We start from the raw sequence: 72,089 nt of genomic DNA on the forward strand, positions 1-72,089 counted from the left end.
GTCATTCTGACCCCGGGGACGAGGCCGGGAGCTCGTCGATAAACGCGGGTAATTTAGACCCCGGGGACGAGGCCGGGACGAGGCCGGGACGAGGCCGGGAGCTCGGCGATAAACGCGGGTCATTTAGACCCCAGGGACGGGATCAGGAGTTCGGCGATAAACGCGGGTCATTCTGACCCCGGGGACGAGGGCCGGGAGCTCGGCGATAAACACGGGTCAGTTTGACCTGGGGGACTAGGCCGAGGGCTCGCTCAAACTCGAGGGTCAAACAGACCCCAGGACGACGGCGAGGGCTCGGTGGAAAGACGCGAGTCGTTTTAACCCGAGGACGACGGGCTTGAGTGATTCATACGTTCATGCATGCATGCATACGTATACACTGGTCGTGGATCATTTCGTGACCCTTAGACCACGATACACACAAATACATAAACACTCGAACGTGGGTCTTTTTGACCCAGAAGGCAACAGGAGAGTTAAGTAGAAGTATAGATACTAGCATATAGAAATACTTTGGTAAAAGTAGAAGTATCAACTCAAGCTTTTTACTTAAGTAAAAGTATAAAAGTACTGGGTTTCAAAACTACTTAAAAGTAAAACAGTAAAAGTAATGTAAGGGGAATTTCTTTTTCCCATTCAGTACGATTTCTTAAGCCGCGTCTCAGGGGCCTATAGTGCACTACCCCACCTCCCCCCAAAACAATCATTTTTCTCAAAGCCATAATGTTGTATTAAAATGGTATATTGAAAAATGTGGGATGCACTAGGCTACCTGTTTCAGCTGCATATATATGCCCATTGAAAATGATCACATTTTATTACAATGCAATACATTAAAGTACCATATGTGTACGACTGAGCATTAACATGCATTTCATGGAGCGGAAGACATGATAATAACTAGTTGCCTATAAGTATTGTAATATGTATGTTGAAAAAAGTCCATACCAGCCATATCTCACGGCAAAAAAAAAGTCATAGGCGCGTTGGTTCCTTTTTAAACTCCCCGCTATGGAGCGCATCTGTAAACCTATCAGCTGTATAGACATCCTATTTACCCCAAACAGACAGTCGCTGGAGAAACTCGCGCGACCGGGGAACCGCCGGCAGAGAGGAGCAGAGAGACGGAAGTATCGGGGCTCTCAAGTCTCACGCATTGAACGTGACTGTCCCTCCCGGCACAACAGATATTCGGCGGCGCGTATTTCTCGTCGCGCGTTCTCCGAGACGGACATATTTGCAATCGGCTTCTCTGCTGTCCTTGCTTGAGAGTGACGTGATTGTAACGGTTGAATCGTGTCATGTTCAGGTGCATCGCGTAAAAAAACAATAGGGTGTCGGAAAGGTATATACTTCTCTTCCAACCACAATCAAATTCACTCTATTCGGATGGCGCGATTTATCTGGCTAACCGGAATGAAAAACAAACTAAAATGAAAAAGTAACGAGGCTATTTTAAAAAAAGTAGGGAGTAGAAAGTACAGATATTTGCGTGAAAAAGTAAGGAGTAGAAGTAAAAAGTAGTCTGAAAAAAATACTCCAGTAAAGTATAGATACTCAAAATTCCTACTTAAGTAAAGTAACGAAGTATTTGTACTTCGTTACTTGACACCTCTGCCCGTAATCTGCATTTACTCATTTGTATGTTCTTAATCGACGTTTCATACTGAACAGTGTTGAAAACTAGATTTTCTTAAAGAATTCATTTTTTTTATATTTTCCATCTTAGAACATCGGAACTTCAACCGCCGGCAGAGAGGAGCAGAGAGACGGAAGTATCGGGGCTCTCAAGTCTCATGCATTGAACGTGACTGTCCCTCCCGGCACAACAGATATTCGGCGGCGCGTATTTCTCATCGCGCGTTCTCCGAGACGGACATATTTGCAATCGGCTTCTCTGCTGTCCTTGCTTGAGAGTGACGTGATTGTAACGGTTGATTCGTGTCATGTTCAGGTGCATCGCGTAAAAAAACAATAGGGTGTCGGAAAGGTATATACTTCTCTTCCAACCACAATCAAATTCACTCTATTCGGATGGCGCGATTTATCTGGCTAACCGGAATGAAAAACAAACCAAAATGAAATAGTAACGAGGCTATTTTTTAAAAAGTAGGGAGTAGAAAGTACAGATATTTGCGTGAAAAAGTAAGGAGTAGAAGTAAAAAGTAGTCTGAAAAAAAATACTCCAGTAAAGTATAGATACTCAAAATTCCTACTTAAGTAAAGTAACGAAGTATTTGTACTTCGTTACTTGACACCACTGCCTGTAATCTGCATTTACTCATTTGTATGTTCTTAATCGACGTTTCACACTGAACAGTGTTGAAAACTAGATTTTCTTAAAGAATTCATTTTTTTTATATTTTCCATCTTAGAACATCGGAACTTAAATATTGTATGATATGTTCATGAATACCTGAAGCTTTCGTCACTATACTGTCGGTAAGTTGCATTTACTCGTTTTTATACTGTTAAAGGACGTTTTAGACTGAACAGAGTTGAAAACTTGATTTTCTTAAAGAATTCATTTTTTTTATATTTTCCATCAAGAAAGCCTCTTAGAACATCGGAACTTCAAATTATATGATATGTTCATGAATACCTGAAGCTTTCATCACTATTCTTCCCGTAAGCTGCAGTTACCCATTTTTATGCTCTTAAACGACGTTTCAGACTGAACAGAGTTGAAAACAAGATTTTCTAAAAGAATTCTTTAAAATAAAAATTTCCATCAAGAAAGTGTCTCAGGACATCGGAACTTCAAATTGTATGATATGTTCATGAATACCTGAAGCTTTCATCACTATTCTTCCCGTAAGCTGCATTTACTCAATTTTATGCTCTTAAACGACGATTCAGACTGAACAGAGTTGAAAACAAGATTTTCTAAAATAATTCTTTTAAAAAAAAATTTCCATCAAGAAAGTGTCTCAGAACATCTGAACTTCAAATTGTATTATATGTTCATTAATAAGTGAAGCTTTCATCACTATACTGCCCGTGATTTGCAGTAACTCATTTTTATGCTCTTAAACGACGTTTCAGACCGAACAGAGTTGAAAACTAGATTTTCATAAGGAGTTCTTTTTTTAAACTTTTCCATCAAGAAAGTGTCTTAGAACATTGGAATATAAATTGTATGACGTTTTCATGAATACCTGAAGCTTTCATCACTATACTGCCCGTAAGCTGCATTTACTCATTTTTATGCTCTAAAACAACGTTTCAGACCGAACAGAGTTGAAAACTAGATTTTCATAAGGAATTCTTTTTTTTTAAACTTTTCCATCAAGAAAGTGTCTCAGAACATCGGAACTATAAATTGTATGACATTTTCATGAATACCTGAAGCTTTCATCACTATACTGCCCGTAAGCTGCATGTACTCATTTTTATGCTCTTAAACGACGTTTCAGACCAAACAGAGTTGAAAACTAGATTTTCATAAGGAATTCTTTTTTTTTTACTTTTCCATCAAGAATGTTTCTCAGAACATCGGAACTATACATTGTATGACGTTTTCAGGAATACCTGACAGTTGTAGTATATTGTTTTATTTTGTATAGTTATAACCCCCAGTGTTACAAGCAATGGCACACACAAACACATTTTCATGTAATTCCACATCCTCCCCTTGTCCTCGGATCAAGGTGTGTCTTTTGGTCCTACAAGCTAGCGGATGGTACCGTTTGAATCGCAACGGCCATATTAGTGGGAGGCAGAAATCTCGAGTGCCTCCGACCTTCTTTTAAAGCTACACTAGCCGAAGAAGCAAAAAAAAATTAAAAAAATGGCGGATTTAGAAAAGTGACTTCCCAAGGTCCAAAGAGCTCGTGGACGGGACCGTTGGAACCGCGACGGCCGTGTTAGTGGGAGGCAGAAAACTCGAGTCCTTCCGACTTTCTGTGAAAGCTACACGAGCCGAAGAAGCAAAAAAACAAAATGGCCGATTTAGAAAAGTGACTTCCCGAGGTCCCGTGAGCTCGGGGACGGGACCGTCGGAACCGCGACGGCCGTATTAGTGGGGAGCAGAAAACTCGAGTCCTTCCGACTTTCTGTGAAAGCTACACGAGCCGAAGAAGCAAAAAAACAAAATGGCCGATTTAGAAAAGTGACTTCCCGAGGTCCAAAGAGCTCGTGGACGGGACAGTTGGAACCGCGATGGCCGTGTTAGTGGGAGGGAGAAAACTCAAGTCCTTCCGACTATCTGTAAAAGCTACACGAGCCGAAGAAGCGAAAACAAAATGGCCGATTTCAAAAACTGCCTTCCCGAGGTCGCGCGACATCGGCGACGGGGTCGTCGGAACCGCGACGGCCGTATTAGTGGGAGCACGGCAAACCCGAGTGCTTCCGACTTTCTGTGAAAGCTACACTAGCCGAAGAAGAAAAAACAAAATGGCCGATTTAGAAAAGTGACTTCCCGAGGTCCCGTGAGCTCGGGGACGGGACCGTCGGAACCGCGACGGCCGTATTAGTGGGGGGCAGAAAACTCGAGTCCCTCCGACTTTCTGTGAAAGCTACACGAGCCGAAGAAGAAAAAACAAAATGGCCGATTTCGAAAAGTGCCTTCCCGAGGTCCCGCGAGCTCGGCGACGGGATCGTCGGAACCACGACGGCCGTATTAGTGGGAGTGTGGCAAACTCGAGTGCTTCCGAGTTTCCGCGAAAACTACACGAGCCGAATAAGCGAAAACAAAATGGCCGATTTAGAAAAGTGCCTTCCCGAGGTCGCGCGAGCTCAGCGACGGGACCGTCGGAACCGCGACGGCCGTATTAGTGGGAGGCAGAAAACTCGAGTCCCTTCGACTTTCTGTGAAAGCTACACGAGCCGAAGAAGAAAAAACAAAATGGCCGATTTCAAAAACTGCCTTCCCGAGGTCCCGCGAGCACGGCGACGGGACCGTCGGAACCGCGACGGCCGTATTAGTGGGAGCGCGGCAAACTCGAGTACTTCCGACTTTTCGCGAAAGCTGCACGAGCCGAAGAAGCGAAAACAAAATGGTCGATTTCAAAAACTGCCTTCCCGAGGTCGCGCGACATCGGCGACGGGGTCGTCGGAACCGCGACGGCCGTATTAGTGGGAGCACGGCAAACTCGAGTGCTTCCGACTTTTCGCAAAAGCTGCACGAGCCGAAGAAGCGAAAACAAAATGGCCAATTTCAAAAACTGCCTTCCCGAGGTCCCGCGAGCACGGCGACGGGGTCGTCGGAACCGCAACGGCCGTATCAGTGGGAGCACGGCAAACTCGAGTGCTTCCTACTTTTTGCGAAAGCTACACGAGCCGAAGAAGCGAAAACAAAATGGCCGATTTAGAAAAGTCCCTTCCCGAGGTCCCGCGAGCTCGGCGACGGGATCATCGGAACCGCGACGGCCGTATTAGTGGGAGCACGGCAAACTCGAGTGCTTCCGACTTTTTGCGAAAGCTACACGAGCCGAAGAAGCGAAAACAAAATGGCCGATTTAGAAAAGTGCCTTCCCGAGGTCCCGCGAGCACGGCGACGGGATCATCGGAACCGCAACGGCCGTATTAGTGGGAGCGCGGCAAACTCGAGTGCTTCCGACTTTTCGCGAAAGCTGCAGGAGCCGAAGAAGCGAAAACAAAATGGCCGATTTCAAAAACTGCCTTCCCGAGGTCGCGCGAGATCGGCGACGGGGTCGTCGGAACCGCGACGGCCGTATTAGTGGGAGTGCGGCAAACTCCAGTGCTCCCGACTTTTCGCGAAAGCTGCACGAGCCGAAGTAGCGAAAACAAAATGGCCGATTTCAAAAACTGCCTTCCCGAGGTCGCACGAGATCGGCGACGGGGTCGTCGGAACCGCGACGGCCGTATCAGTGGGAGCACGGCAAACTCGAGTGCTTCCGACTTTCTGTGAAAGAAACACTAGCCGAAGAAGAAAAAACAAAATGGCCGATTTAGAAAAGTGACTTCCCGAGGTCCCGCGAGCTCGGGGACGGGACCGTCGGAACCGCGATGGCCGTATTAGTGGGAGCGCAGCAAACTCGAGTGCTTCCGACTTTTTGCAAAAGCTACACGAGCCGAAGAAGCGAAAACAAAATTGCCGATTTAGAAAAGTGCCTTCCCCAGGTCCCGCGAGCACGGCGACGGGATCGTCGGAACCGCAACGGCCGTATTAGTGGGAGCGCGACAAACTCGAGTGCTTCCGACTTTTCACGAAAGCTGCAGGAGCCGAAGAAGCGAAAACAAAATGGCCGATTTCCAAAACTGCCTTCCCGAGGTCGCACGACATCGGCGACGGGGTCGTCGGAAACGCGACGGCCGTATTAGTGGGAGCACGGCAAACTCGAGTGCTTCCGACTTTCTGTGAAAGCTACACTAGCCGAAGAAGAAAAAACAAAATGGCCGATTTAGAAAAGTGACTTCCCGAGGTCCCATGAGCTCGGGGACGGGACCGTCGGAACCGCGACGGCTGTATTAGTGGGGGGGCAGAAAACTCGAGTCCCTCCGACTTTCTGTGAAAGCTACACGAGCCGAAGAAGAAAAAACAAAATGGCCGATTTCGAAAAGTGCCTTCCCGAGGACCCGCGAGCACGGCGACGGGATCGTCGGAACCGCGACGGCCGTGTTAGTGGGAGCGCGGCAAACTCGAGTGCTTCCGACTTTTTGCGAAAGCTACACGAGCCGAAGAAGCGAAAACAAAATGGCCGATTTCAAAAACTGCCTTGGTTCAAAATAACCCTTGATTATCACCAAGCCCCTGCCGTTGTCCTTGGGTCGAAATGACCCTTGATTATCACCAAGCCCCTGCCGTTGTCCTTGGGTCAAAATGACCCTTGAGTATCACCATGCCCCTGCCGTTGTCCTCGGGTCGAAATGACCCTCGTGTATCATCAACACTCCGCCGTTCTCCTTGGGTCTAAATGACCCTTGTGTGTCACCGAGCCCCTGCTGTTGTCCTTGGGTCAAAATGACCCGAGTGCATTATCAACACTCTGCTGTTTGCAAGTGGTGTGAGCGCCCACGCATCGAAGGCTCCAGATGAAAGGACATTGGACAGTTTGACCCGCAGGACACGGGGTGTGTACGGATCGGTGAGGCCACACGAGGGTTAATTTTCCATCAAGAAATTTTCTGAGAACATCGGAACTACAAATTGTATGACGTTTTCATGAATACCTGAAGCTTTCATCACTATACTGCCCGTAAGCTGCATTTACTCATTTTTATGCCCTAAAACGACGTTTCAGACCGAACAGAGTGGAGAACTAGATTTTCATAAGGAATTCTTTTTTTTTTACTTTGCCATGAAGAAAGTGTCTCAGAACATCGGAACTATAAATTGTATGACGTTTTCATGAATACCTGAAGCTTTCATCACTATACTACCCGTAAGCTGCATTTACTCCTTTTTATGCTCTAAAACGACGTTTCAGACCGAACAGAGTTGAAAACTAGATTTTCATAAGGAGTTCTTTTTTTTTTTTAACTTTTCCATCAAGAAAGTGTCTTAGAACATTGGAACTATAAATTGTATGACGTTTTCATGAATACCTGAAGCTTTCATCATTGCCCGTAAGCTGCATTTACTCATTTTTATTCTGTAAAACTACGTTTCAGACCGAACAGAGTTGAAAACTAGATTTTCATAAGTAATTCTTTTTTTTAACCCTCGTGTTGTCCTCACTCATTCCTCGCACACCCTATGTCCTACGGGGTCAATCTTTGTTTGCTAAAGAGCCTTCGATCAGCGCGAGCACACCAACGAGGCTGACCGCGGGATTACGCAGATGTGAAAAAATTGTGTATAAATACAGCGTATAAGTACACCCCTTTTATAGTGTCCTTATTCGCACATAACAACTTGTGACACCTCATTTCAATTTGAATCAATTCAGGTTATTTTGAATAGCTCAGAATAACAAATACACATTATTATTTTCTTTTTTTTTTTGTCAACGCCTCAGAGGGCTTTACAATCTGGACACGTACGAAATGACGTCACGCGTCTTGGCTAAAGAGCCTTCGATCAGCGCGAGCGCACCAACGAAGCCGACCGCGCGATTACGCAGATGTGAATAAATTGTGTATACATACAGCGTATAAGTACACCCCTTTCATAGTGTCCTTATTCGCACATAATAACTTGTGACACCTCATTTCAATTTGAATCAATTCAGGTTATTTTGAATAGAACAGAATAACAAATACACATTATTATTTTCTTTTTTTTTGTAAACGCCTCAGAGGGCTTTACAATCTGGACACGTACGAAATGACGTCACGCGTCTTGGCTAAAGAGCCTTCGATCAGTGCGAGCGCACCAACGAAGCCGACCGCGGGATTACGCAGATGTGAATAAATTGTGTATAAATACAGCGTATAAGTACACCCCTTTCATAGAACGAGAAGCGCGGGGCATGTCCAACGGCTGGAACGCGATCCCGTCCAGGCCGATCGAATGGGCTCTGGCCGCGACCGTGCCGGCCTCGGACGATTCCGCTCCCGCTCGAGAAGCCAGGCGACGGGTGATGTTTCTGCAGATGGCGGACCAAGCGCCGCCGCTGTTGAGATCGTGGAGAGTCGCGTCCGACAGCCTCGATCGAGAGAGGGACCGGGACCGGGACCGGGCCTTTGACGATTCCGCGATTGCCCGAGGGGCGGGCCGCCGCCGCGACCGAATCCGAACGTCGGTTCGCCCGTTTGGCGGGCGAGCCAGGCTCCGTGGATCGCACGGGGCCCGGGGAAGCTACCCGGTCCGCCGAGCGCGACCCCGAGCGTCTCGAGTCGGGTGCGTGGTGTTACGTGTGCGGGCGCGCGCGCCAGAACCACAGCTCGCAGTGCTACCGGGGAACGAAAGAGCTCGCGGGGGAACTCGAACGCTACGTCGGTCGTCTGCGTTTCGAACCGTGATCCTGTGGCGGACACAATTGTGCGCGTGTGTGTTTGTGTTTGTGTGTGTGTGTGTGTGTGTGTGTGTGTGTGTGCGTGTGTGTGTGTGTGTGTGTGTGTGTGTGTGTGTGTGTGTGTGTGCGCGTGTTTGTTCTGTGTCGTTGCTTGTAACACTGGTGATGACTAAATACATGTAAGAAAAAAACAATACAATGCAACTGTCTTGTCATGTCTTTATTTGTATCATTTATTTATTTATTTATTACATTTAGCATACGGGATGACTTGTAATACAACGTAAAACTCGGGTCGTTTCGACCCGAGGACGAGGCCGATGGCTCACGGGTCATTCTGACCCCGGGGACGACGGTGAGGCCGGGAGCTCGGCGATATACGCGGGTCATATAGACCCCAGGGACGGGGCCAGGAGTTCGGCGATAAAAGCGGGTCATTCTGACCCTGGTGACGATGCCGAGAGCTCGGCGATATACGCGGGTCAGTCTGACCCCGGGGGACGAAGCCGGGAGCTCGGCGATAAACGCGAGTCATTCTGACCCCGGGGACAAGGGCCTGGAGCTCGGCGATAAACGCGGGTCAGTCTGACCCCGGGGGACGAGGCCGGGAGCTCGGCGATATACGCGGGTCATTCTGACCCCGGGGACGAGGCCGGGAGCTCGTCGATAAACGCGGGTAATTTAGACCCCGGGGACGAGGCCGGGACGAGGCCGGGACGAGGCCGGGAGCTCGGCGATAAACGCGGGTCATTTAGACCCCAGGGACGGGATCAGGAGTTCGGCGATAAACGCGGGTCATTCTGACCCCGGGGACGAGGGCCGGGAGCTCGGCGATAAACACGGGTCAGTTTGACCTGGGGGACTAGGCCGAGGGCTCGCTCAAACTCGAGGGTCGAACAGACCCCAGGACGACGGCGAGGGCTCGGTGGAAAGACGCGAGTCGTTTTAACCCGAGGACGACGGGCTTGAGTGATTCATACGTACATGCATGCATGCATACGTATACACTGGTCGTGGATCATTTTGTGACCCTTAGACCACGATACACACAAATACATAAACACTCGAACGTGGGTCTTTTTGACCCAGAAGGCAACAGGAGAGTTAAGTAGAAGTATAGATACTAGGATATAGAAATACTTTGGTAAAAGTAGAAGTATCAACTCAAGCTTTTTACTTAAGTAAAAGTATAAAAGTACTGGGTTTCAAAACTACTTAAAAGTAAAACAGTAAAAGTAATGTAAGGGGAATTTCTTTTTCCCATTCAGTATGATTTCTTAAGCCGCGTCTCAGGGGCCTATAGTGCACTACCCCACCTCCCCCCAAAACAATCATTTTTCTCAAAGCCATAATGTTGTATTAAAATGGTATATTGAAAAATGTGGGATGCACTAGTCTACCTGTTTCAGCTGCATATATATGCCCATTGAAAATGATCACATTTTATTACAATGCAATACATTAAAGTACCATATGTGTACTACTGAGCATTAACATGCATTTCATGGAGCGGAAGACATGATAATAACTAGTTGCCTATAAGTATTGTAATATGTATGTTGAAAAAAGTCCATACCAGCCATATCTCACGGCAAAAAAAAAGTCATAGGCGCGTTGGTTCCTTTTTAAACTCCCCGCTATGGAGCGCATCTGTAAACCTATCAGCTGTATAGACATCCTATTTACCCCAAACAGACAGTCGCTGGAGAAACTCGCGCGACCGGGGAACCGCCGGCAGAGAGGAGCAGAGAGACGGAAGTATCGGGGCTCTAAAGTCTCACGCATTGAACGTGACTGTCCCTCCCGGCACAACAGATATTCGGCGGCGCGTATTTCTCGTCGTGCGTTCTCCGAGACGGACATATTTGCAATCGGCTTCTCTGCTGTCCTTGCTTGAGAGTGACGTGATTGTAACGGTTGAATCGTGTCATGTTCAGGTGCATCGCGTAAAAAAACAATAGGGTGTCGGAAAGGTATATACTTCTCTTCCAACCACAATCAAATTCACTCTATTCGGATGGCGCGATTTATCTGGCTAACCGGAATGAAAAACAAACTAAAATGAAAAAGTAACGAGGCTATTTTAAAAAAAGTAGGGAGTAGAAAGTACAGATATTTGCGTGAAAAAGTAAGGAGTAGAAGTAAAAAGTAGTCTGAAAAAAATACTCCAGTAAAGTATAGATACTCAAAATTCCTACTTAAGTAAAGTAACGAAGTATTTGTACTTCGTTACTTGACACCTCTGCCCGTAATCTGCATTTACTCATTTGTATGTTCTTAATCGACGTTTCATACTGAACAGTGTTGAAAACTAGATTTTCTTAAAGAATTCATTTTTTTTATATTTTCCATCTTAGAACATCGGAACTTAAATATTGTATGATATGTTCATGAATACCTGAAGCTTTCGTCACTATACTGTCGGTAAGTTGCATTTACTCGTTTTTATACTGTTAAAGGACGTTTTAGACTGAACAGAGTTGAAAACTTGATTTTCTTAAAGAATTCATTTTTTTTATATTTTCCATCAAGAAAGCCTCTTAGAACATCGGAACTTCAAATTATATGATATGTTCATGAATACCTGAAGCTTTCATCACTATTCTTCCCGTAAGCTGCAGTTACCCATTTTTATGCTCTTAAACAACGTTTCAGACTGAACAGAGTTGAAAACAAGATTTTCTAAAAGAATTCTTTAAAATAAAAATTTCCATCAAGAAAGTGTCTCAGGACATCGGAACTTCAAATTGTATGATATGTTCATGAATACCTGAAGCTTTCATCACTATTCTTCCCGTAAGCTGCATTTACTCAATTTTATGCTCTTAAACGACGATTCAGACTGAACAGAGTTGAAAACAAGATTTTCTAAAAGAATTCTTTTAAAAAAACAAATTTCCATCAAGAAAGTGTCTCAGGACATCTGAACTTCAAATTGTATGATATGTTCATGAATAAGTGAAGCTTTCATCACTATACTGCCCGTGATTTGCAGTAACACATTTTTATGCTCTTAAACGAAGTTTCAGACTGAACAGAGTTGAAAACTAGATTTTCTTAAAGAATTCATTTTTTTATATTTTCCATCAAGAAAGTTTCTCAGAACATCTGAACTTCAAATTGTTTGATATGTTCATGAAACCTGAAGCTTTCATCACTATACTGCCCGTAAGCTGCAGTTATCCATTTTTATGCTCTTAAACGACGTTTCAGACTGAACAGAGTTGAAAACCTGATTTTCTTAAAGAATTCATTTTTCTATATTTTCCATCAAGAAAGCCTCTGAGAACATCAGAAATTCAAATTATATGATATGTTCATGAATACCTGAAGCTTTCATCACTATACTTCCCGTAAGCTGCATTTACTCATTTTTATGCTCTTAAACGACGATTCAGACTGAACAGAGTTGAAAACAAGATTTTCTAAAATAATTCTTTTAAAAAAAAATTTCCATCAAGAAAGTGTCTCAGAACATCTGAACTTCAAATTGTATTATATGTTCATTAATAAGTGAAGCTTTCATCACTATACTGCCCGTGATTTGCAGTAACTCATTTTTATGCTCTTAAACGACGTTTCAGACCGAACAGAGTTGAAAACTAGATTTTCATAAGGAGTTCTTTTTTTAAACTTTTCCATCAAGAAAGTGTCTCAGAACATTGGAACTATAAATTGTATGACGTTTTCATGAATACCTGAAGCTTTCATCACTATACTGCCCGTAAGCTGCATTTACTCATTTTTATGCTCTTAAACGACGTTTCAGACCGAACAGAGTTGAAAACTAGATTTTCATAAGGAATTCTTTTTTTTTTAACTTTTCCATCAAGAAAGTGTCTCAGAACATAGGAACTATAAATTGTATGACGTTTTCATGAATACCTGAAGCTTTCATCACTATACTGCCCGTAAGCTGCATTTACTCATTTTTATGCTCTTAAACGACGTTTCAGACCGAACAGAGTTGAAAACTAGATTTTCATAAGGAATTCTTTTTTTTTTTAACTTTTCCATCAAGAAAGTGTCTCAGAACATCGGAACTATAAATTGTATGACATTTTCATGAATACCTGAAGCTTTCATCACTATACTGCCCGTAAGCTGCATGTACTCATTTTTATGCTCTTAAACGACGTTTCAGACCAAACAGAGTTGAAAACTAGATTTTCATAAGGAATTCTTTTTTTTAACTTTTCCATCAAGAATGTTTCTCAGAACATCGGAACTATACATTGTATGACGTTTTCATGAATACCTGACAGTTGTAGTATATTGTTTTATTTTGTATAGTTATAACCCCCAGTGTTACAAGCAATGGCACACACAAACACATTTTCATGTAATTCCACATCCTCCCCTTGTCCTCGGATCAAGGTGTGTCTTTTGGTCCTACAAGCTAGCGGATGGTACCGTTTGAATTGCAACGGCCAAATTAGTGGGAGGCAGAAATCTCGAGTGCCTCCGACCTTCTTTTAAAGCTACACTAGCCGAAGAAGCAAAAAAAAATTAAAAAAATGGCGGATTTAGAAAAGTGACTTCCCAAGGTCCAAAGAGCTCGTGGACGGGACCGTTGGAACCGCGACGGCCGTGTTAGTGGGAGGCAGAAAACTCGAGTCCTTCCGACTTTCTGTGAAAGCTACACGAGCCGAAGAAGCAAAAAAACAAAATGGCCGATTTAGAAAAGTGACTTCCCGAGGTCCCGTGAGCTCGGGGACGGGACCGTCGGAACCGCGACGGCCGTATTAGTGGGGGGCAGAAAACTCGAGTCCTTCCGACTTTCTGTGAAAGCTACACGAGCCGAAGAAGCAAAAAAACAAAATGGCCGATTTAGAAAAGTGACTTCCCGAGGTCCAAAGAGCTCGTGGACGGGACAGTTGGAACCGCGATGGCCGTGTTAGTGGGAGGGAGAAAACTCAAGTCCTTCCGACTATCTGTAAAAGCTACACGAGCCGAAGAAGCGAAAACAAAATGGCCGATTTCAAAAACTGCCTTCCCGAGGTCGCGCGACATCGGCGACGGGGTCGTCGGAACCGCGACGGCCGTATTAGTGGGAGCACGGCAAACCCGAGTGCTTCCGACTTTCTGTGAAAGCTACACTAGCCGAAGAAGAAAAAACAAAATGGCCGATTTAGAAAAGTGACTTCCCGAGGTCCCGTGAGCTCGGGGACGGGACCGTCGGAACCGCGACGGCCGTATTAGTGGGGGGCAGAAAACTCGAGTCCCTCCGACTTTCTGTGAAAGCTACACGAGCCGAAGAAGAAAAAACAAAATGGCCGATTTCGAAAAGTGCCTTCCCGAGGTCCCGCGAGCTCGGCGACGGGATCGTCGGAACCACGACGGCCGTATTAGTGGGAGTGTGGCAAACTCGAGTGCTTCCGAGTTTCCGCGAAAACTACACGAGCCGAATAAGCGAAAACAAAATGGCCGATTTAGAAAAGTGCCTTCCCGAGGTCGCGCGAGCTCAGCGACGGGACCGTCGGAACCGCGACGGCCGTATTAGTGGGAGGCAGAAAACTCGAGTCCCTTCGACTTTCTGTGAAAGCTACACGAGCCGAAGAAGAAAAAACAAAATGGCCGATTTCAAAAACTGCCTTCCCGAGGTCCCGCGAGCACGGCGACGGGACCGTCGGAACCGCGACGGCCGTATTAGTGGGAGCGCGGCAAACTCGAGTACTTCCGACTTTTCGCGAAAGCTGCACGAGCCGAAGAAGCGAAAACAAAATGGTCGATTTCAAAAACTGCCTTCCCGAGGTCGCGCGACATCGGCGACGGGGTCGTCGGAACCGCGACGGCCGTATTAGTGGGAGCACGGCAAACTCGAGTGCTTCCGACTTTTCGCAAAAGCTGCACGAGCCGAAGAAGCGAAAACAAAATGGCCAATTTCAAAAACTGCCTTCCCGAGGTCCCGCGAGCACGGCGACGGGGTCGTCGGAACCGCAACGGCCGTATCAGTGGGAGCACGGCAAACTCGAGTGCTTCCTACTTTTTGCGAAAGCTACACGAGCCGAAGAAGCGAAAACAAAATGGCCGATTTAGAAAAGTCCCTTCCCGAGGTCCCGCGAGCTCGGCGACGGGATCATCGGAACCGCGACGGCCGTATTAGTGGGAGCACGGCAAACTCGAGTGCTTCCGACTTTTTGCGAAAGCTACACGAGCCGAAGAAGCGAAAACAAAATGGCCGATTTAGAAAAGTGCCTTCCCGAGGTCCCGCGAGCACGGCGACGGGATCATCGGAACCGCAACGGCCGTATTAGTGGGAGCGCGGCAAACTCGAGTGCTTCCGACTTTTCGCGAAAGCTGCAGGAGCCGAAGAAGCGAAAACAAAATGGCCGATTTCAAAAACTGCCTTCCCGAGGTCGCGCGAGATCGGCGACGGGGTCGTCGGAACCGCGACGGCCGTATTAGTGGGAGTGGGGCAAACTCCAGTGCTCCCGACTTTTCGCAAAAGCTGCACGAGCCGAAGTAGCGAAAACAAAATGGCCGATTTCAAAAACTGCCTTCCCGAGGTCGCACGAGATCGGCGACGGGGTCGTCGGAACCGCGACGGCCGTATCAGTGGGAGCACGGCAAACTCGAGTGCTTCCGACTTTCTGTGAAAGAAACACTAGCCGAAGAAGAAAAAACAAAATGGCCGATTTAGAAAAGTGACTTCCCGAGGTCCCGCGAGCTCGGGGACGGGACCGTCGGAACCGCGATGGCCGTATTAGTGGGAGCGCAGCAAACTCGAGTGCTTCCGACTTTTTGCGAAAACTACACGAGCCGAATAAGCGAAAACAAAATGGCCGATTTAGAAAAGTGCCTTCCCGAGGTCGCGCGAGCTCAGCGACGGGACCGTCGGAACCGCGACGGCCGTATTAGTGGGAGGCAGAAAACTCGAGTCCCTTCGACTTTCTGTGAAAGCTACACGAGCCGAAGAAGAAAAAACAAAATGGCCGATTTCAAAAACTGCCTTCCCGAGGTCCCGCGAGCACGGCGACGGGACCGTCGGAACCGCGACGGCCGTATTAGTGGGAGCGCGGCAAACTCGAGTACTTCCGACTTTTCGCGAAAGCTGCACGAGCCGAAGAAGCGAAAACAAAATGGTCGATTTCAAAAACTGCCTTCCCGAGGTCGCGCGACATCGGCGACGGGGTCGTCGGAACCGCGACGGCCGTATTAGTGGGAGCACGGCAAACTCGAGTGCTTCCGACTTTTCGCGAAAGCTGCACGAGCCGAAGAAGCGAAAACAAAATGGCCAATTTCAAAAACTGCTTTCCCGAGGTCCCGCGAGCACGGCGACGGGGTCGTCGGAACCGCAACGGCCGTATCAGTGGGAGCACGGCAAACTCGAGTGCTTCCTACTTTTTGCGAAAGCTACACGAGCCGAAGAAGCGAAAACAAAATGGCCGATTTAGAAAAGTCCCTTCCCGAGGTCCCGCGAGCTCGGCGACGGGATCATCGGAACCGCGACGGCCGTATTAGTGGGAGCACGGCAAACTCGAGTGCTTCCGACTTTTTGCGAAAGCTACACGAGCCGAAGAAGCGAAAACAAAATGGCCGATTTAGAAAAGTGCCTTCCCGAGGTCCCGCGAGCACGGCGACGGGATCATCGGAACCGCAACGGCCGTATTAGTGGGAGCGCGGCAAACTCGAGTGCTTCCGACTTTTCGCGAAAGCTGCAGGAGCCGAAGAAGCGAAAACAAAATGGCCGATTTCAAAAACTGCCTTCCCGAGGTCGCGCGAGATCGGCGACGGGGTCGTCGGAACCGCGACGGCCGTATTAGTGGGAGTGCGGCAAACTCCAGTGCTCCCGACTTTTCGCGAAAGCTGCACGAGCCGAAGTAGCGAAAACAAAATGGCCGATTTCAAAAACTGCCTTCCCGAGGTCGCACGAGATCGGCGACGGGGTCGTCGGAACCGCGACGGCCGTATCAGTGGGAGCACGGCAAACTCGAGTGCTTCCGACTTTCTGTGAAAGAAACACTAGCCGAAGAAGAAAAAACAAAATGGCCGATTTAGAAAAGTGACTTCCCGAGGTCCCGCGAGCTCGGGGACGGGACCGTCGGAACCGCGATGGCCGTATTAGTGGGAGCGCAGCAAACTCGAGTGCTTACGACTTTTTGCGAAAGCTACACGAGCCGAAGAAGCGAAAACAAAATTGCCGATTTAGAAAAGTGCCTTCCCCAGGTCCCGCGAGCACGGCGACGGGATCGTCGGAACCGCAACGGCCGTATTAGTGGGAGCGCGACAAACTCGAGTGCTTCCGACTTTTCGCGAAAGCTGCAGGAGCCGAAGAAGCGAAAACAAAATGGCCGATTTCCAAAACTGCCTTCCCGAGGTCGCACGACATCGGCGACGGGGTCGTCGGAAACGCGACGGCCGTATTAGTGGGAGCACGGCAAACTCGAGTGCTTCCGACTTTCTGTGAAAGCTACACTAGCCGAAGAAGAAAAAACAAAATGGCCGATTTAGAAAAGTGACTTCCCGAGGTCCCGTGAGCTCGGGGACGGGACCGTCGGAACCGCGACGGCTGTATTAGTGGGGGGGCAGAAAACTCGAGTCCCTCCGACTTTCTGTGAAAGCTACACGAGCCGAAGAAGAAAAAACAAAATGGCCGATTTCGAAAAGTGCCTTCCCGAGGACCCGCGAGCACGGCGACGGGATCGTCGGAACCGCGACGGCCGTGTTAGTGGGAGCGCGGCAAACTCGAGTGCTTCCGACTTTTTGCGAAAGCTACACCAGCCGAAGAAGCGAAAACAAAATGGCCGATTTCAAAAACTGCCTTGGTTCAAAATAACCCTTGATTATCACCAAGCCCCTGCCGTTGTCCTTGGGTCGAAATGACCCTTGATTATCACCAAGCCCCTGCCGTTGTCCTTGGGTCAAAATGACCCTTGAGTATCACCATGCCCCTGCCGTGGTCCTTTGGTCAAAATGACCCTTTAGTATCACCATGCCCCTGCCGTTGTCCTCGGGTCGAAATGACCCTCGTGTATCATCAACACTCCGCCGTTCTCCTTGGGTCTAAATGACCCTTGTGTGTCACCGAGCCCCTGCTGTTGTCCTTGGGTCAAAATGACCCGAGTGCATTATCAACACTCTGCTGTTTGCAAGTGGTGTGAGCGCCCACGCATCGAAGGCTCCAGATGAAAGGACATTGGACAGTTTGACCCGCAGGACACGGGGTGTGTACGGATCGGTGAGGCCACACGAGGGTTAATTTTCCATCAAGAAATTTTCTGAGAACATCGGAACTACAAATTGTATGACGTTTTCATGAATACCTGAAGCTTTCATCACTATACTGCCCGTAAGCTGCATTTACTCATTTTTATGCCCTAAAACGACGTTTCAGACCGAACAGAGTGGAGAACTAGATTTTCATAAGAAATTCTTTTTTTTTTACTTTGCCATGAAGAAAGTGTCTCAGAACATCGGAACTATAAATTGTATGACGTTTTCATGAATACCTGAAGCTTTCATCACTATACTACCCGTAAGCTGCATTTACTCCTTTTTATGCTCTAAAACGACGTTTCAGACCGAACAGAGTTGAAAACTAGATTTTCATAAGTTCTTTTTTTTTTAACTTTTCCATCAAGAAAGTGTCTTTGAACATTGGAACTATAAATTGTATGACGTTTTCATGAATACCTGAAGCTTTCATCATTGCCCGTAAGCTGCATTTACTCATTTTTATTCTGTAAAACTACGTTTCAGACCGAACAGAGTTGAAAACTAGATTTTCATAAGTAATTCTTTTTTTTAACCCTCGTGTTGTCCTCACTCATTCCTCGCACACCCTATGTCCTACGGGGTCAATCTTTGTTTGCTAAAGAGTCTTCGATCAGCGCGAGCACACCAACGAGGCTGACCGCGGGATTACGCAGATGTGAAAAAATTGTGTATAAATACAGCGTATAAGTACACCCCTTTTATAGTGTCCTTATTCGCACATAACAACTTGTGACACCTCATTTCAATTTGAATCAATTCAGGTTATTTTGAATAGCTCAGAATAACAAATACACATTATTATTTTCTTTTTTTTTTGTCAACGCCTCAGAGGGCTTTACAATCTGGACACGTACGAAATGACGTCACGCGTCTTGGCTAAAGAGCCTTCGATCAGCGCGAGCGCACCAACGAAGCCGACCGCGCGATTACGCAGATGTGAATAAATTGTGTATACATACAGCGTATAAGTACACCCCTTTCATAGTGTCCTTATTCGCACATAATAACTTGTGACACCTCATTTCAATTTGAATCAATTCAGGTTATTTTGAATAGAACAGAATAACAAATACACATTATTATTTTCTTTTTTTTTGTAAACGCCTCAGAGGGCTTTACAATCTGGACACGTACGAAATGACGTCACGCGTCTTGGCTAAAGAGCCTGCGATCAGCGCGAGCGCACCAACGAAGCCGACCGCGGGATTACGCAGATGTGAATAAATTGTGTATAAATACAGCGTATAAGTACACCCCTTTCATAGAACGAGAAGCGCGGGGCATGTCCAACGGCTGGAACGCGATCCCGTCCAGGCCGATCGAATGGGCTCTGGCCGCGACCGTGCCGGCCTCGGACGATTCCGCTCCCGCTCGAGAAGCCAGGCGACGGGTGATGTTTCTGCAGATGGCGGACCAAGCGCCGCCGCTGTTGAGATCGTGGAGAGTCGCGTCCGACAGCCTCGATCGAGAGAGGGACCGGGACCGGGACCGGGCCTTTGACGATTCCGCGATTGCCCGAGGGGCGGGCCGCCGCGACCGAATCCGAACGTCGGTTCGCCCGTTTGGCGGGCGAGCCAGGCTCCGTGGATCGCACGGGGCCCGGGGAAGCTACCCGGTCCGCCGAGCGCGACCCCGAGCGTCTCGAGTCGGGTGCGTGGTGTTACGTGTGCGGGCGCGCGCGCCAGAACCACAGCTCGCAGTGCTACCGGGGAACGAAAGAGCTCGCGGGGGAACTCGAACGCTACGTCGGTCGTCTGCGTTTCGAACCGTGATCCTGTGGCGGACACAATTGTGCGCGTGTGTGTTTGTGTTTGTGTGTGTGTGTGTGTGTGTGTGTGTGTGTGTGTGTGTGCGTGTGTGTGTGTGTGTGTGTGTGTGTGTGTGTGTGTGTGTGCGCGTGTTTGTTCTGTGTCGTTGCTTGTAACACTGGTGATGACTAAATACATGTAAGAAAAAAACAATACAATGCAACTGTCTTGTCATGTCTTTATTTGTATCATTTATTTATTTATTTATTACATTTAGCATACGGGATGACTTGTAATACAACGTAAAACTCGGGTCGTTTCGACCCGAGGACGAGGCCGATGGCTCACGGGTCATTCTGACCCCGGGGACGACGGTGAGGCCGGGAGCTCGGCGATATACGCGGGTCATATAGACCCCAGGGACGGGGCCAGGAGTTCGGCGATAAAAGCGGGTCATTCTGACCCCGGTGACGATGCCGAGAGCTCGGCGATATACGCGGGTCAGTCTGACCCCGGGGGACGAAGCCGGGAGCTCGGCGATAAACGCGAGTCATTCTGACCCCGGGGACAAGGGCCTGGAGCTCGGCGATAAACGCGGGTCAGTCTGACCCCGGGGGACGAGGCCGGGAGCTCGGCGATATACGCGGGTCATTCTGACCCCGGGGACGAGGCCGGGAGCTCGTCGATAAACGCGGGTAATTTAGACCCCGGGGACGAGGCCGGGACGAGGCCGGGACGAGGCCGGGACGAGGCCGGGACGAGGCCGGGAGCTCGGCGATAAACGCGGGTCATTTAGACCCCAGGGACGGGATCAGGAGTTCGGCGATAAACGCGGGTCATTCTGACCCCGGGGACGAGGGCCGGGAGCTCGGCGATAAACACGGGTCAGTTTGACCTGGGGGACTAGGCCGAGGGCTCGCTCAAACTCGAGGGTCGAACAGACCCCAGGACGACGGCGAGGGCTCGGTGGAAAGACGCGAGTCGTTTTAACCCGAGGACGACGGGCTTGAGTGATTCATACGTACATGCATGCATGCATACGTATACACTGGTCGTGGATCATTTTGTGACCCTTAGACCGCGATACACACAAATACATAAACACTCGAACGTGGGTCTTTTTGACCCAGAAGGCAACAGGAGAGTTAAGTAGAAGTATAGATACTAGGATATAGAAATACTTTGGTAAAAGTAGAAGTATCAACTCAAGCTTTTTACTTAAGTAAAAGTATAAAAGTACTGGGTTTCAAAACTACTTAAAAGTAAAACAGTAAAAGTAATGTAAGGGGAATTTCTTTTTCCCATTCAGTATGATTTCTTAAGCCGCGTCTCAGGGGCCTATAGTGCACTACCCCACCTCCCCCCAAAACAATCATTTTTCTCAAAGCCATAATGTTGTATTAAAATGGTATATTGAAAAATGTGGGATGCACTAGTCTACCTGTTTCAGCTGCATATATATGCCCATTGAAAATGATCACATTTTATTACAATGCAATACATTAAAGTACCATATGTGTACTACTGAGCATTAACATGCATTTCATGGAGCGGAAGACATGATAATAACTAGTTGCCTATAAGTATTGTAATATGTATGTTGAAAAAAGTCCATACCAGCCATATCTCACGGCAAAAAAAAAGTCATAGGCGCGTTGGTTCCTTTTTAAACTCCCCGCTATGGAGCGCATCTGTAAACCTATCAGCTGTATAGACATCCTATTTACCCCAAACAGACAGTCGCTGGAGAAACTCGCGCGACCGGGGAACCGCCGGCAGAGAGGAGCAGAGAGACGGAAGTATCGGGGCTCTCAAGTCTCATGCATTGAACGTGACTGTCCCTCCCGGCACAACAGATATTCGGCGGCGCGTATTTCTCATCGCGCGTTCTCCGAGACGGACATATTTGCAATCGGCTTCTCTGCTGTCCTTGCTTGAGAGTGACGTGATTGTAACGGTTGATTCGTGTCATGTTCAGGTGCATCGCGTAAAAAAACAATAGGGTGTCGGAAAGGTATATACTTCTCTTCCAACCACAATCAAATTCACTCTATTCGGATGGCGCGATTTATCTGGCTAACCGGAATGAAAAACAAACCAAAATGAAATAGTAACGAGGCTATTTTTTAAAAAGTAGGGAGTAGAAAGTACAGATATTTGCGTGAAAAAGTAAGGAGTAGAAGTAAAAAGTAGTCTGAAAAAAAATACTCCAGTAAAGTATAGATACTCGAAATTCCTACTTAAGTAAAGTAACGAAGTATTTGTACTTCGTTACTTGACACCTCTGCCTGTAATCTGCATTTACTCATTTGTATGTTCTTAATCGACGTTTCACACTGAACAGTGTTGAAAACTAGATTTTCTTAAAGAATTCATTTTTTTATATTTTCCATCTTAGAACATCGGAACTTAAATATTGTATGATATGTTCATGAATACCTGAAGCTTTCGTCACTATACTGTCGGTAAGTTGCATTTACTCGTTTTTATACTGTTAAAGGACGTTTTAGACTGAACAGAGTTGAAAACTTGATTTCCTTAAAGAATTCATTTTTTTAATATTTTCCATCAAGAAAGCCTCTTAGAACATCGGAACTTCAAATTATATGATATGTTCATGAATACCTGAAGCTTTCATCACTATTCTTCCCGTAAGCTGCAGTTACCCATTTTTATGCTCTTAAACGACGTTTCAGACTGAACAGAGTTGAAAACAAGATTTTCTAAAAGAATTCTTTAAAATAAAAATTTCCATCAAGAAAGTGTCTCAGGACATCGGAACTTCAAATTGTATGATATGTTCATGAATACCTGAAGCTTTCATCACTATTCTTCCCGTAAGCTGCATTTACTCAATTTTATGCTCTTAAACGACGATTCAGACTGAACAGAGTTGAAAACAAGATTTTCTAAAAGAATTCTTTTAAAAAAACAAATTTCCATCAAGAAAGTGTCTCAGGACATCTGAACTTCAAATTGTATGATATGTTCATGAATAAGTGAAGCTTTCATCACTATACTGCCCGTGATTTGCAGTAACACATTTTTATGCTCTTAAACGAAGTTTCAGACTGAACAGAGTTGAAAACTAGATTTTCTTAAAGAATTCATTTTTTTATATTTTCCATCAAGAAAGTTTCTCAGAACATCTGAACTTCAAATTGTATGATATGTTCATGAAACCTGAAGCTTTCATCACTATACTGCCCGTAAGCTGCAGTTATCCATTTTTATGCTCTTAAACGACGTTTCAGACTGAACAGAGTTGAAAACCTGATTTTCTTAAAGAATTCATTTTTCTATATTTTCCATCAAGAAAGCCTCTGAGAACATCAGAAATTCAAATTATATGATATGTTCATGAATACCTGAAGCTTTCATCACTATACTTCCCGTAAGCTGCATTTACTCATTTTTATGCTCTTAAACGACGATTCAGACTGAACAGAGTTGAAAACAAGATTTTCTAAAATAATTCTTTTAAAAAAAAATTTCCATCAAGAAAGTGTCTCAGAACATCTGAACTTCAAATTGTATTATATGTTCATTAATAAGTTAAGCTTTCATCACTATACTGCCCGTGATTTGCAGTAACTCATTTTTATGCTCTTAAACGACGTTTCAGACCGAACAGAGTTGAAAACTAGATTTTCATAAGGAGTTCTTTTTTTAAACTTTTCCATCAAGAAAGTGTCTTAGAACATTGGAATATAAATTGTATGACGTTTTCATGAATACCTGAAGCTTTCATCACTATACTGCCCGTAAGCTGCATTTACTCATTTTTATGCTCTAAAACAACGTTTCAGACCGATCAGAGTTGAAAACTAGATTTTCATAAGGAATTCTTTTTTTTTTTTAACTTTTCCATCAAGAAAGTGTCTCAGAACATAGGAACTATAAATTGTATGACGTTTTCATGAATACCTGAAGCTTTCATCACTATACTGCCCGTAAGCTGCATTTACTCATTTTTATGCTCTTAAACGACGTTTCAGACCGAACAGAGTTGAAAACTAGATTTTCATAAGGAATTCTTTTTTTTAAACTTTTCCATCAAGAAAGTGTCTCAGAACATCGGAACTATAAATTGTATGACATTTTCATGAATACCTGAAGCTTTCATCACTATACTGCCCGTAAGCTGCATGTACTCATTTTTATGCTCTTAAACGACGTTTCAGACCAAACAGAGTTGAAAACTAGATTTTCATAAGGAATTCTTTTTTTTTTACTTTTCCATCAAGAATGTTTCTCAGAACATCGGAACTATACATTGTATGACGTTTTCAGGAATACCTGACAGTTGTAGTATATTGTTTTATTTTGTATAGTTATAACCCCCAGTGTTACAAGCAATGGCACACACAAACACATTTTCATGTAATTCCACATCCTCCCCTTGTCCTCGGATCAAGGTGTGTCTTTTGGTCCTACAAGCTAGCGGATGGTACCGTTTGAATCGCAACGGCCATATTAGTGGGAGGCAGAAATCTCGAGTGCCTCCGACCTTCTTTTAAAGCTACACTAGCCGAAGAAGCAAAAAAAAATTAAAAAAATGGCGGATTTAGAAAAGTGACTTCCCAAGGTCCAAAGAGCTCGTGGACGGGACCGTTGGAACCGCGACGGCCGTGTTAGTGGGAGGCAGAAAACTCGAGTCCTTCCGACTTTCTGTGAAAGCTACACGAGCCGAAGAAGCAAAAAAACAAAATGGCCGATTTAGAAAAGTGACTTCCCGAGGTCCCGTGAGCTCGGGGACGGGACCGTCGGAACCGCGACGGCCGTATTAGTGGGGGGCAGAAAACTCGAGTCCTTCCGACTTTCTGTGAAAGCTACACGAGCCGAAGAAGCAAAAAAACAAAATGGCCGATTTAGAAAAGTGACTTCCCGAGGTCCAAAGAGCTCGTGGACGGGACAGTTGGAACCGCGATGGCCGTGTTAGTGGGAGGGAGAAAACTCAAGTCCTTCCGACTATCTGTAAAAGCTACACGAGCCGAAGAAGCGAAAACAAAATGGCCGATTTCAAAAACTGCCTTCCCGAGGTCGCGCGACATCGGCGACGGGGTCGTCGGAACCGCGACGGCCGTATTAGTGGGAGCACGGCAAACCCGAGTGCTTCCGACTTTCTGTGAAAGCTACACTAGCCGAAGAAGAAAAAACAAAATGGCCGATTTAGAAAAGTGACTTCCCGAGGTCCCGTGAGCTCGGGGACGGGACCGTCGGAACCGCGACGGCCGTATTAGTGGGGGGCAGAAAACTCGAGTCCCTCCGACTTTCTGTGAAAGCTACACGAGCCGAAGAAGAAAAAACAAAATGGCCGATTTCGAAAAGTGCCTTCCCGAGGTCCCGCGAGCTCGGCGACGGGATCGTCGGAACCACGACGGCCGTATTAGTGGGAGTGTGGCAAACTCGAGTGCTTCCGAGTTTCCGCGAAAACTACACGAGCCGAATAAGCGAAAACAAAATGGCCGATTTAGAAAAGTGCCTTCCCGAGGTCGCGCGAGCTCAGCGACGGGACCGTCGGAACCGCGACGGCCGTATTAGTGGGAGGCAGAAAACTCGAGTCCCTTCGACTTTCTGTGAAAGCTACACGAGCCGAAGAAGAAAAAACAAAATGGCCGATTTCAAAAACTGCCTTCCCGAGGTCCCGCGAGCACGGCGACGGGACCGTCGGAACCGCGACGGCCGTATTAGTGGGAGCGCGGCAAACTCGAGTACTTCCGACTTTTCGCGAAAGCTGCACGAGCCGAAGAAGCGAAAACAAAATGGTCGATTTCAAAAACTGCCTTCCCGAGGTCGCGCGACATCGGCGACGGGGTCGTCGGAACCGCGACGGCCGTATTAGTGGGAGCACGGCAAACTCGAGTGCTTCCGACTTTTCGCGAAAGCTACACGAGCCGAAGAAGCGAAAACAAAATGGCCGATTTAGAAAAGTCCCTTCCCGAGGTCCCGCGAGCTCGGCGACGGGATCATCGGAACCGCGACGGCCGTATTAGTGGGAGCACGGCAAACTCGAGTGCTTCCGACTTTTTGCGAAAGCTACACGAGACGAAGAAGAGAAAACAAAATGGCCGATTTAGAAAAGTGCCTTCCCGAGGTCCCGCAAGCACGGCGACGGGATCATCGGAACCGCAACGGCCGTATTAGTGGGAGCGCGGCAAACTCGAGTGCTTCCGACTTTTCGCGAAAGCTGCAGGAGCCGAAGAAGCGAAAACAAAATGGCCGATTTCAAAAACTGCCTTCCCGAGGTCGCGCGAGATCGGCGACGGGGTCGTCGGAACCGCGACGGCCGTATTAGTGGGAGTGCGGCAAACTCCAGTGCTCCCGACTTTTCGCAAAAGCTGCACGAGCCGAAGTAGCGAAAACAAAATGGCCGATTTCAAAAACTGCCTTCCCGAGGTCGCACGAGATCGGCGACGGGGTCGTCGGAACCGCGACGGCCGTATCAGTGGGAGCATGGCAAACTCAAGTGCTTCCTACTTTTTGCGAAAGCTACACGAGCCGAAGAAGCGAAAACAAAATGGCCGATTTAGAAAAGTCCCTTCCCGAGGTCCCGCGAGCTCGGCGACGGGATCATCGGAACCGCGACGGCCGTATTAGTGGGAGCACGGCAAACTCGAGTGCTTCCGACTTTTTGCGAAAGCTACACGAGCCGAAGAAGCGAAAACAAAATGGCCGATTTAGAAAAGTGCCTTCCCGAGGTCCCGCAAGCACGGCGACGGGATCATCAGAACCGCAACGGCCGTATTAGTGGGAGCGCGGCAAACTCGAGTGCTTCCGACTTTTCGCGAAAGCTGCAGGAGCCGAAGAAGCGAAAACAAAATGGCCGATTTCAAAAACTGCCTTCCCGAGGTCGCGCGAGATCGGCGACGGGGTCGTCGGAACCGCGACGGCCGTATTAGTGGGAGTGCGGCAAACTCCAGTGCTCCCGACTTTTCGCAAAAGCTGCACGAGCCGAAGTAGCGAAAACAAAATGGCCGATTTCAAAAACTGCCTTCCCGAGGTCGCACGAGATCGGCGACGGGGTCGTCGGAACCGCGACGGCCGTATCAGTGGGAGCACGGCAAACTCGAGTGCTTCCGACTTTCTGTGAAAGAAACACTAGCCGAAGAAGAAAAAACAAAATGGCCGATTTAGAAAAGTGACTTCCCGAGGTCCCGCGAGCTCGGGGACGGGACCGTCGGAACCGCGATGGCCGTATTAGTGGGAGCGCAGCAAACTCGAGTGCTTTCGACTTTTTGCGAAAGCTACACGAGCCGAAGAAGCGAAAACAAAATTGCCGATTTAGAAAAGTGCCTTCCCCAGGTCCCGCGAGCACGGCGACGGGATCGTCGGAACCGCAACGGCCGTATTAGTGGGAGCGCGACAAACTCGAGTGCTTCCGACTTTTCGCGAAAGCTGCAGGAGCCGAAGAAGCGAAAACAAAATGGCCGATTTCCAAAACTGCCTTCCCGAGGTCGCACGACATCGGCGACGGGGTCGTCGGAAACGCGACGGCCGTATTAGTGGGAGCACGGCAAACTCGAGTGCTTCCGACTTTCTGTGAAAGCTACACTAGCCGAAGAAGAAAAAACAAAATGGCCGATTTAGAAAAGTGACTTCCCGAGGTCCCGTGAGCTCGGGGACGGGACCGTCGGAACCGCGACGGCTGTATTAGTGGGGGGGCAGAAAACTCGAGTCCCTCCGACTTTCTGTGAAAGCTACACGAGCCGAAGAAGAAAAAACAAAATGGCCGATTTCGAAAAGTGCCTTCCCGAGGACCCGCGAGCGCGGCAAACTCGAGTGCTTCCGACTTTTTGCGAAAGCTACACCAGCCGAAGAAGCGAAAACAAAATGGCCGATTTCAAAAACTGCCTTGGTTCAAAATAACCCTTGAGTATCACCAAGCCCCTGCCGTTGTCCTTGGGTCAAAATGACCCTTGATTATCACCAAGCCCCTGCCGTTGTCCTTGGGTCAAAATGACCCTTGAGTATCACCATGCCCCTGCCGTGGTCCTTTGGTCAAAATGACCCTTTAGTATCACCATGCCCCTGCCGTTGTCCTCGGGTCGAAATGACCCTCGTGTATCATCAACACTCCGCCGTTCTCCTTGGGTCTAAATGACCCTTGTGTGTCACCGAGCCCCTGCTGTTGTCCTTGGGTCAAAATGACCCGAGTGCATTATCAACACTCTGCTGTTTGCAAGTGGTGTGAGCGCCCACGCATCGAAGGCTCCAGATGAAAGGACATTGGACAGTTTGACCCGCAGGACACGGGGTGTGTACGGATCGGTGAGGCCACACGAGGGTTAATTTTCCATCAAGAAATTTTCTGAGAACATCGGAACTACAAATTGTATGACGTTTTCATGAATACCTGAAGCTTTCATCACTATACTGCCCGTAAGCTGCATTTACTCATTTTTATGCCCTAAAACGACGTTTCAGACCGAACAGAGTGGAGAACTAGATTTTCATAAGGAATTCTTTTTTTTTTACTTTGCCATGAAGAAAGTGTCTCAGAACATCGGAACTATAAATTGTATGACGTTTTCATGAATACCTGAAGCTTTCATCACTATACTACCCGTAAGCTGCATTTACTCCTTTTTATGCTCTAAAACGACGTTTCAGACCGAACAGAGTTGAAAACTAGATTTTCATAAGGAGTTCTTTTTTTTTTAACTTTTCCATCAAGAAAGTGTCTTTGAACATTGGAACTATAAATTGTATGACGTTTTCATGAATACCTGAAGCTTTCATCATTGCCCGTAAGCTGCATTTACTCATTTTTATTCTGTAAAACTACGTTTCAGACCGAACAGAGTTGAAAACTAGATTTTCATAAGTAATTCTTTTTTTTAACCCTCGTGTTGTCCTCACTCATTCCTCGCACACCCTATGTCCTACGGGGTCAATCTTTGTTTGCTAAAGAGCCTTCGATCAGCGCGAGCACACCAACGAGGCTGACCGCGGGATTACGCAGATGTGAAAAAATTGTGTATAAATACAGCGTATAAGTACACCCCTTTTATAGTGTCCTTATTCGCACATAACAACTTGTGACACCTCATTTCAATTTGAATCAATTCAGGTTATTTTGAATAGCTCAGAATAACAAATACACATTATTATTTTCTTTTTTTTTTGTCAACGCCTCAGAGGGCTTTACAATCTGGACACGTACGAAATGACGTCACGCGTCTTGGCTAAAGAGCCTTCGATCAGCGCGAGCGCACCAACGAAGCCGACCGCGCGATTACGCAGATGTGAATAAATTGTGTATACATACAGCGTATAAGTACACCCCTTTCATAGTGTCCTTATTCGCACATAATAACTTGTGACACCTCATTTCAATTTGAATCAATTCAGGTTATTTTGAATAGAACAGAATAACAAATACACATTATTATTTTCTTTTTTTTTGTAAACGCCTCAGAGGGCTTTACAATCTGGACACGTACGAAATGACGTCACGCGTCTTGGCTAAAGAGCCTGCGATCAGCGCGAGCGCACCAACGAAGCCGACCGCGGGATTACGCAGATGTGAATAAATTGTGTATAAATACAGCGTATAAGTACACCCCTTTCATAGAACGAGAAGCGCGGGGCATGTCCAACGGCTGGAACGCGATCCCGTCCAGGCCGATCGAATGGGCTCTGGCCGCGACCGTGCCGGCCTCGGACGATTCCGCTCCCGCTCGAGAAGCCAGGCGACGGGTGATGTTTCTGCAGATGGCGGACCAAGCGCCGCCGCTGTTGAGATCGTGGAGAGTCGCGTCCGACAGCCTCGATCGAGAGAGGGACCGGGACCGGGACCGGGCCTTTGACGATTCCGCGATTGCCCGAGGGGCGGGCCGCCGCGACCGAATCCGAACGTCGGTTCGCCCGTTTGGCGGGCGAGCCAGGCTCCGTGGATCGCACGGGGCCCGGGGAAGCTACCCGGTCCGCCGAGCGCGACCCCGAGCGTCTCGAGTCGGGTGCGTGGTGTTACGTGTGCGGGCGCGCGCGCCAGAACCACAGCTCGCAGTGCTACCGGGGAACGAAAGAGCTCGCGGGGGAACTCGAACGCTACGTCGGTCGTCTGCGTTTCGAACCGTGATCCTGTGGCGGACACAATTGTGCGCGTGTGTGTTTGTGTTTGTGTGTGTGTGTGTGTGTGTGTGTGTGTGTGTGTGTGTGTGCGTGTGTGTGTGTGTGTGTGTGTGTGTGTGTGTGTGTGTGTGTGTGCGCGTGTTTGTTCTGTGTCGTTGCTTGTAACACTGGTGATGACTAAATACATGTAAGAAAAAAACAATACAATGCAACTGTCTTGTCATGTCTTTATTTGTATCATTTATTTATTTATTTATTACATTTAGCATATGGGATGACTTGTAATACAACGTAAAACTCGGGTCGTTTCGACCCGAGGACGAGGCCGATGGCTCACGGGTCATTCTGACCCCGGGGACGACGGTGAGGCCGGGAGCTCGGCGATATACGCGGGTCATATAGACCCCAGGGACGGGGCCAGGAGTTCGGCGATAAAAGCGGGTCATTCTGACCCCGGTGACGATGCCGAGAGCTCGGCGATATACGCGGGTCAGTCTGACCCCGGGGGACGAAGCCGGGAGCTCGGCGATAAACGCGAGTCATTCTGACCCCGGGGACAAGGGCCTGGAGCTCGGCGATAAACGCGGGTCAGTCTGACCCCGGGGGACGAGGCCGGGAGCTCGGCGATATACGCGGGTCATTCTGACCCCGGGGACGAGGCCGGGAGCTCGTCGATAAACGCGGGTAATTTAGACCCCGGGGACGAGGCCGGGACGAGGCCGGGACGAGGCCGGGACGAGGCCGGGAGCTCGGCGATAAACGCGGGTCATTTAGACCCCAGGGACGGGATCAGGAGTTCGGCGATAAACGCGGGTCATTCTGACCCCGGGGACGAGGGCCGGGAGCTCGGCGATAAACACGGGTCAGTTTGACCTGGGGGACTAGGCCGAGGGCTCGCTCAAACTCGAGGGTCGAACAGACCCCAGGACGACGGCGAGGGCTCGGTGGAAAGACGCGAGTCGTTTTAACCCGAGGACGACGGGCTTGAGTGATTCATACGTACATGCATGCATGCATACGTATACACTGGTCGTGGATCATTTTGTGACCCTTAGACCGCGATACACACAAATACATAAACACTCGAACGTGGGTCTTTTTGACCCAGAAGGCAACAGGAGAGTTAAGTAGAAGTATAGATACTAGGATATAGAAATACTTTGGTAAAAGTAGAAGTATCAACTCAAGCTTTTTACTTAAGTAAAAGTATAAAAGTACTGGGTTTCAAAACTACTTAAAAGTAAAACAGTAAAAGTAATGTAAGGGGAATTTCTTTTTCCCATTCAGTATGATTTCTTAAGCCGCGTCTCAGGGGCCTATAGTGCACTACCCCACCTCCCCCCAAAACAATCATTTTTCTCAAAGCCATAATGTTGTATTAAAATGGTATATTGAAAAATGTGGGATGCACTAGTCTACCTGTTTCAGCTGCATATATATGCCCATTGAAAATGATCACATTTTATTACAATGCAATACATTAAAGTACCATATGTGTACTACTGAGCATTAACATGCATTTCATGGAGCGGAAGACATGATAATAACTAGTTGCCTATAAGTATTGTAATATGTATGTTGAAAAAAGTCCATACCAGCCATATCTCACGGCAAAAAAAAAGTCATAGGCGCGTTGGTTCCTTTTTAAACTCCCCGCTATGGAGCGCATCTGTAAACCTATCAGCTGTATAGACATCCTATTTACCCCAAACAGACAGTCGCTGGAGAAACTCGCGCGACCGGGGAACCGCCGGCAGAGAGGAGCAGAGAGACGGAAGTATCGGGGCTCTCAAGTCTCATGCATTGAACGTGACTGTCCCTCCCGGCACAACAGATATTCGGCGGCGCGTATTTCTCATCGCGCGTTCTCCGAGACGGACATATTTGCAATCGGCTTCTCTGCTGTCCTTGCTTGAGAGTGACGTGATTGTAACGGTTGATTCGTGTCATGTTCAGGTGCATCGCGTAAAAAAACAATAGGGTGTCGGAAAGGTATATACTTCTCTTCCAACCACAATCAAATTCACTCTATTCGGATGGCGCGATTTATCTGGCTAACCGGAATGAAAAACAAACCAAAATGAAATAGTAACGAGGCTATTTTTTAAAAAGTAGGGAGTAGAAAGTACAGATATTTGCGTGAAAAAGTAAGGAGTAGAAGTAAAAAGTAGTCTGAAAAAAAATACTCCAGTAAAGTATAGATACTCAAAATTCCTACTTAAGTAAAGTAACGAAGTATTTGTACTTCGTTACTTGACACCTCTGCCTGTAATCTGCATTTACTCATTTGTATGTTCTTAATCGACGTTTCACACTGAACAGTGTTGAAAACTAGATTTTCTTAAAGAATTCATTTTTTTATATTTTCCATCTTAGAACATCGGAACTTAAATATTGTATGATATGTTCATGAATACCTGAAGCTTTCGTCACTATACTGTCGGTAAGTTGCATTTACTCGTTTTTATACTGTTAAAGGACGTTTTAGACTGAACAGAGTTGAAAACTTGATTTCCTTAAAGAATTCATTTTTTTAATATTTTCCATCAAGAAAGCCTCTTAGAACATCGGAACTTCAAATTATATGATATGTTCATGAATACCTGAAGCTTTCATCACTATTCTTCCCGTAAGCTGCAGTTACCCATTTTTATGCTCTTAAACGACGTTTCAGACTGAACAGAGTTGAAAACAAGATTTTCTAAAAGAATTCTTTAAAATAAAAATTTCCATCAAGAAAGTGTCTCAGGACATCGGAACTTCAAATTGTATGATATGTTCATGAATACCTGAAGCTTTCATCACTATTCTTCCCGTAAGCTGCATTTACTCAATTTTATGCTCTTAAACGACGATTCAGACTGAACAGAGTTGAAAACAAGATTTTCTAAAAGAATTCTTTTAAAAAAACAAATTTCCATCAAGAAAGTGTCTCAGGACATCTGAACTTCAAATTGTATGATATGTTCATGAATAAGTGAAGCTTTCATCACTATACTGCCCGTGATTTGCAGTAACACATTTTTATGCTCTTAAACGAAGTTTCAGACTGAACAGAGTTGAAAACTAGATTTTCTTAAAGAATTCATTTTTTTATATTTTCCATCAAGAAAGTTTCTCAGAACATCTGAACTTCAAATTGTATGATATGTTCATGAAACCTGAAGCTTTCATCACTATACTGCCCGTAAGCTGCAGTTATCCATTTTTATGCTCTTAAACGACGTTTCAGACTGAACAGAGTTGAAAACCTGATTTTCTTAAAGAATTCATTTTTCTATATTTTCCATCAAGAAAGCCTCTGAGAACATCAGAAATTCAAATTATATGATATGTTCATGAATACCTGAAGCTTTCATCACTATACTTCCCGTAAGCTGCATTTACTCATTTTTATGCTCTTAAACGACGATTCAGACTGAACAGAGTTGAAAACAAGATTTTCTAAAATATAATAAAATAAAAAAAAATTTCCATCAAGAAAGTGTCTCAGAACATCTGAACTTCAAATTGTATTATATGTTCATTAATAAGTTAAGCTTTCATCACTATACTGCCCGTGATTTGCAGTAACTCATTTTTATGCTCTTAAACAACGTTTCAGACCGATCAGAGTTGAAAACTAGATTTTCATAAGGAATTCTTTTTTTTTTTTAACTTTTCCATCAAGAAAGTGTCTCAGAACATAGGAACTATAAATTGTATGACGTTTTCATGAATACCTGAAGCTTTCATCACTATACTGCCCGTAAGCTGCATTTACTCATTTTTATGCTCTTAAACGACGTTTCAGACCGAACAGAGTTGAAAACTAGATTTTCATAAGGAATTCTTTTTTTTTAAACTTTTCCATCAAGAAAGTGTCTCAGAACATCGGAACTATAAATTGTATGACATTTTCATGAATACCTGAAGCTTTCATCACTATACTGCCCGTAAGCTGCATGTACTCATTTTTATGCTCTTAAACGACGTTTCAGACCAAACAGAGTTGAAAACTAGATTTTCATAAGGAATTCTTTTTTTTTTACTTTTCCATCAAGAATGTTTCTCAGAACATCGGAACTATACATTGTATGACGTTTTCAGGAATACCTGACAGTTGTAGTATATTGTTTTATTTTGTATAGTTATAACCCCCAGTGTTACAAGCAATGGCACACACAAACACATTTTCATGTAATTCCACATCCTCCCCTTGTCCTCGGATCAAGGTGTGTCTTTTGGTCCTACAAGCTAGCGGATGGTACCGTTTGAATCGCAACGGCCATATTAGTGGGAGGCAGAAATCTCGAGTGCCTCCGACCTTCTTTTAAAGCTACACTAGCCGAAGAAGCAAAAAAAAATTAAAAAAATGGCGGATTTAGAAAAGTGACTTCCCAAGGTCCAAAGAGCTCGTGGACGGGACCGTTGGAACCGCGACGGCCGTGTTAGTGGGAGGCAGAAAACTCGAGTCCTTCCGACTTTCTGTGAAAGCTACACGAGCCGAAGAAGCAAAAAAACAAAATGGCCGATTTAGAAAAGTGACTTCCCGAGGTCCCGTGAGCTCGGGGACGGGACCGTCGGAACCGCGACGGCCGTATTAGTGGGGGGCAGAAAACTCGAGTCCTTCCGACTTTCTGTGAAAGCTACACGAGCCGAAGAAGCAAAAAAACAAAATGGCCGATTTAGAAAAGTGACTTCCCGAGGTCCAAAGAGCTCGTGGACGGGACAGTTGGAACCGCGATGGCCGTGTTAGTGGGAGGGAGAAAACTCAAGTCCTTCCGACTATCTGTAAAAGCTACACGAGCCGAAGAAGCGAAAACAAAATGGCCGATTTCAAAAACTGCCTTCCCGAGGTCGCGCGACATCGGCGACGGGGTCGTCGGAACCGCGACGGCCGTATTAGTGGGAGCACGGCAAACCCGAGTGCTTCCGACTTTCTGTGAAAGCTACACTAGCCGAAGAAGAAAAAACAAAATGGCCGATTTAGAAAAGTGACTTCCCGAGGTCCCGTGAGCTCGGGGACGGGACCGTCGGAACCGCGACGGCCGTATTAGTGGGGGGCAGAAAACTCGAGTCCCTCCGACTTTCTGTGAAAGCTACACGAGCCGAAGAAGAAAAAACAAAATGGCCGATTTCGAAAAGTGCCTTCCCGAGGTCCCGCGAGCTCGGCGACGGGATCGTCGGAACTACGACGGCCGTATTAGTGGGAGTGTGGCAAACTCGAGTGCTTCCGAGTTTCCGCGAAAACTACACGAGCCGAATAAGCGAAAACAAAATGGCCGATTTAGAAAAGTGCCTTCCCGAGGTCGCGCGAGCTCAGCGACGGGACCGTCGGAACCGCGACGGCCGTATTAGTGGGAGGCAGAAAACTCGAGTCCCTTCGACTTTCTGTGAAAGCTACACGAGCCGAAGAAGAAAAAACAAAATGGCCGATTTCAAAAACTGCCTTCCCGAGGTCCCGCGAGCACGGCGACGGGACCGTCGGAACCGCGACGGCCGTATTAGTGGGAGCGCAGCAAACTCGAGTACTTCCGACTTTTCGCGAAAGCTGCACGAGCCGAAGAAGCGAAAACAAAATGGTCGATTTCAAAAACTGCCTTCCCGAGGTCGCGCGACATCGGCGACGGGGTCGTCGGAACCGCGACGGCCGTATTAGTGGGAGCACGGCAAACTCGAGTGCTTCCGACTTTTCGCGAAAGCTACACGAGCCGAAGAAGCGAAAACAAAATGGCCGATTTAGAAAAGTCCCTTCCCGAGGTCCCGCGAGCTCGGCGACGGGATCATCGGAACCGCGACGGCCGTATTAGTGGGAGCACGGCAAACTCGAGTGCTTCCGACTTTTTGCGAAAGCTACACGAGACGAAGAAGAGAAAACAAAATGGCCGATTTAGAAAAGTGCCTTCCCGAGGTCCCGCAAGCACGGCGACGGGATCATCGGAACCGCAACGGCCGTATTAGTGGGAGCGCGGCAAACTCGAGTGCTTCCGACTTTTCGCGAAAGCTGCAGGAGCCGAAGAAGCGAAAACAAAATGGCCGATTTCAAAAACTGCCTTCCCGAGGTCGCGCGAGATCGGCGACGGGGTCGTCGGAACCGCGACGGCCGTATTAGTGGGAGTGCGGCAAACTCCAGTGCTCCCGACTTTTCGCAAAAGCTGCACGAGCCGAAGTAGCGAAAACAAAATGGCCGATTTCAAAAACTGCCTTCCCGAGGTCGCACGAGATCGGCGACGGGGTCGTCGGAACCGCGACGGCCGTATCAGTGGGAGCACGGCAAACTCAAGTGCTTCCTACTTTTTGCGAAAGCTACACGAGCCGAAGAAGCGAAAACAAAATGGCCGATTTAGAAAAGTCCCTTCCCGAGGTCCCGCGAGCTCGGCGACGGGATCATCGGAACCGCGACGGCCGTATTAGTGGGAGCACGGCAAACTCGAGTGCTTCCGACTTTTTGCGAAAGCTACACGAGCCGAAGAAGCGAAAACAAAATGGCCGATTTAGAAAAGTGCCTTCCCGAGGTCCCGCAAGCACGGCGACGGGATCATCAGAACCGCAACGGCCGTATTAGTGGGAGCGCGGCAAACTCGAGTGCTTCCGACTTTTCGCGAAAGCTGCAGGAGCCGAAGAAGCGAAAACAAAATGGCCGATTTCAAAAACTGCCTTCCCGAGGTCGCGCGAGATCGGCGACGGGGTCGTCGGAACCGCGACGGCCGTATTAGTGGGAGTGCGGCAAACTCCAGTGCTCCCGACTTTTCGCAAAAGCTGCACGAGCCGAAGTAGCGAAAACAAAATGGCCGATTTCAAAAACTGCCTTCCCGAGGTCGCACGAGATCGGCGACGGGGTCGTCGGAACCGCGACGGCCGTATCAGTGGGAGCACGGCAAACTCGAGTGCTTCCGACTTTCTGTGAAAGAAACACTAGCCGAAGAAGAAAAAACAAAATGGCCGATTTAGAAAAGTGACTTCCCGAGGTCCCGCGAGCTCGGGGACGGGACCGTCGGAACCGCGATGGCCGTATTAGTGGGAGCGCAGCAAACTCGAGTGCTTCCGACTTTTTGCGAAAGCTACACGAGCCGAAGAAGCGAAAACAAAATTGCCGATTTAGAAAAGTGCCTTCCCCAGGTCCCGCGAGCACGGCGACGGGATCGTCGGAACCGCAACGGCCGTATTAGTGGGAGCGCGACAAACTCGAGTGCTTCCGACTTTTTGCGAAAGCTGCAGGAGCCGAAGAAGCGAAAACAAAATGGCCGATTTCCAAAACTGCCTTCCCGAGGTCGCACGACATCGGCGACGGGGTCGTCGGAAACGCGACGGCCGTATTAGTGGGAGCACGGCAAACTCGAGTGCTTCCGACTTTCTGTGAAAGCTACACTAGCCGAAGAAGAAAAAACAAAATGGCCGATTTAGAAAAGTGACTTCCCGAGGTCCCGTGAGCTCGGGGACGGGACCGTCGGAACCGCGACGGCTGTATTAGTGGGGGGGCAGAAAACTCGAGTCCCTCCGACTTTCTGTGAAAGCTACACGAGCCGAAGAAGAAAAAACAAAATGGCCGATTTCGAAAAGTGCCTTCCCGAGGACCCGCGAGCGCGGCAAACTCGAGTGCTTCCGACTTTTTGCGAAAGCTACACCAGCCGAAGAAGCGAAAACAAAATGGCCGATTTCAAAAACTGCCTTGGTTCAAAATAACCCTTGAGTATCACCAAGCCCCTGCCGTTGTCCTTGGGTCAAAATGACCCTTGATTATCACCAAGCCCCTGCCGTTGTCCTTGGGTCAAAATGACCCTTGAGTATCACCATGCCCCTGCCGTGGTCCTTTGGTCAAAATGACCCTTTAGTATCACCATGCCCCTGCCGTTGTCCTCGGGTCGAAATGACCCTCGTGTATCATCAACACTCCGCCGTTCTCCTTGGGTCTAAATGACCCTTGTGTGTCACCGAGCCCCTGCTGTTGTCCTTGGGTCAAAATGACCCGAGTGCATTATCAACACTCTGCTGTTTGCAAGTGGTGTGAGCGCCCACGCATCGAAGGCTCCAGATGAAAGGACATTGGACAGTTTGACCCGCAGGACACGGGGTGTGTACGGATCGGTGAGGCCACACGAGGGTTAATTTTCCATCAAGAAATTTTCTGAGAACATCGGAACTACAAATTGTATGACGTTTTCATGAATACCTGAAGCTTTCATCACTATACTGCCCGTAAGCTGCATTTACTCATTTTTATGCCCTAAAACGACGTTTCAGACCGAACAGAGTGGAGAACTAGATTTTCATAAGGAATTCTTTTTTTTTTACTTTGCCATGAAGAAAGTGTCTCAGAACATCGGAACTATAAATTGTATGACGTTTTCATGAATACCTGAAGCTTTCATCACTATACTACCCGTAAGCTGCATTTACTCCTTTTTATGCTCTAAAACGACGTTTCAGACCGAACAGAGTTGAAAACTAAATTTTCATAAGGAGTTCTTTTTTTTTTTAACTTTTCCATCAAGAAAGTGTCTTAGAACATTGGAACTATAAATTGTATGACGTTTTCATGAATACCTGAAGCTTTCATCATTGCCCGTAAGCTGCATTTACTCATTTTTATTCTGTAAAACTACGTTTCAGACCGAACAGAGTTGAAAACTAGATTTTCATAAGTAATTCTTTTTTTTAACCCTCGTGTTGTCCTCACTCATTCCTCGCACACCCTATGTCCTACGGGGTCAATCTTTGTTTGCTAAAGAGCCTTCGATCAGCGCGAGCACACCAACGAGGCTGACCGCGGGATTACGCAGATGTGAAAAAATTGTGTATAAATACAGCGTATAAGTACACCCCTTTTATAGTGTCCTTATTCGCACATAACAACTTGTGACACCTCATTTCAATTTGAATCAATTCAGGTTATTTTGAATAGCTCAGAATAACAAATACACATTATTATTTTCTTTTTTTTTGTCAACGCCTCAGAGGGCTTTACAATCTGGACACGTACGAAATGACGTCACGCGTCTTGGCTAAAGAGCCTTCGATCAGCGCGAGCGCACCAACGAAGCCGACCGCGCGATTACGCAGATGTGAATAAATTGTGTATACATACAGCGTATAAGTACACCCCTTTCATAGTGTCCTTATTCGCACATAATAACTTGTGACACCTCATTTCAATTTGAATCAATTCAGGTTATTTTGAATAGAACAGAATAACAAATACACATTATTATTTTCTTTTTTTTTGTAAACGCCTCAGAGGGCTTTACAATCTGGACACGTACGAAATGACGTCACGCGTCTTGGCTAAAGAGCCTGCGATCAGCGCGAGCGCACCAACGAAGCCGACCGCGGGATTACGCAGATGTGAATAAATTGTGTATAAATACAGCGTATAAGTACACCCCTTTCATAGAACGAGAAGCGCGGGGCATGTCCAACGGCTGGAACGCGATCCCGTCCAGGCCGATCGAATGGGCTCTGGCCGCGACCGTGCCGGCCTCGGACGATTCCGCTCCCGCTCGAGAAGCCAGGCGACGGGTGATGTTTCTGCAGATGGCGGACCAAGCGCCGCCGCTGTTGAGATCGTGGAGAGTCGCGTCCGACAGCCTCGATCGAGAGAGGGACCGGGACCGGGACCGGGCCTTTGACGATTCCGCGATTGCCCGAGGGGCGGGCCGCCGCGACCGAATCCGAACGTCGGTTCGCCCGTTTGGCGGGCGAGCCAGGCTCCGTGGATCGCACGGGGCCCGGGGAAGCTACCCGGTCCGCCGAGCGCGACCCCGAGCGTCTCGAGTCGGGTGCGTGGTGTTACGTGTGCGGGCGCGCGCGCCAGAACCACAGCTCGCAGTGCTACCGGGGAACGAAAGAGCTCGCGGGGGAACTCGAACGCTACGTCGGTCGTCTGCGTTTCGAACCGTGATCCTGTGGCGGACACAATTGTGCGCGTGTGTGTTTGTGTTTGTGTGTGTGTGTGTGTGTGTGTGTGTGTGTGTGTGTGTGTGTGTGTGTGTGTGTGTGTGTGTGTGTGTGTGTGTGTGTGCGCGTGTTTGTTCTGTGTCGTTGCTTGTAACACTGGTGATGACTAAATACATGTAAGAAAAAAACAATACAATGCAACTGTCTTGTCATGTCTTTATTTGTATCATTTATTTATTTATTTATTACATTTAGCATACGGGATGACTTGTAATACAACGTAAAACTCGGGTCGTTTCGACCCGAGGACGAGGCCGATGGCTCACGGGTCATTCTGACCCCAGGGACGACGGTGAGGCCGGGAGCTCGGCGATATACGCGGGTCATATAGACCCCAGGGACGGGGCCAGGAGTTCGGCGATAAAAGCGGGTCATTCTGACCCCGGTGACGATGCCGAGAGCTCGGCGATATACGCGGGTCAGTCTGACCCCGGGGGACGAAGCCGGGAGCTCGGCGATAAACGCGAGTCATTCTGACCCCGGGGACAAGGGCCTGGAGCTCGGCGATAAACGCGGGTCAGTCTGACCCCGGGGGACGAGGCCGGGACGAGGCCGGGAGCTCGGCGATATACGCGGGTCATTCTGACCCCGGGGACGAGGCCGGGAGCTCGTCGATAAACGCGGGTAATTTAGACCCCGGGGACGAGGCCGGGACGAGGCCGGGACGAGGCCGGGACGAGGCCGGGACGAGGCCGGGACGAGGCCGGGAGCTCGGCGATAAACGCGGGTCATTTAGACCCCAGGGACGGGATCAGGAGTTCGGCGATAAACGCGGGTCATTCTGACCCCGGGGACGAGGGCCGGGAGCTCGGCGATAAACACGGGTCAGTTTGACCTGGGGGACTAGGCCGAGGGCTCGCTCAAACTCGAGGGTCGAACAGACCCCAGGACGACGGCGAGGGCTCGGTGGAAAGACGCGAGTCGTTTTAACCCGAGGACGACGGGCTTGAGTGATTCATACGTACATGCATGCATGCATACGTATACACTGGTCGTGGATCATTTTGTGACCCTTAGACCGCGATACACACAAATACATAAACACTCGAACGTGGGTCTTTTTGACCCAGAAGGCAACAGGAGAGTTAAGTAGAAGTATAGATACTAGGATAGAGAAATACTTTGGTAAAAGTAGAAGTATCAACTCAAGCTTTTTACTTAAGTAAAAGTATAAAAGTACTGGGTTTCAAAACTACTTAAAAGTAAAACAGTAAAAGTAATGTAAGGGGAATTTCTTTTTCCCATTCAGTATGATTTCTTAAGCCGCGTCTCAGGGGCCTATAGTGCACTACCCCACCTCCCCCCAAAACAATCATTTTTCTCAAAGCCATAATGTTGTATTAAAATGGTATATTGAAAAATGTGGGATGCACTAGTCTACCTGTTTCAGCTGCATATATATGCCCATTGAAAATGATCACATTTTATTACAATGCAATACATTAAAGTACCATATGTGTACTACTGAGCATTAACATGCATTTCATGGAGCGGAAGACATGATAATAACTAGTTGCCTATAAGTATTGTAATATGTATGTTGAAAAAAGTCCATACCAGCCATATCTCACGGCAAAAAAAAAGTCATAGGCGCGTTGGTTCCTTTTTAAACTCCCCGCTATGGAGCGCATCTGTAAACCTATCAGCTGTATAGACATCCTATTTACCCCAAACAGACAGTCGCTGGAGAAACTCGCGCGACCGGGGAACCGCCGGCAGAGAGGAGCAGAGAGACGGAAGTATCGGGGCTCTCAAGTCTCATGCATTGAACGTGACTGTCCCTCCCGGCACAACAGATATTCGGCGGCGCGTATTTCTCATCGCGCGTTCTCCGAGACGGACATATTTGCAATCGGCTTCTCTGCTGTCCTTGCTTGAGAGTGACGTGATTGTAACGGTTGATTCGTGTCATGTTCAGGTGCATCGCGTAAAAAAACAATAGGGTGTCGGAAAGGTATATACTTCTCTTCCAACCACAATCAAATTCACTCTATTCGGATGGCGCGATTTATCTGGCTAACCGGAATGAAAAACAAACCAAAATGAAATAGTAACGAGGCTATTTTTTAAAAAGTAGGGAGTAGAAAGTACAGATATTTGCGTGAAAAAGTAAGGAGTAGAAGTAAAAAGTAGTCTGAAAAAAAATACTCCAGTAAAGTATAGATACTCAAAATTCCTACTTAAGTAAAGTAACGAAGTATTTGTACTTCGTTACTTGACACCTCTGCCTGTAATCTGCATTTACTCATTTGTATGTTCTTAATCGACGTTTCACACTGAACAGTGTTGAAAACTAGATTTTCTTAAAGAATTCATTTTTTTATATTTTCCATCTTAGAACATCGGAACTTAAATATTGTATGATATGTTCATGAATACCTGAAGCTTTCGTCACTATACTGTCGGTAAGTTGCATTTACTCGTTTTTATACTGTTAAAGGACGTTTTAGACTGAACAGAGTTGAAAACTTGATTTTCTTAAAGAATTCATTTTTTTTATATTTTCCATCAAGAAAGCCTCTTAGAACATCGGAACTTCAAATTATATGATATGTTCATGAATACCTGAAGCTTTCATCACTATTCTTCCCGTAAGCTGCAGTTACCCATTTTTATGCTCTTAAACGACGTTTCAGACTGAACAGAGTTGAAAACAAGATTTTCGAAAAGAATTCTTTTAAAAAAACAAATTTCCATCAAGAAAGTGTCTCAGGACATCTGAACTTCAAATTGTATGATATGTTCATGAATAAGTGAAGCTTTCATCACTATACTGCCCGTGATTTGCAGTAACACATTTTTATGCTCTTAAACGAAGTTTCAGACTGAACAGAGTTGAAAACTAGATTTTCTTAAAGAATTCATTTTTCTATATTTTCCATCAAGAAAGCCTCTGAGAACATCAGAAATTCAAATTATATGATATGTTCATGAATACCTGAAGCTTTCATCACTATACTTCCCGTAAGCTGCATTTACTCATTTTTATGCTCTTAAACGACGATTCAGACTGAACAGAGTTGAAAACAAGATTTTCTAAAATAATTCTTTTAAAAAAAAATTTCCATCAAGAAAGTGTCTCAGAACATCTGAACTTCAAATTGTATTATATGTTCATTAATAAGTGAAGCTTTCATCACTATACTTCCCGTGATTTGCAGTAACTCATTTTTATGCTCTTAAACGACGTTTCAGACCGAACAGAGTTGAAAACTAGATTTTCATAAGGAGTTCTTTTTTTAAACTTTTCCATCAAGAAAGTGTCTTAGAACATTGGAATATAAATTGTATGACGTTTTCATGAATACCTGAAGCTTTCATCACTATACTGCCCGTAAGCTGCATTTACTCATTTTTATGCTCTAAAACAACGTTTCAGACCGATCAGAGTTGAAAACTAGATTTTCATAAGGAATTCTTTTTTTTTTTTTAACTTTTCCATCAAGAAAGTGTCTCAGAACATAGGAACTATAAATTGTATGACGTTTTCATGAATACCTGAAGCTTTCATCACTATACTGCCCGTAAGCTGCATTTACTCATTTTTATGCTCTTAAACGACGTTTCAGACCGAACAGAGTTGAAAACTAGATTTTCATAAGGAATTCTTTTTTTTTAAACTTTTCCATCAAGAAAGTGTCTCAGAACATCGGAACTATAAATTGTATGACATTTTCATGAATACCTGAAGCTTTCATCACTATACTGCCCGTAAGCTGCATGTACTCATTTTTATGCTCTTAAACGACGTTTCAGACCAAACAGAGTTGAAAACTAGATTTTCATAAGGAATTCTTTTTTTTTTACTTTTCCATCAAGAATGTTTCTCAGAACATCGGAACTATACATTGTATGACGTTTTCAGGAATACCTGACAGTTGTAGTATATTGTTTTATTTTGTATAGTTATAACCCCCAGTGTTACAAGCAATGGCACACACAAACACATTTTCATGTAATTCCACATCCTCCCCTTGTCCTCGGATCAAGGTGTGTCTTTTGGTCCTACAAGCTAGCGGATGGTACCGTTTGAATCGCAACGGCCATATTAGTGGGAGGCAGAAATCTCGAGTGCCTCCGACCTTCTTTTAAAGCTACACTAGCCGAAGAAGCAAAAAAAAATTAAAAAAATGGCGGATTTAGAAAAGTGACTTCCCAAGGTCCAAAGAGCTCGTGGACGGGACCGTTGGAACCGCGACGGCCGTGTTAGTGGGAGGCAGAAAACTCGAGTCCTTCCGACTTTCTGTGAAAGCTACACGAGCCGAAGAAGCAAAAAAACAAAATGGCCGATTTAGAAAAGTGACTTCCCGAGGTCCCGTGAGCTCGGGGACGGGACCGTCGGAACCGCGACGGCCGTATTAGTGGGGGGCAGAAAACTCGAGTCCTTCCGACTTTCTGTGAAAGCTACACGAGCCGAAGAAGCAAAAAAACAAAATGGCCGATTTAGAAAAGTGACTTCCCGAGGACCAAAGAGCTCGTGGACGGGACAGTTGGAACCGCGATGGCCGTGTTAGTGGGAGGGAGAAAACTCAAGTCCTTCCGACTATCTGTAAAAGCTACACGAGCCGAAGAAGCGAAAACAAAATGGCCGATTTCAAAAACTGCCTTCCCGAGGTCGCGCGACATCGGCGACGGGGTCGTCGGAACCGCGACGGCCGTATTAGTGGGAGCACGGCAAACCCGAGTGCTTCCGACTTTCTGTGAAAGCTACACTAGCCGAAGAAGAAAAAACAAAATGGCCGATTTAGAAAAGTGACTTCCCGAGGTCCCGTGAGCTCGGGGACGGGACCGTCGGAACCGCGACGGCCGTATTAGTGGGGGGCAGAAAACTCGAGTCCCTCCGACTTTCTGTGAAAGCTACACGAGCCGAAGAAGAAAAAACAAAATGGCCGATTTCGAAAAGTGCCTTCCCGAGGTCCCGCGAGCTCGGCGACGGGATCGTCGGAACCACGACGGCCGTATTAGTGGGAGTGTGGCAAACTCGAGTGCTTCCGAGTTTCCGCGAAAACTACACGAGCCGAATAAGCGAAAACAAAATGGCCGATTTAGAAAAGTGCCTTCCCGAGGTCGCGCGAGCTCAGCGACGGGACCGTCGGAACCGCGACGGCCGTATTAGTGGGAGGCAGAAAACTCGAGTCCCTTCGACTTTCTGTGAAAGCTACACGAGCCGAAGAAGAAAAAACAAAATGGCCGATTTCAAAAACTGCCTTCCCGAGGTCCCGCGAGCACGGCGACGGGACCGTCGGAACCGCGACGGCCGTATTAGTGGGAGCGCGGCAAACTCGAGTACTTCCGACTTTTCGCGAAAGCTGCACGAGCCGAAGAAGCGAAAACAAAATGGTCGATTTCAAAAACTGCCTTCCCGAGGTCGCGCGACATCGGCGACGGGGTCGTCGGAACCGCGACGGCCGTATTAGTGGGAGCACGGCAAACTCGAGTGCTTCCGACTTTTCGCGAAAGCTGCACGAGCCGAAGAAGCGAAAACAAAATGGCCAATTTCAAAAACTGCCTTCCCGAGGTCCCGCGAGCACGGCGACGGGGTCGTCGGAACCGCAACGGCCGTATCAGTGGGAGCACGGCAAACTCGAGTGCTTCCTACTTTTTGCGAAAGCTACACGAGCCGAAGAAGCGAAAACAAAATGGCCGATTTAGAAAAGTCCCTTCCCGAGGTCCCGCGAGCTCGGCGACGGGATCATCGGAACCGCGACGGCCGTATTAGTGGGAGCACGGCAAACTCGAGTGCTTCCGACTTTTTGCGAAAGCTACACGAGCCGAAGAAGCGAAAACAAAATGGCCGATTTAGAAAAGTGCCTTCCCGAGGTCCCGCGAGCACGGCGACGGGATCATCGGAACCGCAACGGCCGTATTAGTGGGAGCGCGGCAAACTCGAGTGCTTCCGACTTTTCGCGAAAGCTGCAGGAGCCGAAGAAGCGAAAACAAAATGGCCGATTTCAAAAACTGCCTTCCCGAGGTCGCGCGAGATCGGCGACGGGGTCGTCGGAACCGCGACGGCCGTATTAGTGGGAGTGCGGCAAACTCCAGTGCTCCCGACTTTTCGCAAAAGCTGCACGAGCCGAAGTAGCGAAAACAAAATGGCCGATTTCAAAAACTGCCTTCCCGAGGTCGCACGAGATCGGCGACGGGGTCGTCGGAACCGCGACGGCCGTATCAGTGGGAGCACGGCAAACTCGAGTGCTTCCGACTTTCTGTGAAAGAAACACTAGCCGAAGAAGAAAAAACAAAATGGCCGATTTAGAAAAGTGACTTCCCGAGGTCCCGCGAGCTCGGGGACGGGACCGTCGGAACCGCGATGGCCGTATTAGTGGGAGCGCAGCAAACTCGAGTGCTTCCGACTTTTTGCGAAAACTACACGAGCCGAATAAGCGAAAACAAAATGGCCGATTTAGAAAAGTGCCTTCCCGAGGTCGCGCGAGCTCAGCGACGGGACCGTCGGAACCGCGACGGCCGTATTAGTGGGAGGCAGAAAACTCGAGTCCCTTCGACTTTCTGTGAAAGCTACACGAGCCGAAGAAGAAAAAACAAAATGGCCGATTTCAAAAACTGCCTTCCCGAGGTCCCGCGAGCACGGCGACGGGACCGTCGGAACCGCGACGGCCGTATTAGTGGGAGCGCGGCAAACTCGAGTACTTCCGACTTTTCGCGAAAGCTGCACGAGCCGAAGAAGCGAAAACAAAATGGTCGATTTCAAAAACTGCCTTCCCGAGGTCGCGCGACATCGGCGACGGGGTCGTCGGAACCGCGACGGCCGTATTAGTGGGAGCACGGCAAACTCGAGTGCTTCCGACTTTTCGCGAAAGCTGCACGAGCCGAAGAAGCGAAAACAAAATGGCCAATTTCAAAAACTGCCTTCCCGAGGTCCCGCGAGCACGGCGACGGGGTCGTCGGAACCGCAACGGCCGTATCAGTGGGAGCACGGCAAACTCGAGTGCTTCCTACTTTTTGCGAAAGCTACACGAGCCGAAGAAGCGAAAACAAAATGGCCGATTTAGAAAAGTCCCTTCCCGAGGTCCCGCGAGCTCGGCGACGGGATCATCGGAACCGTGACGGCCGTATTAGTGGGAGCACGGCAAACTCGAGTGCTTCCGACTTTTTGCGAAAGCTACACGAGCCGAAGAAGCGAAAACAAAATGGCCGATTTAGAAAAGTGCCTTCCCGAGGTCCCGCGAGCACGGCGACGGGATCATCGGAACCGCAACGGCCGTATTAGTGGGAGCGCGGCAAACTCGAGTGCTTCCGACTTTTCGCGAAAGCTGCAGGAGCCGAAGAAGCGAAAACAAAATGGCCGATTTCAAAAACTGCCTTCCCGAGGTCGCGCGAGATCGGCGACGGGGTCGTCGGAACCGCGACGGCCGTATTAGTGGGAGTGCGGCAAACTCCAGTGCTCCCGACTTTTCGCAAAAGCTGCACGAGCCGAAGTAGCGAAAACAAAATGGCCGATTTCAAAAACTGCCTTCCCGAGGTCGCACGAGATCGGCGACGGGGTCGTCGGAACCGCGACGGCCGTATCAGTGGGAGCACGGCAAACTCGAGTGCTTCCGACTTTCTGTGAAAGAAACACTAGCCGAAGAAGAAAAAACAAAATGGCCGATTTAGAAAAGTGACTTCCCGAGGTCCCGCGAGCTCGGGGACGGGACCGTCGGAACCGCGATGGCCGTATTAGTGGGAGCGCAGCAAACTCGAGTGCTTCCGACTTTTTGCGAAAGCTACACGAGCCGAAGAAGCGAAAACAAAATTGCCGATTTAGAAAAGTGCCTTCCCCAGGTCCCGCGAGCACGGCGACGGGATCGTCGGAACCGCAACGGCCGTATTAGTGGGAGCGCGACAAACTCGAGTGCTTCCGACTTTTCGCGAAAGCTGCAGGAGCCGAAGAAGCGAAAACAAAATGGCCGATTTCCAAAACTGCCTTCCCGAGGTCGCACGACATCGGCGACGGGGTCGTCGGAAACGCGACGGCCGTATTAGTGGGAGCACGGCAAACTCGAGTGCTTCCGACTTTCTGTGAAAGCTACACTAGCCGAAGAAGAAAAAACAAAATGGACGATTTAGAAAAGTGACTTCCCGAGGTCCCGTGAGCTCGGGGACGGGACCGTCGGAACCGCGACGGCTGTATTAGTGGGGGGGCAGAAAACTCGAGTCCCTCCGACTTTCTGTGAAAGCTACACGAGCCGAAGAAGAAAAAACAAAATGGCCGATTTCGAAAAGTGCCTTCCCGAGGACCCGCGAGCACGGCGACGGGATCGTCGGAACCGCGACGGCCGTGTTAGTGGGAGCGCGGCAAACTCGAGTGCTTCCGACTTTTTGCGAAAGCTACACCAGCCGAAGAAGCGAAAACAAAATGGCCGATTTCAAAAACTGCCTTGGTTCAAAATAACCCTTGATTATCACCAAGCCCCTGCCGTTGTCCTTGGGTCGAAATGACCCTTGATTATCACCAAGCCCCTGCCGTTGTCCTTGGGTCAAAATGACCCTTGAGTATCACCATGCCCCTGCCGTGGTCCTTTGGTCAAAATGACCCTTTAGTATCACCATGCCCCTGCCGTTGTCCTCGGGTCGAAATGACCCTCGTGTATCATCAACACTCCGCCGTTCTCCTTGGGTCTAAATGACCCTTGTGTGTCACCGAGCCCCTGCTGTTGTCCTTGGGTCAAAATGACCCGAGTGCATTATCAACACTCTGCTGTTTGCAAGTGGTGTGAGCGCCCACGCATCGAAGGCTCCAGATGAAAGGACATTGGACAGTTTGACCCGCAGGACACGGGGTGTGTACGGATCGGTGAGGCCACACGAGGGTTAATTTTCCATCAAGAAATTTTCTGAGAACATCGGAACTACAAATTGTATGACGTTTTCATGAATACCTGAAGCTTTCATCACTATACTGCCCGTAAGCTGCATTTACTCATTTTTATGCCCTAAAACGACGTTTCAGACCGAACAGAGTGGAGAACTAGATTTTCATAAGGAATTCTTTTTTTTTTACTTTGCCATGAAGAGAGTGTCTCAGAACATCGGAACTATAAATTGTATGACGTTTTCATGAATACCTGAAGCTTTCATCACTATACTACCCGTAAGCTGCATTTACTCCTTTTTATGCTCTAAAACGACGTTTCAGACCGAACAGAGTTGAAAACTAGATTTTCATAAGGAGTTCTTTTTTTTTTAACTTTTCCATCAAGAAAGTGTCTTTGAACATTGGAACTATAAATTGTATGACGTTTTCATGAATACCTGAAGCTTTCATCATTGCCCGTAAGCTGCATTTACTCATTTTTATTCTGTAAAACTACGTTTCAGACCGAACAGAGTTGAAAACTAGATTTTCATAAGTAATTCTTTTTTTTAACCCTCGTGTTGTCCTCACTCATTCCTCGCACACCCTATGTCCTACGGGGTCAATCTTTGTTTGCTAAAGAGCCTTCGATCAGCGCGAGCGCACCAACGAAGCCGACCGCGCGATTACGCAGATGTGAATAAATTGTGTATACATACAGCGTATAAGTACACCCCTTTCATAGTGTCCTTATTCGCACATAATAACTTGTGACACCTCATTTCAATTTGAATCAATTCAGGTTATTTTGAATAGAACAGAATAACAAATACACATTATTATTTTCTTTTTTTTTGTAAACGCCTCAGAGGGCTTTACAATCTGGACACGTACGAAATGACGTCACGCGTCTTGGCTAAAGAGCCTGCGATCAGCGCGAGCGCACCAACGAAGCCGACCGCGGGATTACGCAGATGTGAATAAATTGTGTATAAATACAGCGTATAAGTACACCCCTTTCATAGAACGAGAAGCGCGGGGCATGTCCAACGGCTGGAACGCGATCCCGTCCAGGCCGATCGAATGGGCTCTGGCCGCGACCGTGCCGGCCTCGGACGATTCCGCTCCCGCTCGAGAAGCCAGGCGACGGGTGATGTTTCTGCAGATGGCGGACCAAGCGCCGCCGCTGTTGAGATCGTGGAGAGTCGCGTCCGACAGCCTCGATCGAGAGAGGGACCGGGACCGGGACCGGGCCTTTGACGATTCCGCGATTGCCCGAGGGGCGGGCCGCCGCGACCGAATCCGAACGTCGGTTCGCCCGTTTGGCGGGCGAGCCAGGCTCCGTGGATCGCACGGGGCCCGGGGAAGCTACCCGGTCCGCCGAGCGCGACCCCGAGCGTCTCGAGTCGGGTGCGTGGTGTTACGTGTGCGGGCGCGCGCGCCAGAACCACAGCTCGCAGTGCTACCGGGGAACGAAAGAGCTCGCGGGGGAACTCGAACGCTACGTCGGTCGTCTGCGTTTCGAACCGTGATCCTGTGGCGGACACAATTGTGCGCGTGTGTGTTTGTGTTTGTGTGTGTGTGTGTGTGTGTGTGTGTGTGTGTGTGTGTGTGTGTGCGTGTGTGTGTGTGTGTGTGTGTGTGTGTGTGTGTGTGTGTGTGTGTGCGCGTGTTTGTTCTGTGTCGTTGCTTGTAACACTGGTGATGACTAAATACATGCAAGAAAAAAACAATACAATGCAACTGTCTTGTCATGTCTTTATTTGTATCATTTATTTATTTATTTATTACATTTAGCATATGGGATGACTTGTAATACAACGTAAAACTCGGGTCGTTTCGACCCGAGGACGAGGCCGATGGCTCACGGGTCATTCTGACCCCGGGGACGACGGTGAGGCCGGGAGCTCGGCGATATACGCGGGTCATATAGACCCCAGGGACGGGGCCAGGAGTTCGGCGATAAAAGCGGGTCATTCTGACCCCGGTGACGATGCCGAGAGCTCGGCGATATACGCGGGTCAGTCTGACCCCGGGGGACGAAGCCGGGAGCTCGGCGATAAACGCGAGTCATTCTGACCCCGGGGACAAGGGCCTGGAGCTCGGCGATAAACGCGGGTCAGTCTGACCCCGGGGGACGAGGCCGGGAGCTCGGCGATATACGCGGGTCATTCTGACCCCGGGGACGAGGCCGGGAGCTCGTCGATAAACGCGGGTAATTTAGACCCCGGGGACGAGGCCGGGACGAGGCCGGGACGAGGCCGGGACGAGGCCGGGACGAGGCCGGGAGCTCGGCGATAAACGCGGGTCATTTAGACCCCAGGGACGGGATCAGGAGTTCGGCGATAAACGCGGGTCATTCTGACCCCGGGGACGAGGGCCGGGAGCTCGGCGATAAACACGGGTCAGTTTGACCTGGGGGACTAGGCCGAGGGCTCGCTCAAACTCGAGGGTCGAACAGACCCCAGGACGACGGCGAGGGCTCGGTGGAAAGACGCGAGTCGTTTTAACCCGAGGACGACGGGCTTGAGTGATTCATACGTACATGCATGCATGCATACGTATACACTGGTCGTGGATCATTTTGTGACCCTTAGACCGCGATACACACAAATACATAAACACTCGAACGTGGGTCTTTTTGACCCAGAAGGCAACAGGAGAGTTAAGTAGAAGTATAGATACTAGGATATAGAAATACTTTGGTAAAAGTAGAAGTATCAACTCAAGCTTTTTACTTAAGTAAAAGTATAAAAGTACTGGGTTTCAAAACTACTTAAAAGTAAAACAGTAAAAGTAATGTAAGGGGAATTTCTTTTTCCCATTCAGTATGATTTCTTAAGCCGCGTCTCAGGGGCCTATAGTGCACTACCCCACCTCCCCCCAAAACAATCATTTTTCTCAAAGCCATAATGTTGTATTAAAATGGTATATTGAAAAATGTGGGATGCACTAGTCTACCTGTTTCAGCTGCATATATATGCCCATTGAAAATGATCACATTTTATTACAATGCAATACATTAAAGTACCATATGTGTACTACTGAGCATTAACATGCATTTCATGGAGCGGAAGACATGATAATAACTAGTTGCCTATAAGTATTGTAATATGTATGTTGAAAAAAGTCCATACCAGCCATATCTCACGGCAAAAAAAAAGTCATAGGCGCGTTGGTTCCTTTTTAAACTCCCCGCTATGGAGCGCATCTGTAAACCTATCAGCTGTATAGACATCCTATTTACCCCAAACAGACAGTCGCTGGAGAAACTCGCGCGACCGGGGAACCGCCGGCAGAGAGGAGCAGAGAGACGGAAGTATCGGGGCTCTCAAGTCTCATGCATTGAACGTGACTGTCCCTCCCGGCACAACAGATATTCGGCGGCGCGTATTTCTCATCGCGCGTTCTCCGAGACGGACATATTTGCAATCGGCTTCTCTGCTGTCCTTGCTTGAGAGTGACGTGATTGTAACGGTTGATTCGTGTCATGTTCAGGTGCATCGCGTAAAAAAACAATAGGGTGTCGGAAAGGTATATACTTCTCTTCCAACCACAATCAAATTCACTCTATTCGGATGGCGCGATTTATCTGGCTAACCGGAATGAAAAACAAACCAAAATGAAATAGTAACGAGGCTATTTTTTAAAAAGTAGGGAGTAGAAAGTACAGATATTTGCGTGAAAAAGTAAGGAGTAGAAGTAAAAAGTAGTCTGAAAAAAAATACTCCAGTAAAGTATAGATACTCAAAATTCCTACTTAAGTAAAGTAACGAAGTATTTGTACTTCGTTACTTGACACCTCTGCCTGTAATCTGCATTTACTCATTTGTATGTTCTTAATCGACGTTTCACACTGAACAGTGTTGAAAACTAGATTTTCTTAAAGAATTCATTTTTTTATATTTTCCATCTTAGAACATCGGAACTTAAATATTGTATGATATGTTCATGAATACCTGAAGCTTTCGTCACTATACTGTCGGTAAGTTGCATTTACTCGTTTTTATACTGTTAAAGGACGTTTTAGACTGAACAGAGTTGAAAACTTGATTTCCTTAAAGAATTCATTTTTTTTATATTTTCCATCAAGAAAGCCTCTTAGAACATCGGAACTTCAAATTATATGATATGTTCATGAATACCTGAAGCTTTCATCACTATTCTTCCCGTAAGCTGCAGTTACCCATTTTTATGCTCTTAAACGACGTTTCAGACTGAACAGAGTTGAAAACAAGATTTTCTAAAAGAATTCTTTAAAATAAAAATTTCCATCAAGAAAGTGTCTCAGGACATCGGAACTTCAAATTGTATGATATGTTCATGAATACCTGAAGCTTTCATCACTATTCTTCCCGTAAGCTGCATTTACTCAATTTTATGCTCTTAAACGACGATTCAGACTGAACAGAGTTGAAAACAAGATTTTCTAAAAGAATTCTTTTAAAAAAACAAATTTCCATCAAGAAAGTGTCTCAGGACATCTGAACTTCAAATTGTATGATATGTTCATGAATAAGTGAAGCTTTCATCACTATACTGCCCGTGATTTGCAGTAACACATTTTTATGCTCTTAAACGAAGTTTCAGACTGAACAGAGTTGAAAACTAGATTTTCTTAAAGAATTCATTTTTCTATATTTTCCATCAAGAAAGCCTCTGAGAACATCAGAAATTCAAATTATATGATATGTTCATGAATACCTGAAGCTTTCATCACTATACTTCCCGTAAGCTGCATTTACTCATTTTTATGCTCTTAAACGACGATTCAGACTGAACAGAGTTGAAAACAAGATTTTCTAAAATAATTCTTTTAAAAAAAAATTTCCATCAAGAAAGTGTCTCAGAACATCTGAACTTCAAATTGTATTATATGTTCATTAATAAGTGAAGCTTTCATCACTATACTTCCCGTGATTTGCAGTAACTCATTTTTATGCTCTTAAACGACGTTTCAGACCGAACAGAGTTGAAAACTAGATTTTCATAAGGAGTTCTTTTTTTAAACTTTTCCATCAAGAAAGTGTCTTAGAACATTGGAATATAAATTGTATGACGTTTTCATGAATACCTGAAGCTTTCATCACTATACTGCCCGTAAGCTGCATTTACTCATTTTTATGCTCTAAAACAACGTTTCAGACCGATCAGAGTTGAAAACTAGATTTTCATAAGGAATTCTTTTTTTTTTTTAACTTTTCCATCAAGAAAGTGTCTCAGAACATAGGAACTATAAATTGTATGACGTTTTCATGAATACCTGAAGCTTTCATCACTATACTGCCCGTAAGCTGCATTTACTCATTTTTATGCTCTTAAACGACGTTTCAGACCGAACAGAGTTGAAAACTAGATTTTCATAAGGAATTCTTTTTTTTAAACTTTTCCATCAAGAAAGTGTCTCAGAACATCGGAACTATAAATTGTATGACATTTTCATGAATACCTGAAGCTTTCATCACTATACTGCCCGTAAGCTGCATGTACTCATTTTTATGCTCTTAAACGACGTTTCAGACCAAACAGAGTTGAAAACTAGATTTTCATAAGGAATTCTTTTTTTTTAACTTTTCCATCAAGAATGTTTCTCAGAACATCGGAACTATACATTGTATGACGTTTTCAGGAATACCTGACAGTTGTAGTATATTGTTTTATTTTGTATAGTTATAACCCCCAGTGTTACAAGCAATGGCACACACAAACACATTTTCATGTAATTCCACATCCTCCCCTTGTCCTCGGATCAAGGTGTGTCTTTTGGTCCTACAAGCTAGCGGATGGTACCGTTTGAATCGCAACGGCCATATTAGTGGGAGGCAGAAATCTCGAGTGCCTCCGACCTTCTTTTAAAGCTACACTAGCCGAAGAAGCAAAAAAAAATTAAAAAAATGGCGGATTTAGAAAAGTGACTTCCCAAGGTCCAAAGAGCTCGTGGACGGGACCGTTGGAACCGCGACGGCCGTGTTAGTGGGAGGCAGAAAACTCGAGTCCTTCCGACTTTCTGTGAAAGCTACACGAGCCGAAGAAGCAAAAAAACAAAATGGCCGATTTAGAAAAGTGACTTCCCGAGGTCCCGTGAGCTCGGGGACGGGACCGTCGGAACCGCGACGGCCGTATTAGTGGGGGGCAGAAAACTCGAGTCCTTCCGACTTTCTGTGAAAGCTACACGAGCCGAAGAAGCAAAAAAACAAAATGGCCGATTTAGAAAAGTGACTTCCCGAGGACCAAAGAGCTCGTGGACGGGACAGTTGGAACCGCGACGGCCGTGTTAGTGGGAGGGAGAAAACTCAAGTCCTTCCGACTATCTGTAAAAGCTACACGAGCCGAAGAAGCGAAAACAAAATGGCCGATTTCAAAAACTGCCTTCCCGAGGTCGCGCGACATCGGCGACGGGGTCGTCGGAACCACGACGGCCGTATTAGTGGGAGTGTGGCAAACTCGAGTGCTTCCGAGTTTCCGCGAAAACTACACGAGCCGAATAAGCGAAAACAAAATGGCCGATTTAGAAAAGTGCCTTCCCGAGGTCGCGCGAGCTCAGCGACGGGACCGTCGGAACCGCGACGGCCGTATTAGTGGGAGGCAGAAAACTCGAGTCCCTTCGACTTTCTGTGAAAGCTACACGAGCCGAAGAAGAAAAAACAAAATGGCCGATTTCAAAAACTGCCTTCCCGAGGTCCCGCGAGCACGGCGACGGGACCGTCGGAACCGCGACGGCCGTATTAGTGGGAGCGCGGCAAACTCGAGTACTTCCGACTTTTCGCGAAAGCTGCACGAGCCGAAGAAGCGAAAACAAAATGGTCGATTTCAAAAACTGCCTTCCCGAGGTCGCGCGACATCGGCGACGGGGTCGTCGGAACCGCGACGGCCGTATTAGTGGGAGCACGGCAAACTCGAGTGCTTCCGACTTTTCGCGAAAGCTGCACGAGCCGAAGAAGCGAAAACAAAATGGCCAATTTCAAAAACTGCCTTCCCGAGGTCCCGCGAGCACGGCGACGGGGTCGTCGGAACCGCAACGGCCGTATCAGTGGGAGCACGGCAAACTCGAGTGCTTCCTACTTTTTGCGAAAGCTACACGAGCCGAAGAAGCGAAAACAAAATGGCCGATTTAGAAAAGTCCCTTCCCGAGGTCCCGCGAGCTCGGCGACGGGATCATCGGAACCGCGACGGCCGTATTAGTGGGAGCACGGCAAACTCGAGTGCTTCCGACTTTTTGCGAAAGCTACACGAGCCGAAGAAGCGAAAACAAAATGGCCGATTTAGAAAAGTGCCTTCCCGAGGTCCCGCGAGCACGGCGACGGGATCATCGGAACCGCAACGGCCGTATTAGTGGGAGCGCGGCAAACTCGAGTGCTTCCGACTTTTCGCGAAAGCTGCAGGAGCCGAAGAAGCGAAAACAAAATGGCCGATTTCAAAAACTGCCTTCCCGAGGTCGCGCGAGATCGGCGACGGGGTCGTCGGAACCGCGACGGCCGTATTAGTGGGAGTGCGGCAAACTCCAGTGCTCCCGACTTTTCGCAAAAGCTGCACGAGCCGAAGTAGCGAAAACAAAATGGCCGATTTCAAAAACTGCCTTCCCGAGGTCGCACGAGATCGGCGACGGGGTCGTCGGAACCGCGACGGCCGTATCAGTGGGAGCACGGCAAACTCGAGTGCTTCCGACTTTCTGTGAAAGAAACACTAGCCGAAGAAGAAAAAACAAAATGGCCGATTTAGAAAAGTGACTTCCCGAGGTCCCGCGAGCTCGGGGACGGGACCGTCGGAACCGCGATGGCCGTATTAGTGGGAGCGCAGCAAACTCGAGTGCTTCCGACTTTTTGCGAAAACTACACGAGCCGAATAAGCGAAAACAAAATGGCCGATTTAGAAAAGTGCCTTCCCGAGGTCGCGCGAGCTCAGCGACGGGACCGTCGGAACCGCGACGGCCGTATTAGTGGGAGGCAGAAAACTCGAGTCCCTTCGACTTTCTGTGAAAGCTACACGAGCCGAAGAAGAAAAAACAAAATGGCCGATTTCAAAAACTGCCTTCCCGAGGTCCCGCGAGCACGGCGACGGGACCGTCGGAACCGCGACGGCCGTATTAGTGGGAGCGCGGCAAACTCGAGTACTTCCGACTTTTCGCGAAAGCTGCACGAGCCGAAGAAGCGAAAACAAAATGGTCGATTTCAAAAACTGCCTTCCCGAGGTCGCGCGACATCGGCGACGGGGTCGTCGGAACCGCGACGGCCGTATTAGTGGGAGCACGGCAAACTCGAGTGCTTCCGACTTTTCGCGAAAGCTGCACGAGCCGAAGAAGCGAAAACAAAATGGCCAATTTCAAAAACTGCCTTCCCGAGGTCCCGCGAGCACGGCGACGGGGTCGTCGGAACCGCAACGGCCGTATCAGTGGGAGCACGGCAAACTCGAGTGCTTCCTACTTTTTGCGAAAGCTACACGAGCCGAAGAAGCGAAAACAAAATGGCCGATTTAGAAAAGTCCCTTCCCGAGGTCCCGCGAGCTCGGCGACGGGATCATCGGAACCGCGACGGCCGTATTAGTCGGAGCACGGCAAACTCGAGTGCTTCCGACTTTTTGCGAAAGCTACACGAGCCGAAGAAGCGAAAACAAAATGGCCGATTTAGAAAAGTGCCTTCCCGAGGTCCCGCGAGCACGGCGACGGGATCATCGGAACCGCAACGGCCGTATTAGTGGGAGCGCGGCAAACTCGAGTGCTTCCGACTTTTCGCGAAAGCTGCAGGAGCCGAAGAAGCGAAAACAAAATGGCCGATTTCAAAAACTGCCTTCCCGAGGTCGCGCGAGATCGGCGACGGGGTCGTCGGAACCGCGACGGCCGTATTAGTGGGAGTGCGGCAAACTCCAGTGCTCCCGACTTTTCGCAAAAGCTGCACGAGCCGAAGTAGCGAAAACAAAATGGCCGATTTCAAAAACTGCCTTCCCGAGGTCGCACGAGATCGGCGACGGGGTCGTCGGAACCGCGACGGCCGTATCAGTGGGAGCACGGCAAACTCGAGTGCTTCCGACTTTCTGTGAAAGAAACACTAGCCGAAGAAGAAAAAACAAAATGGCCGATTTAGAAAAGTGACTTCCCGAGGTCCCGCGAGCTCGGGGACGGGACCGTCGGAACCGCGATGGCCGTATTAGTGGGAGCGCAGCAAACTCGAGTGCTTCCGACTTTTTGCGAAAGCTACACGAGCCGAAGAAGCGAAAACAAAATTGCCGATTTAGAAAAGTGCCTTCCCCAGGTCCCGCGAGCACGGCGACGGGATCGTCGGAACCGCAACGGCCGTATTAGTGGGAGCGCGACAAACTCGAGTGCTTCCGACTTTTCGCGAAAGCTGCAGGAGCCGAAGAAGCGAAAACAAAATGGCCGATTTCCAAAACTGCCTTCCCGAGGTCGCACGACATCGGCGACGGGGTCGTCGGAAACGCGACGGCCGTATTAGTGGGAGCACGGCAAACTCGAGTGCTTCCGACTTTCTGTGAAAGCTACACTAGCCGAAGAAGAAAAAACAAAATGGCCGATTTAGAAAAGTGACTTCCCGAGGTCCCGTGAGCTCGGGGACGGGACCGTCGGAACCGCGACGGCTGTATTAGTGGGGGGGCAGAAAACTCGAGTCCCTCCGACTTTCTGTGAAAGCTACACGAGCCGAAGAAGAAAAAACAAAATGGCCGATTTCGAAAAGTGCCTTCCCGAGGACCCGCGAGCACGGCGACGGGATCGTCGGAACCGCGACGGCCGTGTTAGTGGGAGCGCGGCAAACTCGAGTGCTTCCGACTTTTTGCGAAAGCTACACCAGCCGAAGAAGCGAAAACAAAATGGCCGATTTCAAAAACTGCCTTGGTTCAAAATAACCCTTGATTATCACCAAGCCCCTGCCGTTGTCCTTGGGTCGAAATGACCCTTGATTATCACCAAGCCCCTGCCGTTGTCCTTGGGTCAAAATGACCCTTGAGTATCACCATGCCCCTGCCGTGGTCCTTTGGTCAAAATGACCCTTTAGTATCACCATGCCCCTGCCGTTGTCCTCGGGTCGAAATGACCCTCGTGTATCATCAACACTCCGCCGTTCTCCTTGGGTCTAAATGACCCTTGTGTGTCACCGAGCCCCTGCTGTTGTCCTTGGGTCAAAATGACCCGAGTGCATTATCAACACTCTGCTGTTTGCAAGTGGTGTGAGCGCCCACGCATCGAAGGCTCCAGATGAAAGGACATTGGACAGTTTGACCCGCAGGACACGGGGTGTGTACGGATCGGTGAGGCCACACGAGGGTTAATTTTCCATCAAGAAATTTTCTGAGAACATCGGAACTACAAATTGTATGACGTTTTCATGAATACCTGAAGCTTTCATCACTATACTGCCCGTAAGCTGCATTTACTCATTTTTATGCCCTAAAACGACGTTTCAGACCGAACAGAGTGGAGAACTAGATTTTCATAAGGAATTCTTTTTTTTTTACTTTGCCATGAAGAGAGTGTCTCAGAACATCGGAACTATAAATTGTATGACGTTTTCATGAATACCTGAAGCTTTCATCACTATACTACCCGTAAGCTGCATTTACTCCTTTTTATGCTCTAAAACGACGTTTCAGACCGAACAGAGTTGAAAACTAGATTTTCATAAGGAGTTCTTTTTTTTTTAACTTTTCCATCAAGAAAGTGTCTTTGAACATTGGAACTATAAATTGTATGACGTTTTCATGAATACCTGAAGCTTTCATCATTGCCCGTAAGCTGCATTTACTCATTTTTATTCTGTAAAACTACGTTTCAGACCGAACAGAGTTGAAAACTAGATTTTCATAAGTAATTCTTTTTTTTAACCCTCGTGTTGTCCTCACTCATTCCTCGCACACCCTATGTCCTACGGGGTCAATCTTTGTTTGCTAAAGAGCCTTCGATCAGCGCGAGCGCACCAACGAAGCCGACCGCGCGATTACGCAGATGTGAATAAATTGTGTATACATACAGCGTATAAGTACACCCCTTTCATAGTGTCCTTATTCGCACATAATAACTTGTGACACCTCATTTCAATTTGAATCAATTCAGGTTATTTTGAATAGAACAGAATAACAAATACACATTATTATTTTCTTTTTTTTTGTAAACGCCTCAGAGGGCTTTACAATCTGGACACGTACGAAATGACGTCACGCGTCTTGGCTAAAGAGCCTGCGATCAGCGCGAGCGCACCAACGAAGCCGACCGCGGGATTACGCAGATGTGAATAAATTGTGTATAAATACAGCGTATAAGTACACCCCTTTCATAGAACGAGAAGCGCGGGGCATGTCCAACGGCTGGAACGCGATCCCGTCCAGGCCGATCGAATGGGCTCTGGCCGCGACCGTGCCGGCCTCGGACGATTCCGCTCCCGCTCGAGAAGCCAGGCGACGGGTGATGTTTCTGCAGATGGCGGACCAAGCGCCGCCGCTGTTGAGATCGTGGAGAGTCGCGTCCGACAGCCTCGATCGAGAGAGGGACCGGGACCGGGACCGGGCCTTTGACGATTCCGCGATTGCCCGAGGGGCGGGCCGCCGCGACCGAATCCGAACGTCGGTTCGCCCGTTTGGCGGGCGAGCCAGGCTCCGTGGATCGCACGGGGCCCGGGGAAGCTACCCGGTCCGCCGAGCGCGACCCCGAGCGTCTCGAGTCGGGTGCGTGGTGTTACGTGTGCGGGCGCGCGCGCCAGAACCACAGCTCGCAGTGCTACCGGGGAACGAAAGAGCTCGCGGGGGAACTCGAACGCTACGTCGGTCGTCTGCGTTTCGAACCGTGATCCTGTGGCGGACACAATTGTGCGCGTGTGTGTTTGTGTTTGTGTGTGTGTGTGTGTGTGTGTGTGTGTGTGTGTGTGTGTGTGTGTGTGTGTGCGTGTGTGTGTGTGTGTGTGTGTGTGTGTGTGTGTGTGTGCGCGTGTTTGTTCTGTGTCGTTGCTTGTAACACTGGTGATGACTAAATACATGTAAGAAAAAAACAATACAATGCAACTGTCTTGTCATGTCTTTATTTGTATCATTTATTTATTTATTTATTACATTTAGCATACGGGATGACTTGTAATACAACGTAAAACTCGGGTCGTTTCGACCCGAGGACGAGGCCGATGGCTCACGGGTCATTCTGACCCCGGGGACGACGGTGAGGCCGGGAGCTCGGCGATATACGCGGGTCATATAGACCCCAGGGACGGGGCCAGGAGTTCGGCGATAAAAGCGGGTCATTCTGACCCCGGTGACGATGCCGAGAGCTCGGCGATATACGCGGGTCAGTCTGACCCCGGGGGACGAAGCCGGGAGCTCGGCGATAAACGCGAGTCATTCTGACCCCGGGGACAAGGGCCTGGAGCTCGGCGATAAACGCGGGTCAGTCTGACCCCGGGGGACGAGGCCGGGAGCTCGGCGATATACGCGGGTCATTCTGACCCCGGGGACGAGGCCGGGAGCTCGTCGATAAACGCGGGTAATTTAGACCCCGGGGACGAGGCCGGGACGAGGCCGGGACGAGGCCGGGACGAGGCCGGGAGCTCGGCGATAAACGCGGGTCATTTAGACCCCAGGGACGGGATCAGGAGTTCGGCGATAAACGCGGGTCATTCTGACCCCGGGGACGAGGGCCGGGAGCTCGGCGATAAACACGGGTCAGTTTGACCTGGGGGACTAGGCCGAGGGCTCGCTCAAACTCGAGGGTCGAACAGACCCCAGGACGACGGCGAGGGCTCGGTGGAAAGACGCGAGTCGTTTTAACCCGAGGACGACGGGCTTGAGTGATTCATACGTACATGCATGCATGCATACGTATACACTGGTCGTGGATCATTTTGTGACCCTTAGACCACGATACACACAAATACATAAACACTCGAACGTGGGTCTTTTTGACCCAGAAGGCAACAGGAGAGTTAAGTAGAAGTATAGATACTAGGATATAGAAATACTTTGGTAAAAGTAGAAGTATCAACTCAAGCTTTTTACTTAAGTAAAAGTATAAAAGTACTGGGTTTCAAAACTACTTAAAAGTAAAACAGTAAAAGTAATGTAAGGGGAATTTCTTTTTCCCATTCAGTATGATTTCTTAAGCCGCGTCTCAGGGGCCTATAGTGCACTACCCCACCCCCCCCCAAAACAATCATTTTTCTCAAAGCCATAATGTTGTATTAAAATGGTATATTGAAAAATGTGGGATGCACTAGTCTACCTGTTTCAGCTGCATATATATGCCCATTGAAAATGATCACATTTTATTACAATGCAATACATTAAAGTACCATATGTGTACTACTGAGCATTAACATGCATTTCATGGAGCGGAAGACATGATAATAACTAGTTGCCTATAAGTATTGTAATATGTATGTTGAAAAAAGTCCATACCAGCCATATCTCACGGCAAAAAAAAAGTCATAGGCGCGTTGGTTCCTTTTTAAACTCCCCGCTATGGAGCGCATCTGTAAACCTATCAGCTGTATAGACATCCTATTTACCCCAAACAGACAGTCGCTGGAGAAACTCGCGCGACCGGGGAACCGCCGGCAGAGAGGAGCAGAGAGACGGAAGTATCGGGGCTCTCAAGTCTCACGCATTGAACGTGACTGTCCCTCCCGGCACAACAGATATTCGGCGGCGCGTATTTCTCGTCGGGCGTTCTCCGAGACGGACATATTTGCAATCGGCTTCTCTGCTGTCCTTGCTTGAGAGTGACGTGATTGTAACGGTTGAATCGTGTCATGTTCAGGTGCATCGCGTAAAAAAACAATAGGGTGTCGGAAAGGTATATACTTCTCTTCCAACCACAATCAAATTCACTCTATTCGGATGGCGCGATTTATCTGGCTAACCGGAATGAAAAACAAACTAAAATGAAAAAGTAACGAGGCTATTTTAAAAAAAGTAGGGAGTAGAAAGTACAGATATTTGCGTGAAAAAGTAAGGAGTAGAAGTAAAAAGTAGTCTGAAAAAAATACTCCAGTAAAGTATAGATACTCAAAATTCCTACTTAAGTAAAGTAACGAAGTATTTGTACTTCGTTACTTGACACCTCTGCCTGTAATCTGCATTTACTCATTTGTATGTTCTTAATCGACGTTTCATACTGAACAGTGTTGAAAACTAGATTTTCTTAAAGAATTCATTTTTTTATATTTTCCATCTTAGAACATCGGAACTTAAATATTGTATGATATGTTCATGAATACCTGAAGCTTTCGTCACTATACTGTCGGTAAGTTGCATTTACTCGTTTTTATACTGTTAAAGGACGTTTTAGACTGAACAGAGTTGAAAACTTGATTTTCTTAAAGAATTCATTTTTTTTATATTTTCCATCAAGAAAGCCTCTTAGAACATCGGAACTTCAAATTATATGATATGTTCATGAATACCTGAAGCTTTCATCACTATTCTTCCCGTAAGCTGCAGTTACCCATTTTTATGCTCTTAAACGACGTTTCAGACTGAACAGAGTTGAAAACAAGATTTTCTAAAAGAATTCTTTAAAATAAAAATTTCCATCAAGAAAGTGTCTCAGGAAATCGGAACTTCAAATTGTATGATATGTTCATGAATACCTGAAGCTTTCATCACTATTCTTCCCGTAAGCTGCATTTACTCAATTTTATGCTCTTAAACGACGATTCAGACTGAACAGAGTTGAAAACAAGATTTTCTAAAAGAATTCTTTTAAAAAAACAAATTTCCATCAAGAAAGTGTCTCAGGACATCTGAACTTCAAATTGTATGATATGTTCATGAATAAGTGAAGCTTTCATCACTATACTGCCCGTGATTTGCAGTAACACATTTTTATGCTCTTAAACGAAGTTTCAGACTGAACAGAGTTGAAAACTAGATTTTCTTAAAGAATTCATTTTTTTATATTTTCCATCAAGAAAGTTTCTCAGAACATCTGAACTTCAAATTGTATGATATGTTCATGAAACCTGAAGCTTTCATCACTATACTGCCCGTAAGCTGCAGTTATCCATTTTTATGCTCTTAAACGACGTTTCAGACTGAACAGAGTTGAAAACCTGATTTTCTTAAAGAATTCATTTTTCTATATTTTCCATCAAGAAAGCCTCTGAGAACATCAGAAATTCAAATTATATGATATGTTCATGAATACCTGAAGCTTTCATCACTATACTTCCCGTAAGCTGCATTTACTCATTTTTATGCTCTTAAACGACGATTCAGACTGAACAGAGTTGAAAACAAGATTTTCTAAAATAATTCTTTTAAAAAAAAATTTCCATCAAGAAAGTGTCTCAGAACATCTGAACTTCAAATTGTATTATATGTTCATTAATAAGTGAAGCTTTCATCACTATACTGCCCGTGATTTGCAGTAACTCATTTTTATGCTCTTAAACGACGTTTCAGACCGAACAGAGTTGAAAACTAGATTTTCATAAGGAGTTCTTTTTTTAAACTTTTCCATCAAGAAAGTGTCTTAGAACATACCTGAAGCTTTCATCACTATACTGCCCGTAAGCTGCATTTACTCATTTTTATGCTCTAAAACAACGTTTCAGACCGATCAGAGTTGAAAACTAGATTTTCACAAGGAATTCTTTTTTTTTTTTTAACTTTTCCATCAAGAAAGTGTCTCAGAACATAGGAACTATAAATTGTATGACGTTTTCATGAATACCTGAAGCTTTCATCACTATACTGCCCGTAAGCTGCATTTACTCATTTTTATGCTCTTAAACGACGTTTCAGACCGAACAGAGTTGAAAACTAGATTTTCATAAGGAATTCTTTTTTTTTTTAACTTTTCCATCAAGAAAGTGTCTCAGAACATCGGAACTATAAATTGTATGACATTTTCATGAATACCTGAAGCTTTCATCACTATACTGCCCGTAAGCTGCATGTACTCATTTTTATGCTCTTAAACGACGTTTCAGACCAAACAGAGTTGAAAACTAGATTTTCATAAGGAATTCTTTTTTTTAACTTTTCCATCAAGAATGTTTCTCAGAACATCGGAACTATACATTGTATGACGTTTTCATGAATACCTGACAGTTGTAGTATATTGTTTTATTTTGTATAGTTATAACCCCCAGTGTTACAAGCAATGGCACACACAAACACATTTTCATGTAATTCCACATCCTCCCCTTGTCCTCGGATCAAGGTGTGTCTTTTGGTCCTACAATCTAGCGGATGGTACCGTTTGAATCGCAACGGCCATATTAGTGGGAGGCAGAAATCTCGAGTGCCTCCGACCTTCTTTTAAAGCTACACTAGCCGAAGAAGCAAAAAAAAATTAAAAAAATGGCGGATTTAGAAAAGTGACTTCCCAAGGTCCAAAGAGCTCGTGGACGGGACCGTTGGAACCGCGACGGCCGTGTTAGTGGGAGGCAGAAAACTCGAGTCCTTCCGACTTTCTGTGAAAGCTACACGAGCCGAAGAAGCAAAAAAACAAAATGGCCGATTTAGAAAAGTGACTTCCCGAGGTCCCGTGAGCTCGGGGACGGGACCGTCGGAACCGCGACGGCCGTATTAGTGGGGGGCAGAAAACTCGAGTCCTTCCGACTTTCTGTGAAAGCTACACGAGCCGAAGAAGCAAAAAAACAAAATGGCCGATTTAGAAAAGTGACTTCCCGAGGTCCAAAGAGCTCGTGGACGGGACAGTTGGAACCGCGATGGCCGTGTTAGTGGGAGGGAGAAAACTCAAGTCCTTCCGACTATCTGTAAAAGCTACACGAGCCGAAGAAGCGAAAACAAAATGGCCGATTTCAAAAACTGCCTTCCCGAGGTCGCGCGACATCGGCGACGGGGTCGTCGGAACCGCGACGGCCGTATTAGTGGGAGCACGGCAAACCCGAGTGCTTCCGACTTTCTGTGAAAGCTACACTAGCCGAAGAAGAAAAAACAAAATGGCCGATTTAGAAAAGTGACTTCCCGAGGTCCCGTGAGCTCGGGGACGGGACCGTCGGAACCGCGACGGCCGTATTAGTGGGGGGCAGAAAACTCGAGTCCCTCCGACTTTCTGTGAAAGCTACACGAGCCGAAGAAGAAAAAACAAAATGGCCGATTTCGAAAAGTGCCTTCCCGAGGTCCCGCGAGCTCGGCGACGGGATCGTCGGAACCACGACGGCCGTATTAGTGGGAGTGTGGCAAACTCGAGTGCTTCCGAGTTTCCGCGAAAACTACACGAGCCGAATAAGCGAAAACAAAATGGCCGATTTAGAAAAGTGCCTTCCCGAGGTCGCGCGAGCTCAGCGACGGGACCGTCGGAACCGCGACGGCCGTATTAGTGGGAGGCAGAAAACTCGAGTCCCTTCGACTTTCTGTGAAAGCTACACGAGCCGAAGAAGAAAAAACAAAATGGCCGATTTCAAAAACTGCCTTCCCGAGGTCCCGCGAGCACGGCGACGGGACCGTCGGAACCGCGACGGCCGTATTAGTGGGAGCGCGGCAAACTCGAGTACTTCCGACTTTTCGCGAAAGCTGCACGAGCCGAAGAAGCGAAAACAAAATGGTCGATTTCAAAAACTGCCTTCCCGAGGTCGCGCGACATCGGCGACGGGGTCGTCGGAACCGCGACGGCCGTATTAGTGGGAGCACGGCAAACTCGAGTGCTTCCGACTTTTCGCGAAAGCTGCACGAGCCGAAGAAGCGAAAACAAAATGGCCAATTTCAAAAACTGCCTTCCCGAGGTCCCGCGAGCACGGCGACGGGGTCGTCGGAACCGCAACGGCCGTATCAGTGGGAGCACGGCAAACTCGAGTGCTTCCTACTTTTTGCGAAAGCTACACGAGCCGAAGAAGCGAAAACAAAATGGCCGATTTAGAAAAGTCCCTTCCCGAGGTCCCGCGAGCTCGGCGACGGGATCATCGGAACCGCGACGGCCGTATTAGTGGGAGCACGGCAAACTCGAGTGCTTCCGACTTTTTGCGAAAGCTACACGAGCCGAAGAAGCGAAAACAAAATGGCCGATTTAGAAAAGTGCCTTCCCGAGGTCCCGCGAGCACGGCGACGGGATCATCGGAACCGCAACGGCCGTATTAGTGGGAGCGCGGCAAACTCGAGTGCTTCCGACTTTTCGCGAAAGCTGCAGGAGCCGAAGAAGCGAAAACAAAATGGCCGATTTCAAAAACTGCCTTCCCGAGGTCGCGCGAGATCGGCGACGGGGTCGTCGGAACCGCGACGGCCGTATTAGTGGGAGTGCGGCAAACTCCAGTGCTCCCGACTTTTCGCGAAAGCTGCACGAGCCGAAGTAGCGAAAACAAAATGGCCGATTTCAAAAACTGCCTTCCCGAGGTCGCACGAGATCGGCGACGGGGTCGTCGGAACCGCGACGGCCGTATCAGTGGGAGCACGGCAAACTCGAGTGCTTCCGACTTTCTGTGAAAGAAACACTAGCCGAAGAAGAAAAAACAAAATGGCCGATTTAGAAAAGTGACTTCCCGAGGTCCCGCGAGCTCGGGGACGGGACCGTCGGAACCGCGATGGCCGTATTAGTGGGAGCACAGCAAACTCGAGTGCTTCCGACTTTTTGCGAAAGCTACACGAGCCGAAGAAGCGAAAACAAAATTGCCGATTTAGAAAAGTGCCTTCCCCAGGTCCCGCGAGCACGGCGACGGGATCGTCGGAACCGCAACGGCCGTATTAGTGGGAGCGCGACAAACTCGAGTGCTTCCGACTTTTCGCGAAAGCTGCAGGAGCCGAAGAAGCGAAAACAAAATGGCCGATTTCCAAAACTGCCTTCCCGAGGTCGCACGACATCGGCGACGGGGTCGTCGGAAACGCGACGGCCGTATTAGTGGGAGCACGGCAAACTCGAGTGCTTCCGACTTTCTGTGAAAGCTACACTAGCCGAAGAAGAAAAAACAAAATGGCCGATTTAGAAAAGTGACTTCCCGAGGTCCCGTGAGCTCGGGGACGGGACCGTCGGAACCGCGACGGCTGTATTAGTGGGGGGGCAGAAAACTCGAGTCCCTCCGACTTTCTGTGAAAGCTACACGAGCCGAAGAAGAAAAAACAAAATGGCCGATTTCGAAAAGTGCCTTCCCGAGGACCCGAGAGCACGGCGACGGGATCGTCGGAACCGCGACGGCCGTGTTAGTGGGAGCGCGGCAAACTCGAGTGCTTCCGACTTTTTGCGAAAGCTACACGAGCCGAAGAAGCGAAAACAAAATGGCCGATTTCAAAAACTGCCTTGGTTCAAAATAACCCTTGATTATCACCAAGCCCCTGCCGTTGTCCTTGGGTCGAAATGACCCTTGATTATCACCAAGCCCCTGCCGTTGTCCTTGGGTCAAAATGACCCTTGAGTATCACCATGCCCCTGCCGTTGTCCTCGGGTCGAAATGACCCTCGTGTATCATCAACACTCCGCCGTTCTCCTTGGGTCTAAATGACCCTTGTGTGTCACCGAGCCCCTGCTGTTGTCCTTGGGTCAAAATGACCCGAGTGCATTATCAACACTCTGCTGTTTGCAAGTGGTGTGAGCGCCCACGCATCGAAGGCTCCAGATGAAAGGACATTGGACAGTTTGACCCGCAGGACACGGGGTGTGTACGGATCGGTGAGGCCACACGAGGGTTAATTTTCCATCAAGAAATTTTCTGAGAACATCGGAACTACAAATTGTATGACGTTTTCATGAATACCTGAAGCTTTCATCACTATACTGCCCGTAAGCTGCATTTACTCATTTTTATGCCCTAAAACGACGTTTCAGACCGAACAGAGTGGAGAACTAGATTTTCATAAGGAATTCTTTTTTTTTTACTTTGCCATGAAGAAAGTGTCTCAGAACATCGGAACTATAAATTGTATGACGTTTTCATGAATACCTGAAGCTTTCATCACTATACTACCCGTAAGCTGCATTTACTCCTTTTTATGCTCTAAAACGACGTTTCAGACCGAACAGAGTTGAAAACTAGATTTTCATAAGGAGTTCTTTTTTTTTTTAACTTTTCCATCAAGAAAGTGTCTTAGAACATTGGAACTATAAATTGTATGACGTTTTCATGAATACCTGAAGCTTTCATCATTGCCCGTAAGCTGCATTTACTCATTTTTATTCTGTAAAACTACGTTTCAGACCGAACAGAGTTGAAAACTAGATTTTCATAAGTAATTCTTTTTTTTAACCCTCGTGTTGTCCTCACTCATTCCTCGCACACCCTATGTCCTACGGGGTCAATCTTTGTTTGCTAAAGAGCCTTCGATCAGCGCGAGCACACCAACGAGGCTGACCGCGGGATTACACAGATGTGAAAAAATTGTGTATAAATACAGCGTATAAGTACACCCCTTTTATAGTGTCCTTATTCGCACATAACAACTTGTGACACCTCATTTCAATTTGAATCAATTCAGGTTATTTTGAATAGCTCAGAATAACAAATACACATTATTATTTTCTTTTTTTTTTGTCAACGCCTCAGAGGGCTTTACAATCTGGACACGTACGAAATGACGTCACGCGTCTTGGCTAAAGAGCCTTCGATCAGCGCGAGCGCACCAACGAAGCCGACCGCGCGATTACGCAGATGTGAATAAATTGTGTATACATACAGCGTATAAGTACACCCCTTTCATAGTGTCCTTATTCGCACATAATAACTTGTGACACCTCATTTCAATTTGAATCAATTCAGGTTATTTTGAATAGAACAGAATAACAAATACACATTATTATTTTCTTTTTTTTTGTAAACGCCTCAGAGGGCTTTACAATCTGGACACGTACGAAATGACGTCACGCGTCTTGGCTAAAGAGCCTTCGATCAGCGCGAGCGCACCAACGAAGCCGACCGCGGGATTACGCAGATGTGAATAAATTGTGTATAAATACAGTGTATAAGTACACCCCTTTCATAGTGTCCTTATTCGCACATAATAACTTGTGACACCTCATTTCAATTTGAATCAATTCAGGTTATTTTGAATAGAACAGAATAACAAATACACATTATTATTTTCTTTTTTTTTTGTAAACGCCTCAGAGGGCTTTACAATCTGGACACGTACGAAATGACGTCACGCGTCATAAAGAGCCTGCGATCAGCGCGAGCGCACCAACGAAGCCGACCGCGGGATTACGCAGATGTGAATAAATTGTGTATAAATACAGCGTATAAGTACACCCCTTTCATAGAACGAGAAGCGCGGGGCATGTCCAACGGCTGGAACGCGATCCCGTCCAGGCCGATCAAATGGGCTCTGGCCGCGACCGTGCCGGCCTCGGACGATTCCGCTCCCGCTCGAGAAGCAGGCGACGGGTGATGTTTCTGCAGATGGCGGACCAAGCGTCGCCGCTGTTGAGAGCGTGGAGAGTCGCGTCCGACAGCCTCGATCGAGAGAGGGACCGGGACCGGGACCGGGCCTTTGACGATTCCGCGATTGCCCGAGGGGCGGGCCGCCGCCGCCGCGACCGAATCCGAACGTCGGTTCGCCCGTTTGGCGGGCGAGCCAGGCTCCGTTGATCGCACGGGGCCCGGGGAAGCTACCCGGTCCGCCGAGCGCGACCCCGAGCGTCTCGAGTCGGGTGCGTGGTGTTACGTGTGCGGGCGTGCGCGCCAGAACCACAGCTCGCAGTGCTACCGGAGAACGAAAGAGCTCGCGGGGGAACTCGAACGCTACGTCGGTCGTCTGCGTTTCGAACCGTGATCCTGTGGCGGACACATTTGTGCGCGTGTGTGTTTTTGTGTGTGTGTGTGTGTGTGTGTGTGTGTGTGTGTGTGTGTGTGTGTGTGTGTGTGTGCGCGTGTTTGTTCTGTGTCGTTGCTTGTAACACTGGTGATGACTAAATACATGTAAGAAAAAAACAATACAATGCAACTGTCTTGTCATGTCTTTATTTGTATCATTTATTTATTTATTTATTACATTTAGCATACGGGATGACTTGTAATACAACGTAAAACTAGGGTCGTTTCAACCCGAGGACGAGGCCGATGGCTCACGGGTCATTCTGACCCCGGGGACGACGGTGAGGCCGGGAGCTCGGCGATATACGCGGGTCATTTAGACCCCAGGGACGGGGCCAGGAGTTCGGCGATAAAAGCGGGTCATTCTGACCCCGGTGACGATGCCGGGAGCTCGGCGATATACGCGGGTCAGTCTGACCCCGGGGGACGAAGCCGGGAGCTCGGCGATAAACGCGGGTCATTCTGACCCCGGGGACAAGGGCCTGGAGCTCGGCGATAAACGCGGGTCAGTCTGACCCCGGGGGACGAGGCCGGGAGCTCGGCGATATACGCGGGTCATTCTGACCCCGGGGACGAGGCCGGGAGCTCGTCGATAAACGCGGGTAATTTAGACCCCGGGGACGAGGCCGGGACGAGGCCGGGACGAGGCCGGGAGCTCGGCGATAAACGCGGGTCATTTAGACCCCAGGGACGGGATCAGGAGTTCGGCGATAAACGCGGGTCATTCTGACCCCGGGGACGAGGGCCGGGAGCTCGGCGATAAACACGGGTCAGTTTGACCTGGGGGACTAGGCCGAGGGCTCGCTCAAACTCGAGGGTCGAACAGACCCCAGGACGACGGCGAGGGCTCGGTGGAAAGACGCGAGTCGTTTTAACCCGAGGACGACGGGCTTGAGTGATTCATACGTTCATGCATGCATGCATACGTATACACTGGTCGTGGATCATTTCGTGACCCTTAGACCACGATACACACAAATACATAAACACTCGAACGTGGGTCTTTTTGACCCAGAAGGCAACAGGAGAGTTAAGTAGAAGTATAGATACTAGGATATAGAAATACTTTGGTAAAAGTAGAAGTATCAACTCAAGCTTTTTACTTAAGTAAAAGTATAAAAGTACTTTGTTTCAAAACTACTTAAAAGTAAAACAGTAAAAGTAATGTAAGGGGAATTTCTTTTTCCCATTCAGTACGATTTCTTAAGCCGCGTCTCAGGGGCCTATAGTGCACTACCCCACCTCCCCCCAAAACAATCATTTTTCTCAAAGCCATAATGTTGTATTAAAATGGTATATTGAAAAATGTGGGATGCACTAGTCTACCTGTTTCAGCTGCATATATATGCCCATTGAAAATGATCACATTTTATTACAATGCAATACATTAAAGTACCATATGTGTACTACTGAGCATTAACATGCATTTCATGGAGCGGAAGACATGATAATAACTAGTTGCCTATAAGTATTGTAATATGTATGTTGAAAAAAGTCCATACCAGCCATATCTCACGGCAAAAAAAAAGTCATAGGCGCGTTGGTTCCTTTTTAAACTCCCCGCTATGGAGCGCATCTGTAAACCTATCAGCTGTATAGACATCCTATTTACCCCAAACAGACAGTCGCTGGAGAAACTCGCGCGACCGGGGAACCGCCGGCAGAGAGGAGCAGAGAGACGGAAGTATCGGGGCTCTCAAGTCTCATGCATTGAACGTGACTGTCCCTCCCGGCACAACAGATATTCGGCGGCGCGTATTTCTCA

This window comes from Clinocottus analis, unplaced genomic scaffold, assembly GCF_023055335.1.
Source record: "Clinocottus analis isolate CAN_PGR_092001 unplaced genomic scaffold, fCliAna1.0.p SCAF_13, whole genome shotgun sequence".
NCBI lineage: Eukaryota > Metazoa > Chordata > Actinopteri > Perciformes > Cottidae > Clinocottus > Clinocottus analis.